Consider the following 72,089-nt stretch of genomic DNA (forward strand, 5'->3'; position numbering starts at 1 on the left):
TGGTGGGGGACATGCTTCAGGAACCAGGGCAGCACTTCAGTTCGCTTTGCATGCGAAATTTCGTCGCTGCATAAAGTGAAAAAACAAGGTAAGCGAACATAAGCTTTTCGAAAAGGTTTGTCCAGACTACTGGTAAACGACTCTTTCGAAATAGTTAAATCAAGGTTGACGGAAACTCGGGGACTGCGCCTACCTGATGAGCCCCAAGAAGGGCGAAAACGATCATGGGCTGTCGAAGAGTTTTCAGCAACCTTATGAGTAGTAGGTTCTTTCTATAACCAAACCCACACTTAAGTTTGTTGACAATTCCCATTTGACTTCGAAACATAAAACTGCATTTATGGATGATTCGGCTGGTCAAAAAGTGGCGGTTTTGGCGCGGTCTTTGTTTGAAAACTTCCGAAGCAGACCGATTATATATATAACTTTCCTCCCTTTCTAGCTACTTTGAGGCTTCACACCAATTGCATCCGGGCGTAGGTGATAAACTGTGCTATAAATTATTTCGGTGAACCAGTCGTAGTGGCGGATTTTAAGCGCCCTGAGAAAAAAGCTGGCCACATTGCAATTAGAAGAACTTGACTCAAGTAGCTTTCACCCAGTGTTTGAAGCCTACCTACTGACAGTTTAGCATAGTCCGGACCTGAGTACATATACTTTAGCGTGCCCTTTGGCTGTGTATCACAAAAAGGGTTTCAAGCAAAACAACTGTGGGAACGTGTATACGCTTTCCCACACTGTACTACAGCCTCTCCGACATGAGTTCAGAAGCTAGCGCGAAGGCCTTTCTTGTCTGGATCTTGTGTGACTGTCGAGAGTTGGCCAGACTACTGGTTGTCAGCCCAGGATTGGCCTGCTTTCATCTACCTCCTCCCCACCAATCTCTCACATCTTATATCTATCACGTTTCCCACACAATAGTTGATTTTTTTCTCCACGCGCATTGCCAACCGTCGTTTGTGAACCTTGTGTAAACATGACAATTGTCATCTATTCAGATGAGAAACGAGCGTGCCACTACCGGCAACTTCTCAAGTGAATGCACACACGTGAGTATGACTGATGCATTGGATTATCGACTTACTGGCGCTCGGTTGTTTGCTGAACAGAAATTTGGATAAACTACATTGGCATCCTGCTTCGAAACAAGCAAACATGGCGGCTTTCTGTCAGTTACCTGTGGAAAACAGTATACCTTAGCAAGGATCACTATTATTCCCCACCAGGACTGCTTTCCTGTGTGGAATGACTCAATCTTTCAGTTCCGGTGAACTCAGTCTGAGTGATTGACGCTGTTGCAACAGATGATTCAGTTAGCACGACCATTCCAGTGTTGTTTTAGTGAACTCATTGCTCATTTGTCCTTACTCTGAAGGTCAGCCTGGCTACAGTCGAGTCCATTGAGGTTGGTTTTGGAATTCGGACAGTATACGGAAGTAGGACTGCATCGATGTATGCACACATATTGCAGTGGGGGTGCAGAAAACTGTAGTTTCTGGCACACACATCCAGTTATCATAAAAGAAACTACTGACAAGGTTGCTGAAAACTCTTCGACAGCCCAGACAAGCATATTTGGAAATATGATCAGTGGAAATTCTAAGGAGACACAATGCTCAAAATCCCAGATTCTCCCACTAAGAGTTGAGAGTGCAACGCTATCGAAGTTAGCTTGTGTAATATGACAGAGGCAGGTGGACATCGGTCGATGCCTACTTTTCGCCACTCAGCCAACTAGGCGGAGCTAGCGAAACACAAGGACCTCGATCGATGTGCTTTGAACAGAGTCAAAACAGTACTTAACTGTTTTCGAGAAATACACTCATTTGCAAATTAATTTGGTTTTCACGAGAGACTCAACTGAATCTCTCGTTTTTATGATATTCTACAACTGAATGTGCTGCACACAGGCCGCCTCGTGTTTCAGTTGACACGATATTCGAGATATCGCAGTCTCTCGTGAAAACCAAATTGATTTGCAAATGAGTGTATTTCTCGAAAAGAGTTAAGTACTGTTTTGACTCTGTTCAAAGCACATCGATCGAGGTCCTTGTGTTTCGCTAGCTCCGCCTAGTTGGCTGAGTGGCGAAAAGTAGGCATCGACCGATGTCCACCTGCCTCTGTCATATTACACAAGCTAACTTCGATAGCGTTGCACTCTCAACTCTTAGTGGGAGAATCTGGGATTTTGAGCATTGTGTCTCCTTAGAATTTCCACTGATCATATTTCCAAATATGCTTGTCAAAGCTCCGATCCACCAATGACCAAATCATCGTAACGAGTAAGGATATTTGAATCGGGGATTTGTTTTGCGGCACTGGACAGACTCAGCTACCTCGATCTACTCATTTAGTAAACAAGCTAAAGGCACCTGCTTTCAGTGGTACATGCTCTTTACTACTCACCCCTCTTCGTCACATGTCTGATGGCCTTACCTGAACTTTTGTCAATATGTTTTACTACACAGACAGGATCTGCGGCTGGTCCATACTGAAGCATGCATATGTCGACATTTTGCACGAACAGTTCCACTGGTTACTGAAGGCAATATGCCTGTGTCGGAAACAAAATCAGTCAAGTTTCGGATTAGAGCGTACATGACTTGTGTTAGAACAGACAGATTATGGGGTCAGGACTACAGGCAGGCCCTGACCCTGAAACCTTGTAGCTACCCTTTCGCCACATACATGACTGTACAGGTCACCGCCACTCGCTGGATCACGAGATGTATTTTTTTCCTTGCACTCACAAATCACGCTACAATCGTGACTAACTTGACTACACAGCTCACAGTCAAGCCCTTCATCCCAAGACCTCGTTTTTTTTCCTAATAGTACAAACCACGATACACATCCGATGTCGACTGTCTACCGTATGATACGGTAGCAAAAAGTCATGTGCTGACACCCACACACACGCAAACGTCCTACAAATGGGATGCCAGCACAGCAACACGACACAACTCAACAGAGCTTCGCACGTCGCCCAGCTCGGAGCAGAGCCGCTCAGGATTTTTACGGCGTTTCACTCACGGATATCCAGGACTACGTGTGGCTGTTACAACAGCGAAGAAGACACGAAACCTGCATCCGGATTTACAACAGGATTTATCAAACTGTACCTGCAAAACGATAAGTCCCTTGTTTGCATATATATCTATTGTAATAATTTTACTCAACAAGCGGACAGTGTTAGTGCTCCCCGTTTTCTCGTTCGTACAACTAGTTTTCGGGTTCCGTTAGAGCATTAACAACCTAACGAGGTTAGGTATCTTATTTCCAAAGAGAGGCCGTCTAAGAAAATGTCCTCGTGAGAGAAAGAGGACTCCTTAGGTGGAAAGACTTTCCCACAAACAAAATTCCCTGAGTCCTGAGTGAAACTATGATGGGTTAGTGAGGATATGTTGGACAAGTATTTGCGCTGTTAGTAGCGAGCTAGTAGTGTATCTTGTATCTTGCACACAGTGGTCTGCCTTTTGCTCTCGGATTTACTTGCTACAATGGACTTTTGCAATGGACTCTCGCGCAGTGCCACTTGCGGTTCCCTCTGTGCTTAGTATGCAACACTGGTGGGAGCTAAGTCGAGAGAAAGAAAAGGATAGGGGATTTCGAAAGCATCAGCACGAAAACAACTAAACAGTTGAAATTCGCGGTGGATAACCTAGTAGCCTTCCTCGCTCGTAGGAGACAGCTGAAGCTTGTATTCTTGGCTGGTAAGCCGGATACATACTGCACCCAGATGGGACTCTGTAGTTAGCCTTGGCATGATTTGCTTTGCTGTCTAGGATGGTAGTAATGGAAGGTCGCTTCAGGCACCAGCGTAAGCCGGACACACCAAGAGATATTGCTGCTTATCCATATGTCTACAAGTAGACAAATAAACAGCTAAGCACAATGGTGCATGTCTCGGTTTCTCTAGCAACCTGCACTGGTGTGAATTTGAGCGAAATTCATCCAGGCTTACGCTGTCTCTTTATCTAAGACGGTAGTCGGAAAAGCTCAGTTATGGCAATCAGTAATCTGATATCCTGAGATATCTAGGACCTTTCTGACAAAGTCAACTTGTTTCTTGGTATGGCATTGACGAACGCCGTGTGCCTCCCTAGCCCCAAAGTTTTCATCAACGAGGCCGTTACAAATCTAGCTTGCTTTGTCGTCACGTCTATCAGGTCCCAAGAATCCTTTGAGGCCTTCAAGTTCCAGCTGTCGCTCACAGATGTAGACTGACGAACTGGTAAATACCAGTTTTTGCTCCTCTATGTTGCCTGTCCCACGAGGCCAATATTATTGGCTTCCGAGCTTTCAGACTCTGTGCTGTTGCTTCTGCCAGTCCACCTCATTATATTTTGTTGTCTTGTCTTTACTCAAACCGGCACATTGGTCACCAACATCCTAGGTGGCTATTTCGAGACCATCGTCTCCATTCTGTCACTACGTGTTCATCGGAGATCGGTGTCCAGTACTTTTTCCATCCACTTGGTACGGAATGCTGTTCAAGGAGCAAATCTTACGCCAATGCGTGTGCCGCGCTTCACGGTCGTATGGGTTGACACGGAGACGCTTTTATTCAAACCACTAACTTGGGTTTTCTCCTACTTATTTCCAAATGAGAAAAATCGGCTTATCGAGTTTGGCAAAGTGCTATTTTAGCTCACAGTCGGACTGTCCAATCAAGAAACAGTGCACTACCCCACTGTAAAGGGAATGGTTGAACACTCCACCCGGGATTCAGTACGTGATAAGGGTGTTCTTGCAGTCTACGAACAGTTTAAGCTGTGCAGCCGCACTTGCCAATTTCCCAGCCAATCACTACAATATATGCAAGTAACAATATGATCACTGTAAACCTGAGAATATATACTTTGACCTGGTAGACCGGATTCCGTTCTGAAACATCCGATATTGTACAGCAAAGCCGATTTTTGGGCTGTTCAATGTTCACAAACACAGCTTCCATGACCACCTTTAGAATGAGATTGAAATAAGTCTGTGTAAGGACACAGTCCTATGTGTCACCTCTGTGAAGATTTGAAGTTGATCCACCGGTTTACACCTTTGATGTCATTCTGTCACGTAAGCCCGAACAGGACATAGTCATAGTCAGCAAGGGCTGCCCCTACCAGATCTTAGTTTGTCAGCAAGCCTTGGTGAAGTGTACAAAACGAGCGTACGGAGAGCGGTGATTTCCGGGGGACTTTTCTTACTGCTTCTTCGAAGTGGGTGTCAGGTGCACTATGCTGTGACTGGCATGGAAGTCCGCGGTCATGTTGACATCAAAAACCCTGTCCAATAGGACTCCCCAACTTCAGAGGACTGACTTCCGTGCACTTTTCAGGTGTGTCCTTGCTTCCCTTCTCACCACAATTTTTTTAGCATCTTTGAATTTTTATTGGACGCCCTTTTCGTACCAGATTAGGCGTTTCCGGTGGTCGGACCGCCATATTTGATAGGCAGCACGTTTTCCCCGGCCACGTTCCTACAGTTGCTGCATTTGCACTTCAGTCAGATGAAGGTTCGGTGATTTTCAGTTGTATTTGTATTGTATTTCACCTACTCGTAGGACTGTCCAGAAGCATGTTGGAGAACATGCAACATGCATCCACTAATTCTACGATTAACGTCTGATTCCCCTAGCCCTTCGGCATCTTGGTGCGTCGGTTTCAAAGAACCGTAAAATCATTGTGCTTTCACTGAAGTGAGGATTACTTAACATGTCTACCGCGTTTTCTCCAGCATATCTTCCTAACGCTGTGCACTTGCTGTGTCAAACAATTTCAAGCATCGGTCATTGATCAGGTGGCTGTCAATCTGTTTGCCTGAGCTTGGCAGTTTACTTGCAAACGTTGTCACCAAAGGCACGCAGTTAAAGAGAAAGTAAACAACGAAGCACGAACTGTTTCCTCGTTTGGTAACGAAACGTCTGCAATTGCGAAGCTCGGCGAACAGATAGATAGTCACCGGATCGACAAACGATGCTCGAAAGTGACACAGAAAGAAATATGCTGGGAAAAACGTGGTTGGCAGGTTAAGTTAAAGTACAATGATTTTACGGTTCATTAGGAGCGGCCAGCCAACTCTGGTGTACGAGGATGCTGAAACCCGATGGAACCAGATATCATTCGTGGAGTTCTCGGATAGCATGCTACCGCTTCGTTCTTTTTAAGACCTTTCAGATAGGACTAATCCCCTGAGTTCATTCAGGCTAATTTCGAATTTAACACCAAATTGGACTGCGTGAAAATCAGGCTTTGCTAAATGGAGATTCAAACTTACAAATACTGTAAGGCCAATACCAGTTCAAATGTCAGGCGGTCTTTGTGCATCACGTTCAGTCGTAGAATAGTAGAAATGACAGATATGGCTGACACTCACTTAAGCGCCTTGTTAGCATCCTCTTACTTTGCAAGGTGGTGGATAATTCTATACAACGGTAAAGCATCGGTGCTGAAAATAACGCTGTGATATCGATGATGATGATGATGTGCATTTCTATGGTCAAGTCGGAGGTACAACTGACAGAAACTGGGACACTTTGCCAGCTTGATAATCACGAAAGAGGGCAAAACCGGTAGTGTGTTTCCGAGGAGCTCGGATCAACCTCATACCCGTTGCTGTGTCAGGCACACATAGCTGTTTTGGCCGAGGAACACGTTCGAGCTGTCGTTGGTTCCTCTACATCAGCAGCGCAGCCACTGTCTCATCATCCATATTAACGACCAGCGTGCATGGCATCTCAACTAGCGTACACTCTGGGACGGTGGTCACAGTCGGACGATTGCAAATTCTATCCACCAAATTGATTTGCAACTGAGTGTATTCCTCGAACACAATACACTCCAGTTGTGACGGCACTCTCCCTAAAGATCCACTCCATCTTTCTGCACCGGCGCATCCCAGAAAGCGATTTTTCACTATATCGTCATACACTTTTGTCTTGCTCTCCGGCATCCGTCGCACAAGCCACCGTCCCTAGGCTCTGCACACAGTTCAAAGATGCACGGCTTAGTTGCAGTCGCTATACAGAAACCTTGATGTTTTCAGAAAATCAGCGGGGAGAAAACTGGCGACTGTATAGAAGAGTCACTCTCGCATATACTCATAACGAGTAATCATAGCGGTGAAGGTAAGCATACATTCTAATAGCAAAGAGATGTAGTAGGACCCCCCGGGTACCACCCTCACCGGATAGTTACGTCGTCAAGTTCCTTTCACTGACTTTGACCACCACACTCCCACAAAGTGAGGGCAATAATATCAACTCCTTACAGTGCTAACGCAGGAGGCTGCTTCGCAGAAAGTCACGCTTTTGGTTTGCTTGAAGCTACACAAGTCCTAGACACCTGACATTTCGTCTAGTTCAGTAAAATGACTTATGTCCTACTTAAAACAACAGAAAATGTTTGTGGGGTTTCTGTAATCTGCTTATGAAGAACGACTTTCAGAAAACAATAATTGCTTTGTTATTGTCCTATCACCACTTTCCAAAGCAATGGCAACTTAAAAATGCACCGATGTTCCTGTATTGAAACAGAATGAGATGATGACGAAAACGACCAGGAGGGCTGGAGAAGGAGTCGAAGCCATTGTAGGGATGCCCAGTAATCATGCGAAACTTTGCTTTTCAAGGTAATTTACCTCGTTTTCGAAACTAAGCAGAACCAACCACTTACTACCGTGTTCATTGAAACTACCTGTAGCAACTGAAATCTGACTTCTTTCTTCTGCACGTCTTCATGGAAGATTCTCCTCACATTTCTGTGAAAAATCGTTTCCCCGGGAGCCTCGTTTATGGACACCTTTTATTTACAGTAAACGATGTCTTTAGGACCATGCCAAACGTTATGCGCCTGAGAGTTATGGTCGGATTGCAGCCATCCACATCTTGAAGGCTACTGGGGTCAGACTTTCGCGGAGGAGGTTGTTTGAACCGAACTAGGTGATTGCAGCTTTAAGCTTGCTTATGCAAGTGACTGTCGGCTTTTTCCAGCAGAGCATGGAAAACGGGCAACTGTCGAACTCTTCTTATTGGCTCTTATCAAAAGGGCTTTTTTTGTTGAACTATCATTCTTATCAAGTTGTTTCCAAACCAAGTGATATTTTATTCCATTTTGTGGTCGCCGAGGGTGAAATTATGTCTAATAGGGCCGCTATCACAAGGCACCTGAGGCTAAAGCGAAGCGCATGTTGATACTTGTGAATCAGCGGACGCGCAAACCAAACTCAGAGCTAGCTAGCACTTGATTGGCTGCACGCATGTCAGTTCTTGTGTGACTCTTGCTGGTAGCCTTACCACACCGACTGAACTGAGCCAATCAAAGTCCAGTAAATGGACTGTCACTTAGTATGACAGGCGTAAGCGCGCCATTGCGCTACCCCTTTGTGGCTAGTTCGGAAACCTACCAACGCACAGTTTACAGACCAAGTAGCCAACCAGCGTTTCCGCTGACCGGTAGCAAGCGCAGCCGAAATGCGTGGTGTGTGGACTATCAGACTTAGGTCACACAAAAACCTAAATCACCAGGACTTTCCTATCTCCCCTGGGCCTTGCGTACCCGGGACCACTGAGGATACAGGTTCTCTGCCACATGCAGCTTGACATGTTGCCGTCTGCAGTAGACAACACCCAGTTAAAAGAAACAGCATTGCGTTGTTTGCTCGAAATGTCACAACAGCTGAGTCGTTCCGCAACCGATGTGTTATGGGATGGTATCCGTACACCAAGTGATACTGCACGAATCCAAACAGGAAGGCGAGGCGCTCGCGAGGACAGCGTACAATGTGATCCCCTTTTCCAAAATCTATCTAACCAAAATGTATCACAACCTGAGAGGCTATCGAGCAGTACATGTCACGCAGTAACGACATGGGAGCGGGCGGAGTTATTTGGTAGACAGTATATTGGAACGAATTTCTCCTCACCTCAATCAAAAGGACATGCGAACCTCACACCAGGTAAGTTTTTCAATGCTAAGTGAGCTCTGTATCGTCCCTTATTAATGTCTGGGTAATGGCCTTTAGCCAAACCAGGGAGGCTACGTCCCATCAGATACCTTTGTGTACGTAAGTGGTTGCTCGAACCTGTATGTTCGGTCCCGGTCGATGGTATGTGATCTAAATGAATTTCAGATTTCCTCGTTAAGCTTCTGCGATACAGTTTTCGACTGTTTCCATCGAGTATTATGAGATATACCACGCAAACTACTGGAGACGACGTGATGGTATCATGGGTGGCTAATGGCTAATGAGACGGAAGAAGCATAAAGGGAACGACTGGTTCCTCGTGACCATTCTGTGAAGTCGTTCCACGTTCCAGACGTTGCTGCTGCTCCTGTCCACATTTCCCTCCCAGACAGGTTTACAAATGTGTAAGATTGCATCTAGTTTTATGCCGGTCGTATCTGTCGAATTTGGACAAGACTCAGATAAAACAGAAATTGCCTCGTTCACATGTACGAACAGGGGATCGTAGGGACAAATGAATGTCTCCGCATCTTACTCATCACAATAATCAAAATAACATTACATATGGGTATTGTTTCCTTTAGACAGCGCTTCAAAATGTGCACAGATAGTCAGACCGTAGGTAGCTTGACTGAGAGGACACTTTTATATCAGATTTTTTAAGGGGAACCGCTTTCTGAATAAGGATACCGCTGGAGGTATTTGGATATCATTCGCTAATTTCATGCAATTTGGTTTAAAGCAGAACGTAAGGTTGTCGAAAACTCGGAAACTGCGCCTACCTGATTAGCCTCAAGAAGGGCGAAACTGGTCGTGGGATGTCGACGAATTTTCATCAACCTTACGAGTAGTGCATTACAAATATACATTTATCGCAGTATCTCGAATATCGTAACGACTGAAACGCGAGGCGGCCTGGTGCAGCACATTCAGTTGCCTGAGAACATCACAAACGAGAGATTCAGCTGGGTTCCAGGTCAGTCTCTCGAAAAACCAAATTAGTTTGCAAATGAGTGTAGTTGTGTAGTACTATATGACAAACCACTCCATCACTACTTGACTGACATCGTCCCAACGAAAATTGCCTAGCCCCATTGAAAACTACAGAATGTTTTCCCATTTATTCGCAGATTACTACGCGCACTAACATCTGGTTAGGTATGACAACGTTTCTCAAAATTACCCCATACTACCACAATCTTTGGTCAAGCTAAATCAGGTTATGAGCAGTGAATTTCCCTGTTGTTGTGATAGAGTAGTATCACTTTCAATATCATCAGTAGCCTTCGCCCACCAATCGACAGACATGTCTAGATCAATGAGGAAATTTCGTATATAAGCCATTCCTATCCTATGTGGATCTTTTACAGATAAGCCCCGCCAAAAAGTTAACCCCTGCCACCCAAAATAGATTAGAAAAAAGAGGACATGAAATTTGCACTTTTAGTTTTTATTGAAGAGGGTGAAATTGGGACATGTCATAAATAATTTGTATGAAAAGGTCCGTTTTTCGGTACCTTTGCCTCCAAACCAACTCACACCAGTAGCTGTCCGCTAAGGATCGGTGTGTGCCGCATTGGTTTTTACTCTGCATCTTGTAGACGTGCCAAAGAGTTTCGATGGTTTGTGTGTGAGCTCCAGTCGTTGGGTCCACAAAGTTTTCAGTATGATTAACCGTTTCATGAGTATACTTCATGTCAGTCATCGTTTTACTTCCTTGGTATGATACCCACATATCGGAGATGATGATTGAGCTGGGAACGATGCAGGCCTGGATTGTGCCCATCAAAGTGGCCGCAGTTCGATCTGGCATTGCATACATGAACATCTCTTTAGTTTCCCGGCAGATCCCTCCGAAAATCCACTGCTGGGGAAGGATCGCTCCAGCCAAGTTTCCTTTCGAAGACCGATTTCTTGCCGATACTATCGCATTACACCTCCACCTATCAGAAGCGGCTGAAAGTGTCATTTGGTGGCTTTGTTGCATAAACGTTGCTTGTGGATCACTCCGTGACTTTGCAAGAAGACGTATTACCGTCCCTTCGTCATGAACGAGAATTGAAAGCGTCAGAAAGTTCATTTAAGTTTTTAAGTCCGAACGGAGAAAATTTTTTCACAAAATGAGCCTAGATGGGAATGGGGATTTGTTCTCATCAAAAATAGGTCAAGATTGTGTGCGTACGTTAAGTTGGAGCTGGCAAAAAGTGGTGGGACTTAACTTTTCGCACATGCACTTTTTGCATTGGTGGCAAGAACTTATCTGGAAAAGATCCCTGTTTATTCTAGAGGGTGATATTGTCTCAGGAAGGATCGCGACTTAAAAAGCTGCTTCTAACTGAAATTGCCTCCTCGAAGAACCTCTTCTTGGGGAGCCATTATTTTCTATAGGAACAGCAAAAGACTGAAGTACGGAGAGTATGCATCAATTGGGCCTGTTCCGAAGAGTTTTGATCTCTAACTGAAATTGCCTCTTCGAAGAACCTCTTCTTGGTGAGCCATTATTTTCTATAGGAAAAGCAAAAGACTGAAGTACGGAGAGTATGCGTCAATTGGGCCTGTTCCGAAGAGTTTTGATAATTGCGATTACTATTCAGTCGTGTAAGTTGGTGATTTGACCTACTCTCATCACCACAGACCACACATTACTGAACATCGTGTGCTCCATGTGAGTGAGAGCCTAGATTGCATATCTGGTAGGTTCGGGTTCAATAAAGGTTGTCCGAGATATTCACATCTTGAGTTTTTCAGTAACCCCCCAATAAACTGCAATCTCCAGACTAGTGTTTCTGACCCCAGAGAGCTGCTTACACTGGATTTGCGATTACGATAAATCGAATGCAATATAGACCCAATGTGTTGTCATGACATATAACTCAGTTCTCGGTGTGAAACGAGCCCCCACACTGCCCGAGCTGGGCTGCTACATACGCACGATCAATTTTCCCGTCTGATGGCCTGATGGAATCGATGTCGGAACCGACAACTACTCAGCGATTTTTTTCACGTGTTCCTACACTGGTCACGTGATGCACACCGCAGCCAATGTGCTCACCGCAATCCCATTTCCTCTAACACCATCACCGAAGTGCGATCTGACTGGGTCGATTTTTCAGTGTGCATTCCCATGACCACAAATCCGCAACGGTAGCTCCGTCCAGGTTGACACACACCGTCTCACTTGCTTCAGTTTGGTGGTACTTGACTTTGTTGACTCTAAGACAATACAATTATCAACTCTATTGATACGAAACGAAGGGACCATTCAGAGCACATCTTACGGAACAGTTACAGGACAAGATCTTCAAAGATTCTCAAATCTCCTCACACTGCCAATACCACACAAGAGTCGGTTTTCAGCATCCCAATTAAACTAAATAAGATGGGAAACTTTCAAACATAGTAAAAACAAGAACAATTGGGGAGAATCAGAATACCAAATGATCGTGAGTGTACTGCACCGGTGGGACGGTGTACTGGCATTTGTGTTTATATCACTAGTCAAACCAGTCTTTTTAGCTGTTGACGAGCTTCCATGAGAGCCAAACTCGAGTCCGATCCTGCTGCACTTTAATGTGAGCAAACTGGAATAATTTCAAGAGTTACAAATGCTGCCAACCCCCGAGCTACCTACAGCTTATGTATCAACAATGTTTATGATGTGACAACCGCCTAGATCAATGAAACGGGACATTTCTATTCGCAGCGGTGGTTGTGTTCGATTCCTTGTCTCCGATCTGTTTGTTTGTATATGCGTCTCAAATACATATGCCATCGATCAGTGCCGTATTAGCTGCAGTGACCTGGAAACAGTGAACGAGTTCACCTGAAACCTTCGTTTATGATGTTCTTCAGCTGAATGAACTGCACATTCAGTGTTGCCTCCGTCTCATGTTTCAATTGGTACGATATTTCAGAGATCGCACGTTCTACAAGTAACAGATTACTCATATGGTTGCTGAAGCCTGACCGACAACCCACTATGGGTTTTGCCCTACTTGGAACTCATTAGGTACGCATAGACATTGTGTAATAAACTCAAAAGAAAATCGTAAACAAGAGACTCAGTTGGGGTTCAGTTCAGTTTCCCTTCAAAACTAAATTAGTATGCAAATGAGTGTAATTGGTGGATCGCGTCCGATTATTGTTCAACTACGAAAAAAATTTGACGGAAACTCGGGGACTGCGTCTACCTAATGAGCCCCAAGAAGGGAGGAACCAGCTATGGGCTGTTGAATGGTTGAATGGTTGGTTCAGATAACTGTTCGTCGCATCAGTTCAATCATCATCGAGTTTTGGTGACATGCTCATGCACGAATCTCTTAGTTGGCTGCGTTGTTCTCCCAGTCAGGTTCAACAATAGACCTCCGACTAGAGCGTGGAAGCAGTGAGATGGTCGGACAAATTACTTCAGGTGAAACAGAATAACAGTATCAGCTATTCTATAGAGGAGAAGTATCAGCTATGGGAACGCTGGCAACGGACATTTGTAGAACAGGGCAGAATAGACAGGCAGTATCAGCTATGGGAACGCTGGCAATGGACATTTGTAGAACAGGGCAGAATAGACATAACGAATTAGCGCTGACGTTTGAATAACCGATGGCCGAAGATACGGATCTTTCAAGGCCGCCAAGTTGGAATTTACCTTCTCTACTTTGGTATTCGTAGAACAAAAGCAACCTACTTCCCTGATCACAATGTGGTAAATTGAGAGGAATCTGTTGTGGATGTCGGCGCAACTTCACTGTTTGTGCAGTAACAGATCAATTGGTATTTTGTGCTAGATTAACGTATTTGAATTCATAACATCCACAAGGGCATCGCGGAAGATGAACGATCTATGGATGCTTGAACCGGGATTGCGACACGATTAAACTAACTCACAGACAAACCATTCAGTTCTTGCATCCCTCCTTATCAGAATAACCAGCAATCTGTCGTGGCCTAATAATACCAAAGATCTCTTTCTCCATCAGGCGCATATGTATAAACCTTATATTGAAGTTGTACAACCACTCAGCTCTTTATAAGAACAGATCATAAATAACTTCCTATGAAGTGACCTAAATATGTGCCTGTATCTTGAATCGGGTGATCTTTGCTTGTCTCGTTACGGTGATGACGATCTTGACACAGTGGTGCGATAACACGGAGTATCAATATCTTTCTAACCTACTGTCTACTGCACTAATCCACACCCTGTCAAGTTCTAGTAACTTGTAAATTTCTCAGCAAGTCATCTTTTTTGTACTCTTAACCAGACAATCAGCTCCTTAGAACATTGACAGTCAGAATGCCATTTTGTCGCTTCTTTCATGGAACGGAATCATCACTTTGAGAACTAGAAATTGTGTTGCGTTTTGGAGGGGACTGATTCCCTCAACTGGTTATTGCCATGACACCAAAACTGTCTCCTCTACAGATATACTTACAATCTTATGGTTAATTTACAGAGTGTAATTACAAAGTGTACACATTACACTTGGTTCTTATGCAACGGGTAGGAATAAGAATCCCTCTACGAATCATTTAGGTCGCCTGTTATATATGTACCTGTGCATATATGGTTAGCACTTACACATCGTGACAAAAGTCCAAGTCAGGTAAATCACAATTAACTTTGGTTACGTATACTTGTTCGTTTTTCTAGCAATTCCCGACGATTTTCTGGCATCTATTTCTACGGATATAGAGGAGGCTGTGTATATGCCATGACTGCAATCCTCTCTTTGCCACGGCCTTATATTTGCTTTTGAGTTTGGAGGATGCGCAATCTTGCAGGTGTATCGGATGTTGATTCCGACACCAAGTTCCCTCGACCCTTTAATGGTTGATGGGGTGACCGTGGATCTGGCCACAATCGATGCGACATCATCAATGCACTGTTGGGTGAATGGTAGGAGCTGTCTTCTTGGCGGAGCCCTGAATCCTGCAGGCTGTGTAGCAGTGATTTGATGAAGAAAACTTTCCGTTCAATCCTAAGTTCGAAGTAAAATATTCGTCCATTTAGTTGACCTCGTCTGTTTGAGATTAATAGGGGCTACCAGTCTGCAGGGCTCTTGAATAGGCTTTATGGTCAACTATGCTATCCGCGCCGTAACATCACCCTCCATCAACCCAAGTTTCCATCGGTGTAGAGTGACCAAAACTATCAAGCGAGGCGAGCCAAGTTTTTTTTCGGTCACCGCATCTGGAAATCTATCAAGTAATTTGGTTGAGAACCACTTTCTTCCAGATATCACTGGTTCCGAGTGAGAGATGTATTGAACACTGACAAGCAAATTCACCGGCAGGATTAATTTGGTGCATTGAACAGGAAATTTTTGGAGATGTGGAACGACTGGAACTTGTATCTAGCATGCAGATCCCGGTGGATTAACCAAAAAAAGCAGTCAGCTGTAGCACCCGTTCGGTGCCTAGCTGCCATGCCATGCGAAGGAAGCACGAGGGCTGGGATACCGCCAGGTTGCCCAAGCCTAAACAGGGGAAGTCGAGAGGCAGAGGTCGGGCTCGAACCATAGACCCTTCGGTCAGTAAATTCGCCCTCTAACCACTTGAGCCATCTCGCCCCCTTCCTGTGAATTATATGTCTTTCGACATCCGGAAAAGGCGCAATTCTAGAAGCAACTTACTTCCTTATCAACGTAAGCAAAAGTTGTCGCCATACCTCTGACCACGGCTTCTTAAATACCCCTGAAGAAGTGGTCCACCTAAACTTCGAAGACTCGTCATCATCACAGACAGCAATACATCACTTGTTGGACAGACGGTATATTGGACAGAAATGTGTTTTGAACATGTCTTCATGCCCAGTCCCATACTAAATGGGCCACCATGTGGCTTCAGGACATTGGGGATTATCCCACTCATCCTTACATCTTTGTGCGAAAGCCACGTCGATATCGCCTGTGGATGGACGCAGTGCACTTATCCGCCGTTAAGACAGCGTTTTTCTCCGGCTGTTACAGCTAAATCGATTAAAACTATCAAGCTGGAAATGAGGTTCTCATAAATTTGCGCGTTTTGTTTACACTGCATTCCTACCAACCGTCATTAACGAGGATGATATCACCACTTCAGCTGTTTGATCCACTGTTATCAGCTGTTATTCTCATTTATCCTATGGAAACCCACTTCATATCGGTTGTAAAGAATTACGAGCGGTTTCTTTGTACCAGGATGCAACTTGTCATGATCATCCTTTTAGATTGTTTTTCGTAAAACAGCGATGCCATTTCAGTGAATGCCCTGGGATTTTTTACCTGATTCATTTATGACTGATCATTTGTGACCTGGTTGCGCGATACCCCTGACTGGACCGTATCTCAGCTGAAACATGTGATGTTGAGGACCGAAACTGAAGTAAAACCATTTGCAAATCAATTTGGATTTCACGGGAGACTCAATTGAATCTCTCGTTTATGATGTCGAAGAGTTTTCAGCAACCTTGTGAGTAGTTTCCTTTATGAAGTAAAACCACCTGAACTGGAGAATTTTTTGCCATTGCGATCTATCTTAATTACCTTTCCATTCCTTTGTTCAATTTACTCACGAAAGATGTATGATGTGGACTCAGATCAGCACAAAAAGAATCAACCATGTTACTCATAAACATACAAGAGAATCGGTTATTTCACCAAAGTAAGCTGTGCATAGCTGGATAACATTTCGCCGCAAAATGACTAAGCCTTAGCGTTTCGGTCTCCTTAGCCCTGAGTTCCCGAATTGAAGTCAGATGCACAGTCTCGTTGTTAGCTCAGTGGATCAAATACATGTTATGTTCCCGCTCTTTCTTTAGACTAATTTATCGGTTAGGCTTTTGTCAAGACACCAAACAAATATCGAAAGCGACGGTGACTAGACCCTTTTATGTGATATTATAAACGATTTTGGCTCCATCCGGTTAGCTTCAAAGTTTGTTTCCGCAACGAATACCTGCTCTGCTGGTCCACCAGAAGTGGATTTCAATCAGCCCATCCTCTGTTATAGAGCTGCAGCGTTTCAGTAAGTTGAAAATTCTAGGCAGCGTAACGCGACACATCATCACAAACACAGTACCCTGGCAACATGAATTCGCTCCGTTCCTTTGCTCCCGCCACCCGCTAATTTTGATTAGGACAGCAGATTGGGAACACCCAGAACCCATGCATCATTTGGTGGGTGCGTCTTTTGTCATCTTCGTAAAACCAAAACGCATAGAAACCAGACCGATTACACATTGCGTTGTGTTGCAAAAGTGTGTGAGGTGGTTTGGACGTAAGACACCAGGCAAATTTGATGTCCCCAGTCACCGTGCACGTGGACATGTTGCAGCCGTTCGACTTGCTTCGATGACTTGTGTGTGTGTAGGGTTGTATCGCCGATTCGCAGACCATCAAGATCTGTTTAATTGTCAAGACAATCTCACCCAACCAACCAGGTAAACGCCACTTTACAAACACGGCAGAAAATGTGTAAACACTTTGAAAACTTTTAAACCGTTGCGGTTCTTTTGAAGTCGATCACATCACGTGGAATGACCAAAAGAATGGAGCGACACCGCGGACTACGTTGATTAGTCCCACTTTTCGAAGCTTGAAAATCCTAACAGCGAGTTAATTAGTTGGCGGATGAAAGCCGATGGTTATTTTTAAAGTGACACACGGCATCGATTCATGAGGGTTCTACGTTCTGGCAAGAGGACAATATATGTCTGGTCCAAAGTACAACCGTTCCCTGCTTCACTCAAGGGTTTGGAATCACGTGCTCACATTTGTTTTTTCCAAGCTCTCCCTGAAGACTACTTGGACAGCTAGAGTAGTAATGTGCTTCACTTAGATGAAGTTAACAAAGAAGACGCTATATATTTTCATAAAGGAAACTACTCGCAAGGTTGCTGAAGTCTCTCGTGAAAACTAAATTGAATTGCAAATGAGTATTTCTTGAAAACAGTGCAATTTGGGTTCATGTAGATCATAAGGTTGACGGGAACTCGGGGACTGCGCCTACCTGATGAGCCCCAAGAAGGGCGAAGCCGGTCATGGGCTGTCGAAGAGTTTTCAGCAACCTTGTGAGTAGTTTCCTTTATGAAAATATACTGCGATATCTCGAATGTTGTGCCAACTAACTCATGAGGCGGCCCGTGTGCAGTACATTCAGCTGGAGGACATCATAAACGAGAGATTCAATTGAGTCTCTCGCGAAAACCAAATTGATTTGCAGATGAGTGTATTTCTCGAAAAGAAGACGCTATTTTTATAAAATCTGAGTGCATTGACAGCGCTTGCTTCGGTAATTTACATTGATGCTTTTATTAGGTGGTTCGGAATGAGGCCATGTTCGATGTTCGGGTAACAGTTTTTATAATCAAGTTTAGAAGACTTACTCGCAGGGGCAGCCAGAGGTTATGCTTTGCCTTTTTTAACGATGCGCGATATGTAGACTGAACAAGCGCTTATGCATTCAATGTTTTATCAAGGTCAACAGCAGTCTTAAAAGAGTACTTGGTAGATGTTTTAAATGGTCTCACTCAACCAACCCCACGACAAACCAGAGTGATGCGGACAGCTCAGTGTGCATGCTAACCACGGAATAGAGGGTGCTCTCTCTGCGGAGCCTTATGAACATTTGGTTGATGAACGGCGTTAGAAACCACTCTGCTGTGGCATGCCCACCATTTTTATCCTACCCCCGACTGCGGTGTTCACCGTCCGAAAGGACTTGAACTCGTTGCCACACTGGCTTTCTGCCTTCTACTTTGCTCAAGAAAGAACTAAGATTGTCACCTCATACAAACAACGAAATTGGATAAAGCTTGCGTTGAAATTCCTCATCAGTTGCAGCCACATGCGATTCACTGCATGACATTATTGTATTACAATTCACATTCGCATTGGCTTGCCTAAATCCACAGTAAAGGAAGGAGCACGTTTATTCGACAAGCAAGTTTTGAATGGCAATGCTCTAGAAAGGAGAAGTCCTCACATGAACAAAATACACTCATTTGCAAACAAATTTGGTTTTGCGAGAGACTCACCTGGAACCCAGCTGAACCCCTGTTTGTGATGTTTCCAGGCAAGTGAATGTGCTGCACCAGGCCGCCTCATGGTTCAGTTGCTACGACACAAATGATTGTATTTAGCTAATTTCGTGCAATTTGGTTTCAAGTAGAACCTGATGTTGACGAAAACTCGGGGACTGCGCCTACTTGATGAGCCTCAAGAAGGGCTGTCAAAGATTTTTCAGCAACTTTATGAGTAGTGCAATACGAAAATCCGCACATCTTAAACGGTCATTTTAGTTCAATGGACCGCCAGCATGTATCCAACCGCAAAAGGTGCGTTTCTGCTTTCGGGATAGAGGGTTACTTCTCATTAGAGCTCAAGATAGCTCATTGGCTAAGACGCGAACGTCTGACCTGAAAACCCATGGTTTGAATCCAACCTCGCCATCCCGACTGCTCTTTTCTGGGCTTGGGTAACCCGACAATACCCACGCCTTCGTATTCCCTTCGGGTGGCATGACAGCTGTGCACCCAAGGGATGTTACAGCTGAACTTTATTAGAAGTCAGAACATCCAAGGAACCATCGCTCATTGCTGTCAATATGGCTAATGAGATTAGTGATAGGCAGAATCACATGTAAGCCACATCAGGACACTAATAAATTACGGTCCCACATGTTTACCTCTTACAGGGCAACCTCTGACATTGAGGTTTGATGGAAACCACCAACTACCATAGTAAAAACCAAGTGATAACTGGCCGTATTATTTATCTCATTTTGTGGTCCGATGTCATGGATGGTGCAGGACTTGTGACCACTCAGTTTGAGACAGTTTCACTTATTGCTCGTTTATGCTTGACTGTATATCACCCTACCGAATTCTACCTGTAGTTCGCCCACCGTGAGAGTAAATAGAAGTACATGGGTATCGAGAGTAAAAGGATGAGGGAGTCTGAGGGGATTGATGTTACCGGAAGAACATTTATAGAAGTTAAATCGCACACAAACCGCTATCTATTGATGAAGGTAAACGGCGCATTACCACCGAGCAGGAAGTCACACTTCAGGATTCGCTAACACCAATTCATCCAAATGTGGTCTTGAGTGCGCTAAGCATTGGTTTGCTAGGCGACATAACAGAGGCATCGCTGCATCTGGAAATCGATTACTGTCCCCCTACTGTCCCACATTTCGCACCACTGTTTGTTTTATTGACAAAACTTTGAAGGGCACATGAACGTAGCGTCGTCGTTCGCTTATTTTTTTTATACACAGACGTGTTTTTGTTTGTTGAGCTGCTGTACGCAGCTAATAGCTACTCGTTACGTTGACTGGTAAGTGGAGTGGTTCCTGATATCCGATCGATCACTGGTAGTTGGCGCATGTTAACAAAATAATTGTGTTTCAAGTAGAACATAGGGTTGACGGAAACTCGGAGACTGCGCCTATCTGATGAGCCTCAATATGGGCGAAACCGGTCGTGGGGTGTTGAAGAATTTTCAATAGCCTTATGAGTAGTGCGCTATGTGTTAAATTCTCTTCTTTAAATGATGTAATGATGGGACTGTCTATATGTAAACCTCACTCTCATCCGCAGGGCCACCACAGCTGTCGCCACAAAAGGTTCCAGCTTATCCGACTGTCCTTACACCCCAACAGCCATCAAACCCAGTCGTCACCGATATGCCATTTTCTTGGGTATCTTCTTGCTCCACGAATGAGGCTGTGAATCCGTACTACTTCTCCATCTTATTCGCTTGGCTCCGAGCATTTACCTCCGGTACAGCTTTCTATCTGGGTAATTCCATTCCTCAAGTGATGTCACCCGGAGAACAGATTAGACAACCCCCAAATTTGACAGCAGCGCAAGTTCAACCTTCTTCGCCACCGAATTATCAACGGCAAAAATCTTGTAATCCTGGAGATCTAGCATCGAGGTATAATTTACTAAAGACCAAATTGCAAGAGTCCGTCACAGCATCATCTCAACCCAGTGCTTTTCAAAGCGCATCCCCAGTAGAAGTGCAAACCACAAGATCCGCCCAACCAACCGGTGTTCATCTACAGCCAGGCCAGAGCAAGGCCACACGTCACAACGGGACTTATCCTATACATATGAATCACAAACTTCCTCCAACCTCAACAGTTCCTCAGTTCACCCGGAGCCCATTTGATGAATCGCTGGAGCTGTTTCATCAACAACTATCTGCAAAACTTCCGGAATCCAGGAAAGCCTTACATTTAGATGCCTCCAGTGATCACTTGCTGCGATTGTTTGCCACAGTGGATGAGACCACCAGCCCGGAAAATTACTCGTACCCAAAACCCACTGTCTTACAGTCCGCGGTCAAATGGAACCCAGAACACGTAGAAACTGTCACCACGACCAAGACAAAAGGTAGGTATGGTTGGTAATGAGAACCCCTGATATCGGATAAACTTATCCTGGTGTTTTAATGGTTTGTTCGGGCAACTAAGATATCCCCATTTCAGAGGTTTCTTGCTAAGGACTTCTATCGTCTAGATTAGCTGTTCTCAAACTTTTACCTCACCCCACAAACGTGAGCATCACTGCAATCAGTATAGGAACACTAAAACACTGGCACCTCTCGGGAACGATCTGTTCGAGAAACGGAAACACCTCAGACGTGGAGCAGTAGCCCTTCCCCCCCCCCGAAGTAGTCCGTCCTGGTTTGGGACTACTGTACATCGAACACATGACTAATGCCGCGGGTGTGTTTCGATGGGCGGACGGACGTCCTCCTATCAACAGGAGGATGATAAATAGCCAGAAAAAACCGAGATCATCAAGCCTATCGCGCTAAGAAGTTCTTTCGCACTAGATGCCGTTTTGAAAACGCAGAGTAGAGATTGGACCTTCCCCAAAATCCATTAGGCGTTCACAAGGTTGTTTTTGTGGTCAAAAGTATCATTTTGGATTCATTCGGTTTCTTCGTGGTATTCGTGATTATATTTTCTCGTCCTTGGCTAATATCATTCCTAATGATTGCATATTTTCAAACTAGGTTGCCTGCTCCAGATGGAGAACAATACTAATGAAACTTAAGTAGGACGGAATCAGTCGTGGTAGCCGAAGGGACTTCAGAAACCTTGAAGGTGGTGTGCTCTGTAACGCATAATCTCGAATATCGCATCACCTGTAACTTGAAGTGGCCTTTGTGCAGCACATTCAGTTGCAGGGTATCATAAGCGAGTGATTCAATTAGACTTAATTTAGGCCTCCCGTCAGAACCGAATTGGTGAGCAAATGAGAGTACTTCGCGGGTTTCGTAGCGCTGAACAGGCGTAGACTCTTACAGTCGAAAACCGTGACCCACTGTTCCACTGCAGTAATTGCAGATGCATTCGAATGGTGCCTTGCACAATTAGGTGCTGACAGCTGTCTAGATGGTTCACACATGACGGATCGATAGGCATTTTGAAGAACGGAACAGCCACGCTGGTTGGTCACAAACATCCCCGGCAGTCATCGAAAACTCTGCCCGTTTTGCAGAATGTACGCATGAAGTAGACAATTATTGGTTGTACACTCACGCTCACACCAGGACCTGTCCCAGTTAATGTCCGTTAGCTGTAAGAATTTTTTGACCGAAAATTTTATGAAAAAACTGAAAAATACTTTAATTCGAAATTAGCGGTGCGTACTGCACGACTAGTTCTCAAACTCACCATTTTTATCAATGTAAATGTATCAGTGTAAATGTATCGTTACTATTCGCTTACTCTTCAATTACATTCCCTATAGTTCTCCCCTTTCTCATTTGTGCATCCCTCACGTCCTTCATACTACCTAAAGCTTCTCCCCTAGTCATCATCAGTAAAATGGAAATCTGTTTCTCCCCTTGGAGAGAAATATGGTGAATGTAATTGAAGAGTAACTAAAGAGCAATGATACATTCTGTGAATGGGTTCGGACCGGGGAGCAATGAGCTTTTCGACAGCATAGTTCCAAACCAGCTATCTTTTAAACTACTACGGTACACCGGCTAAACGTAAAAGATGAAAGAGAAAATAAGCCCTCTGGATGCATCGGAGATAACCTTAAACCCATCCAGTGAGAGTTGTTGTGACAATATGTGAACTACCAACAACTCTGTTCAAGGAGAAAACAGTCATCAAGTGCTTCCACTCTTTTTACCTCAACCGAACAGGATCAGTATTCTAACTATTCACGAACCCTCGAACTCTTGTTCTTCATGAGCCATAGGAGATGGGCCAAGCAGGCAATCAAGATATGAATGAGCAAGAATGAACCTCTTTACAGCGACCACCAATGGGACTGATCTAAAACATTCCCTCCAAATGAATGTGGCACAATGTCACCCATACATTTAGTCATTAGCAAATCTGGAAGTTTTTAGTACGAACATGGAATTCGGTACATAACAATAACTGGAAGAATTTCGCAGAACCAAGCAAAATTGTGTACAATGCAGAAAGCCTCGTTTTAATGAAGCATGTCATATAAAGAATGGTTTTTCACGGACCGCTGATATAAGTGTTCCTTCCCTATCCAGTCCTCCCAGTAGATAAGACAACCTGCTTTATGAGGGCATCTTTACTTATTAACGCTGTCGAAAACTCTTCCATGACCGGTTTCGCCTTTCCATTTCGGGCTCATTAGATGGACGCAATCTCCAAGTTTCTGTCAACCTTACGTGAACCCAAATTAGCCGGAGTTCGCCAAATACTCTCAATTGCTTACAAATTTGGTGTTGAAATTGAGTTGAAGAAAATCAGTACAAACGAGAGATTGGGAGGCGAGTCTCCCGTCAGAAATTCTTTGCATTATTGTTGATTAAAATCAGCGATTTTGAAATAAGAGCGTGTTGCTGCTTGTTTCCACGCACACAAAAAAACTTGCCAGTGTCAGAATTTTCGCACAAGTTATGACAGCTGAGATTATCCCTTTTCCATTCTACTTATCGTGTTAAGCGTTTAGCATACACGACAGTTTGACCTCCCAGGCCAAATATCAAAAGTTTCTTTCTACTTCATAGGATTCGATTTCAAACATCTGGCCAGATCTTGCTTGGAATCAGAAGACAGGCAGACCGACTTGGATAACAGGATCTCTGTCGAATGGACTCGTGCGAATGATCTAGTTTCAAGCAAACCCGCCCGTGGTGGAACCCCTGCAAAGTTAGTAACTTGCATTCTGCTTATCTAACTTATTTCTGGTGTTTGACAGGAACTGTCTCAAATGTTTTGACAAAGGGGATTCCCTACTGAGATTTGCGCGATGTAGCCTGCGCGTCAGACTCAGATGACTGACACTTCGCTAATTAACTCAGTTTTTTATACTTTATTCACTAATGTATTCAACCGTTGAATCAGCGGTGCACGGGTGATCCAACGCATGAGTGACGCAGTACTGTGCTCAGATGGTTAGTTTTTTCCGTCGGGGCTTGAAAACACTGACATCTGTGGAATAACAGGTCTACATCGGTGGTAGAGGCTATCTCCTGTGAGTATCAGTTTACAGATCAAAATTCTGGATTTGAAACGAGCCACCAGATAGCCCATCATAAGTTTCACCTGCTTGAATCTCTCAGTAGGACTGACAACACACAGTCCTAGAACTAGCTCAAGGCCAATACTCCGGTCCGATTGCATCAAATTTACACTAATCCGTGGGATAAGTGGATGGCTTGACGATCCGCTTAGTGTAGGCCACTGGTAGCATGATCTGTCCTATGCCGGGGTCCACTGACAACGTCTGTTGTGACAAGCGCGCGCCATTCGCTGCAGAAAAGTACAACATAACATTCACCAGTTGGCAGGCCAACCTGTTTATCACAGTTGTTGAAATTTGATATCCAGAACAAGCACGTTCCTATGCATTGTTATGGTGTTGTGAAAGCCAATGGAATACCTTTCTGCTTGGCAAGGTTTTCGGTACCGACCAAATGAACACGGGAAATCAAGTCTATACAGAGAACGCCAGGGTTCAAGAGCAATACAATCAATCTAAGCATGACCAAATTGCCGTTTTGGGGTTATCTGTGCTTCAGAAAATGCGAACAAGGCACAATGAGGATTGGACGTATATATCTTTGTAATCTAGTGATTTCGAGTATGTTACAGGGCAACTACAAGGAAAAATAAGTGGTTTGCAATTCGTGTCAGTGCTTCCGACGGCTATTCACATCAGGATATCTTTTTTTTGTTTACAGAGTGAAGGTCAAGTGCGGAACAATAAAGGAAAAGAAGGAGGGGAAGCTTACTCAGAACCCCAGGAGAAGGTGAGCAAATTTTACCAAGTAGCCATTAATAAGATTAGAGGCGTTTACGTTTCAGACGACAGTTTGCGTTGGTCAGTGGCTGTTCACCAAATTGTTCCTCAGTGTATCATCGGGTGAAATTTTATCTCTCAAACATTTGAGCTCGTTTTTGTCAAATACTAGAGGTATCGATGAGGAAACAGTTCGATCGCCCCAGTGACTTGAGTAGGTTGCTTTTGTCAACAACTAAATACACAACTTAGCGTAATGTACAGGCTAGTTTTCACAACACAGAACTGTTCATCTGGAGCAGCAAATATGGCTCCAAATAGTCCGTAGAAAGTCCTTCCGTAGATCTATATCTCTTTCTGTTGAGCTACATCAGCTCTGAGTGACGTTCATCACATTTTACTTCGTATCTGGGACCATCGATATCCCTTGGCTTCACTAATAACTAATCAGGTGGTCATTGGTCTGTTCACTGAGTTTGGCGATAGCTTGAAAACGTCTCGTTACCAGTCGAGGAGACGACATTGTCCATCGGTGACGAACGAAAAGTCTCCAAGCTAATTATCAAACTCGACGGACAGATCAACACCCACCTCATCACTTACCAGTAAACGCATTTGATCTGCCAATATTTCCACATATTGCCAAGATCTTAAAGCTAGAAACAGCAACAAACGTACGTACCCGAAGTCCTCATTTTTCAACTTACAACGTACAACTAAGCTGAAAAATGGTTTATGTGTAGCGTACTCTAAAGGTGTCTATTTACTCGACTGCCACCGAAGCGTCAATGAATTCTGCTATTCTTAGTGAGATCGATGTGCCCTAATCTGTCGTCTGATGACTTTACCATGATGCTTTCTGAGCTTCCTCAAAGAAGTAGAAGGAACCCGGCAAGATGAACTCATCGATACTCTCTGTTTTATCCAAGCTGCTCAGTGTTCCCGTATGGGCGTCATTTTCCTCTACTGTACCTATCCAGGTAACGTGACCATGACATGAACTATCACGTGGTCATCACTGTCCCATGCGTGATGCATTTTCATTCGTAGTTTTCACGTCGCTCGAACGACTAGCGAACGTTCATTGGCCGATATCTACCTATTTCCAGTTACTGCTTCAGGAACTCAGCTCTACCGAAAACCGTTTGACTTTAAAAACATTACGGGCTCCAGTGCCTCTGAGGGGATCTAAATGCTCGACAGTCTAAGCTTCTCGGTTGCTCGTCACGAATAAGCCCATGGTACACGCTGTCACGACGGCAACAAAGGGCGTTTTCGTAATAGTTGCAGCCTCTTGATAAGTATTGAGGTCATTCTCAAGTGTATGCAATCAGTTTTTGCAGCGTCGGCTTCTAACCCTTGCATACGTCTTATGTTGGTTGCATGGGACAACAAATTTCCAGAATGGACACCTCGATATTTCTAATCCAGAGATTCTTTGCAAGAGAGCAATCCATTAGGAAACGCCAAATCTAAGCCTTCCTAAGGATGTCAGCAATATCCACTCCACACTTGTGTTTGTTATCAAACTGAACAGGAATTGGCTTGAACATGCTGGAGGTCACTCGGTGTACGATTTTTTCTTAAAGTTAGATGTCAACCTTGAAAGTTCCATCGTCTTGTGGCTGAACAGTAATGTGATAGATTTGAATTCCATGGGAAAACCTGACTTTTCGATGTCCATTGAGAAGCTTTTCAACAGTCCAGTAGATGGATGCCCGTTTGACAGCTTGATTAGTTGGAAGTCTCCTACTCTGTTTCTCATCTGAAAAACGATTCAGCTTAATCTTTATGGTTTTATGGTCCTACTGAAAAAGCAGCAGAAATTTCCTACTAACTTTGGAGAAACGTTCTTTTTTATGAGATCAAATCTTCAGGTTTTGACCGTTTCTGCGTCCATCAATAGCCGCGTTAATCAAAGGGGTTGCATCCGACTCGGTGGCCGATTGTACAAGGACATTCCCCACCCAAATTCCCAGCATTCGAAAGCAAAGTGAGACAAAACCGAGCCAACCTGTGCTGAATCGCCGGGAATTATCGTACATTCCTTTTGTTCTTACCATAGAGCATTAGCACTGCTAAACCCATAGAATTCGAAGCCCCAACAATTCGAATAGTAGTAAGTGGACATTGTATATTTGTAATTCTGTCGACGAATACTCTCTAGCGTGGAGGCATATGGGAAGCGTCGGTATAAACAACAGTTTCGGATTTTCGGACGAGACAAAAAACCCGAACGAATCGGCTAGCAGGTATTTTAAAGTCGTTCAGACACAAATAAACGCAATGAATAGCCGTGTCATGGTTGAAACGTCATTGACTTCCTAAAAACTTCAAGTGCTTGGTGGCGATAGGCAGCTTGGGAAAAGAAGGGGTGTCTTACCGGATGAAACATGAGTTGACTTGATGCAATACGTTCAGTTGAAGAATTTCATAAACACGAGGTTCAGCTGGACTTAGCTGGGTCTCCTGTTAATACCAGATTGGCGGGCGAGATGGCCCAAGTGGTTAGAGCGCGAATTCACTGACCGGAAGGTCCGTGGTTCGAACCTGACCTCTGCCTCTCGACTTTCCCTGTCTAGGCTTGGGAAACCTGGCAGTATCCCTCCTTCGGGTGGCATGGCAGTTAGGCACCGAAAGGGTGCTACAGCTGAATGATTTTTTTAAAATACCAGAATCGTGCACAAATGAGAGTATTCGTCGAAATCAAGAGTGCTGTTTGATCTGCTCCATTCAATGACAATTGATGTGGGAAGTAACTGAATTTCATTTTTATGGTCCTTTGAAACCGACAGAACACGAAAGCAGTACATATGTCGCTTCTGCCTACGCCAGTTTACCAAATCCTACAACTTGTTGATTCATGAAAGAACGCACACGAACGAGAGGCCATTCCCGTGTGATGTGTGTGGCAAGGCGTTCCGCAGACAGGACCATCTTCGTGATCACAGGTAAGTGTGGTTGCGGTTTCATTCGCCTACCGACTTCATGACAAAGCAGGTCTGTTTTTTTCTTCAAATAAGCCCATTGCAAGTACTTTTTAGGTGCGAAGATACGTAGGTTGTACAAAAGTAGCTGAGTGGCCACTAAATTACGGGCAATATCACAGTGATGCGCACATCGTGCCGATATTATTTCGTTAGCGGGGGACATGTCTGGCGACGTTCCTCTTGGGTGGACAACAATTAGAATCCGTCTATATGAATCCTTTTGCTTAAGAAGCCTTCCACGGAATGTGGAGAAAAATTTCAATTATCACACTGGAAATACCCTGGAACTTTAGCAGTTTTGCACATGCGAACCAGAGACATATCCTAGTCCATCAAGCCCACACGGACGCAAAATGATAGATAACTGTTTTCATTTGTTGCAATTTCTGTGTGACTACTCTGTCGTCGAATGAGAATCGCGAAAGATGTTAATAGAACGAGTGTAGAATGAGAATAGAAGTTCAATTAACTAATCTTAACTTTTGGAACCCAGTAATTAGGGAGTTATCGAGGATTGCTTCAAAACGCTTTCTATCTTTAGTCTGTATCGCAAGTGTGTTACAGGTTCCCCAATAGACTACCGAGGTCATTTCCAAAAGGACTTGTTTATATTGTAGGATAAGAGGGAATATGACTGTCAGTCGATTGGTAAAACTAGGCAACGGGCAAAAGAAACTGCTCTAGTGATCGGGCGAGGAAGAAATAGGATTAGTTTCACTGGAAACTATGTACCGTATTTCTTTATTATTCATTATTTATAAGGTTTCGACAAATACACTCGTTCGCATATCAGTTTGGTCTTCGTGGGAGATCCGACGAAACCTCTTCAACTGAATGTGCTGCAAAAAGGGCACCTTATTTTTAGTTGGTATTAATTTCGAGATATCACAGTATGTTCTCCCAAATGAGTCTTTTCCTTTATGAAGATATACTGCGATATATCGAATATCGCACCAACGTGAGGCGGCCTTTGTGCAGCACATTCAGTTGAAGAGTAGAATAAACAAGTGATTCAGTTGAGTCTGTCGTGAAAACTAAAGCAACATGCAAGTGAATGTATTAGTCGAGATCTGTGCAATTGGAGTTCAAGTAGTAGATGGAAGTTCGGGAACTGCGCCTATCCGATGAGCCCCAAGAAGGGCGAAAACGGTCGTGGGCCGTCGAAGAGTTTTCAGCAACCTTGTGAGTAGTTTTTGTATGGTTGTTTGAAAACTCTTCAACAGCCAATCATACCCTTTTTGGGCTCAACAGGCACAAGCAGTCTTCCAGCACTCACCAATCATGTTTCCTATCCAAACACCAATTTACACGGAAGCGTAGTTTCTTCCAGAGGGAAGTAAAATATTCCGTAGTGCAGACCTTGTCTCCTCGAGGTATTCGCTCCTTCTTGTGAAGTTTCTCGCAGAAACTAACTGTGACTGATGAAATATATGTTTTTACATGCTTGTAGGGCAAGCGATTTTCTTCTGGTAGCCTTTAGTTTGGCCAGTCACCACTCCCGATATGGAGGATTTGACCAGCGCATAGTGCATCACAGCATGCGTACCCCACAACGTCATGCATGAGCTTACAATCTGTTCTCCAGTACTGAAATGCATAGCGTACGGCAATCGGCCGGACAGATAGTGATTGGACAAAAATTCGATACGTGGTCTCTAGGCCTGTTGAACATCGCTTAGTTGACAATACTCCCCTTAAAACTGACTGACAAGATTCTCAGTACCTTTCCAGAGAGCATTGTAGTGTATTAAAAAGCTGTTCCCTCTCTAATCGTATTTCAGCTATGGTTCAGGTTGCAAACAAATCTATCGAACTTAAGAGGTCTTAGATGAACCAGTCAACTACATTTTCTGTCTCACGTTGTTTAGCCGTATGCTACTCATCTGTATTTTGAAAAAAAAACCCGCAGGTTTACTCACAGTAGCAGAAAACCCTTTCCGTGCGACATTTGTGGCAAAGGATTCTGTCAGTCACGAACTTTGGCACTACATCGAACTACCCATCAACAAGGCCGCACAAGTCTGTCCAACTCCAAGTGGAATGCACGCGAGGTGCACTAAACCAAAACGTCCCTGGGATTCGAATCTAGCTGCTTTTCATTCATTTCAAACCAGGGATGAGTGGCTTTCACGTATATCAAACTAAAATAGTCTGTACTATCCCACAGAATCCCGTCCTGTATGTATAACTTCCCGATTAGTTGCCTCTCACCTATGTTCAGATTTTCACGATACTAACCTGCCTTTCCGATGCACTGACTTACGTTTGACGCTACAGATTGGGTTGGTAATGTGGTGATTGGGTTGTTGGGATGGAATCGAACGATATTTCATAGTCCCGGAACGAGCATTGATGTGTGCTGGTATGCAAAGCCACCTACTGCAACAGGTAGTCGAGTGAAACTCTAAGTTGACTGTGAGCATTATTCTTTTTTCAGAGTTTCAAAACTTAGAATTCATGATGCCATTATAATACCTGTGCAACAAAACACTTTTAAATCAGTTGACGCGGTTGAACAGTGCGTCATTCTTACCGAAAAGGAAGGAGTGGGTTGGTAACGCGCGGGCTAATCAATCGTGTCAAGCGCGATCACATTAGTAACGCACATACACATAAAAACTGGAAAATTTATTTTGTCTGGATTTCTCGTTTTTTTTAGTGTGTGTGTGTCTGCACCCGCTATCTTTGTTTCATGACTGCCAACCCGGTCGGCAACCGAATTACCATGTCACCCATCCCCCAATCATACGAAGATAGCCCATTCACCTCCCAGATAATATTCGTTGTCAAATTGAGCACCTACGCGACAGCTGCACAAACATCGGCACTCCCGGAGGTGTCGGCATTTATGGGTACGTGTGATGATTAATGGCCCAATTGTGTAAGCACCGTTCGACTCGGTAGACACACCGCGCTTGCGCATGCGGGCGGGGTTGACATGATGGTGGGTTTGTATGCTGACTGTGTTGGCGCTGCTGCTATATTGGGGTTGGAAAGCCTGAGGACTAACCCACCTATTCACCACTCTCACCCCATTCGGACAAACTGGGTGGGGTAACTGAAGTAACGCCGACTGCCTACAGTAGCTACGTTCGCCATTCAATGGCCAATAGAGGTAGCGCTCGTCGCGACCAATAGACCAGACCGTAATTTGTCATCTTCATTTAGGGGTGTGTAGATCTCCCCTCACGGAGAGAGAGAGCTACGGAGTGAGGCAGTGTACCACATCGTGCACCCTGGGTTACCAACACCAAATGGTTTGCCTTTCATTTCGCGTTATCCGGATGTCAGACATTTGACAGAGCCTGTAGGTGAGAAATTCACATGCTATGGGCTGGCAGCAGAATGTCAACGTTTAAAGATCGTTGACCGTTCATAAAGACTGAAAAGGGTTTCAAAAATTGCATTGCTTTATTCGACTAGCAAGATTTAGGCGGTTGGTTCCATCCAGCCCCCTGGGAGCTGACAAAGTGTGTTGTGAATAAAGGATATTGTTTGAAGCTTTGTGGGGCGGATGGAAGTTTTAAACTAGGGCATATTTGCCTGCTTGTGCCTATTAGGTTGTTTAAGCAGCAATTGCATAAATTTATGGTTCCGTACGTGTACGTCGTGAAACATTCTGACCGCTGTTTACACGGCTAACTGCAAACAAATAACGTCGAGAATTTCGTTCTTCAATGTAAGCCAGAAATTGCCAGATCTCATTTAAGCTATGGTGAGTAGTCAATACCGACCCAACTTGTGCGCACATAAAACCCTAACCTGCCTGTATTTGGCTCCGTTCCACTGTTTTACTCCTAGTCTCCCATGTATGAGGTAAAATTTGGCGGCTTTTGGTATTGCGCAGGATAGATAAAAGGAAAGCGTCGACACCCAGCGCCCTTTGCCTTCCCAAGATACAAAAAAATCCTCGATTTGAGAGCTTTCACACTCAGGTTTGCCACGTAGAAAGATGCGTACTGCTCATGAGCGCTGTGTGTTTACAGATTGTTTCAGATCACGAGAGAACAGTATTTAGCGTCACCGAGTTCACAGCTTCACCTAAGCAAAACGCATACTCAGCTGAACCAATAAAAAGGATTCCGGGTGAGCCTGCGGCGACGAGCTTTGTGGTGATTTAGGGTGGAACGGAAGACAGGTCACCACACCAACAAATGGGTCTCAAGCTGGCGTTCGAATTATTAGTCGCCTTCCTCTCAGACTGCATCCCTTGAGCTTGAGAGCTATTGTGCCACAACTTCACCCTCTCCGTTTTGTCCCCACTACAGCGGTATTTGCCCAAGTTTGCAGGGGAGTGTTATCTCAAAGAGATCTTCAATGAATATGCACTCATTTGCAAACTAATTTGGTTCTTTCGAGAGACTCACCTGGAACCCAGCTGAATCTCTCGTTTATGATGTTCTCAGGCAATTGAATGTGCTGCACCAGGCTGTCTGAGAAAGAACCAAATTAGTTTGCAAATGAGTGTATATTCGCTAATTTCGTGCAATTTGGTTTCAAGTAGAATATAAGGTTGGCGGAAACCCGGGGACTGCGCCTACCTGATGAGCCCCAAGAAGGGCGAAACCGGTCGTGGGCTGTCGATGGATTTTTCAGCAACCTATGAGTAGTACATTACAACGATCTTCAATGAGTTTAGGAACTAATTTCTTTGCTTTCCACGAGCCGTTCACACCTTCGTTCTGTGATATTGCAAAGCAGTAAGGTACATCCATCTTTTCAACCGGTACTATCGATCGAGTTCGTAAGTATCAAAGAAGAAAAAATGACTGGAAAAGAAAGTTCGATGGTCGCTCTTAATTAGCCTTGCAAGACAACATAGGCGTTTTCATGGTATCCGAAGTGATTTTCAAAGAACAAACATCGTTTATGTCGATGGAACAGACAGAAGTACGACACTCACCAATGTTTACTCTGGAGTTCAACTTGAAGCAAAAGTTTTCTCAATAGCCATTTGTTACTACGGGCTACTACGATAGGCCATCGTCACATACTGTAAGTTAGTACCGAAAAATCGCGCTTAAGCAAACAAATGAATGGACTAGTCACACAAACAGCAATTCATCTATTTTATCCTTTCTGCTGACGACAGCATGCTGAAATGCACGTGCTCCGACCGATGAATTTTACCATCGTGTAGATGTTCACCCGTTCCTCATGGTGCTTCCATTTGTTCGACAATATTAACAGGTTACCACATAGTGGCCTTTAGAAACTACTCTTAATGCGTGAGTAGTATGCTATACATCTAAGATCTAACGAAACCATTAGGAGAATGAAGGTGAACATTCACAAATCAACCAAAAGACCCGGAATACGAGGGCCACTACAAGCCAGTGGTGTGAATTTTGATGAACTCAGAGCACTCCGTGCCATGCTAAAACTAAAGTCCATATAGTGGGGACGAGCAGCAGTTTTAGCTTTCTTTTGCTTTTTCTCTGCATAGCTGCTATAATTTTTAACTGATCCACTGGTTGAGTGATGATGTTTGATTCCAAAGTTCTAATACAACCTGTGCAATTTCACTCGAGTACAATTGGTCAGAGCTTCCGCATTTCAAAAGCCGAGTTTGACAAAGGATACTGTGTTTGAGAAAGACAAATCCATCAGTGAAGGTTTTCTGCTTCATTAACACCGGTTTTTGTATGCTTAAAAGATGGGGTTGCTTATTGGCTGTCTCCACAGAAAAATAAATGAAAAACGGAATCTCGGATCTAAACAGAAGACAGAAGTCCATTGGGGCTGAGATTCACATTAGAGGAACGGAGGAACAGATATCCTACCTACCGTACTGATACTAGCTAACGAAACGTTTGCAAGTTAACTACCAGTCCTGGCGAACAGATCAACCCTTAATATCCTATCAACTGGCATTGCGTGTATATCCACACGACAGACAGCATTAGGGAAATATCGTTTTACGAAGACAGAGGAAATAGTGAGCAAACTGTTTCACACCTAACCCGAAGCACTTCTGGCGCTTGCCTAATGCTGTGGCTATCCCAAAGATGAACTGATTGATGTATTTCTCCGTCATTTACGGTTACAGATTTTGTAGGGGGTGAAGAACAACTTTCGAAATCCACAAAGTAGGTATCAACAGAAGATCAAGAAAACACATGACATTTCCCTCGGCGGGTCACCGCCTTGGGCCTTCCATGGAAGTATTGCTTAATTTTGAAGTTCATTTAAAATCACATGTATGTAGTTCTTCCAGAAAACATTGTGAGCTCGAGAGAAACCAGCGTTCATTTCATCATGGCGCAATCGGATGTTACATTACTTGAAACCGTGTATAAATCTTGTCTTCAATACCAGACCATCGTGGCTAAACGTTTAATGGGGAATTGAAACATAATGAAATAGAAAACAAGTTCGGCAACAATATTTTTGTCAGATTTCAGCTACTTTATCATAGTGATTCATGGAGGTGTTCAGTTTGGCTCTTTAGGTGACAGTGGCTAAAAATAAGACTAGACTTATCGAACAAGTAACATGTTACGTTTAGACAGCTCAAATATCGTAGCACATGAAACGTGAAGCGACCTGGCGCAGCACATCTAGTTGAACAAGTTTATTATAAACGAAGGATTCGGCTACATTCAGCTGAGTCTCCTGCCAAAACCGAATTCGTATGCGAATGAACGTATTTGGAGAAGTCTGTCCAATAAGGCTTCAATTAGGACATAAGGTTGACGGGAACTCGGGGACGAAACCGGTTGTGTGCTGTCGAAGTTTTCAGCAAGCCTATGCGTAGTGCTTTACGTCCCGACAAAGCTAGACTTAAACAAACACCGGTCTTAGCGAAATACACTCATCTGCAAACTGATCTAGTTTTTCGAGAGACTCACCTAGGACCCAGCTGAATTTGTCGTTTCATTCACTACGATAGTCGATATATCGCGATACATGTACATTCGTAATGCACTACTCAGCCCATTCAGTCGAAGAACATCATAAACGAGAGACTGACTTGAGTCTCCCGCCAGATCCAAATTCGTATGCCAGTGAGCGTATTTGGTGAAGTTCGTACAATTAGGGTTCAAGTAGGACATAAGGTTGACGGGAACTCGGTAACGAAACCGGTTGTGTGCTGTCGAAGTTTTCAGCAAGCCTATGCGTAGTGCTTTACGTCCCGACAAAGCTAGACTTAAACAAACACCGGTCTTAGCGAAATACACTCATCTGCAAACTGATCTAGTTTTTCGAGAGACTCACCTAGGACCCAGCTGAATTTGTCGTTTCATTCACTACGATAGTCGAGATATCGCGATACATGTACATTCGTAATGCACTACTCATAAGGTTGCTGATGAATTTTCAGCAACTTTATGAGTAGTAAACACCGATCTTTTATGTGCGCACCACGATGTGCGCTGTTATCCAGTGGTGACAGTTTGAGCAAATCTGGTGTCCTACCGTTTGGACCTCGTACTTGCCTCCTCCAACTGTCTTGCCATTGGAGCTAAATGACGTGGTTTTTTCAACACTGCTGCAATATGACGTCACAACATTTGTTTGTCAAAAGTCTCTGAAGGCAACCAATCCAATCTGGCGACGCCGTTCGGTAGTTATGGTTTGATTATTTCTTTGGAGGTGATAGCTGAAATATAAATTTTCAAGGCTGTTCTAGCGATTGTCGACAATTCCTTGTGTACACATCCCAAGTCCTGAACCAATTTGACACCTTGTTGTTAAAATAGTTCATTTCACAACAAGACTTACAGACCATCCGTTGAAGTTTTCATCCCAAGTTGCCGTAGCGCTTTGTACAAGTGCCAGTTTGACGCCTTTACCACTGAGGTCAACTCATTAGGTGTTTACTTGGTGGATTCCATTGTACACTGTGAAAGGGAAAAAAGATAATCGCGATGCGAAACCTTGATGGACAAATTTTTTACAAACGCCTGTTTATCTTTTTTGTATCTTTGTATCTTTTTATATTTTTGCCAAGAAATCAGTAAGGTTTGGATGACTAACTTACATCAATCATGAGTTTAGACGGACCGGAAAGCGTTCCTTGTTCAGTCATTCGTCATAAGAGGGGTTCTCACGGTGGACAAATTTCGAAGCATCAAATGTTTCTTTTAAAAAAGTGTCCTCAAACGCGAAAATCATTAGGTATTCCGATGACAGACTGTGGTTTCTCCCGGGTTGTAAGGTACTCAAAAAATGAGAGTATTCAAAGAATTTCGAAGAGATTTTTCGAAGCCATACACTGGTGAACAGTACACAATATTATGTTATATATGCTTTGTGGAATACTGTTCAGAAAGCCAATTCTCAAGTTTTTGCTAAGACTCACGTGATCTTTGGATGGAATGTACTTTTGATATCAGTTGAACAATCTGTAAGGATATCGTGCTACAAGCCGCGAGGTGATGAAATACCGTAAGAGTCAAAGCAAGTAAGAGCCGGATATGGGGACAAACCATGACACAGTTGTGAATGTCCAAGAACTACATTCAGGACCCACTCAATCTGGCTTGGTAATGGCCCCATAGCCAGTACGATCACCTCAGTTCCGTCATATGCAAGAGGTCAGTACAACCAATCAAAAGCTTTTTCCAAAATTTAACCATACGATGTGTGAACCTGACCGGCGTATCTTGGTTTTTGTGGATTCAGTTATCCGATTAATAGGGGATTAAAGTAACACTTGTCAATAAATTTCTCCGAAAAACGGATCTCGTGCCAAAAGATACATCACATGTCAATCATTTCTAAACCCTGAAATCTGTGTTGCTTACTTCAGATACACAGTAGGATAATCTTTCTCCTTAAGTGCTGAATAAGAGTTATGGGATTCGATTTTTACACCCAGACATACACCGGTAGCTCTTCTTAAGGATTGCATGCCAACCCTTTTTTGGCCGAAGTTAGTTAAACCTCTCTTAGTGCACTTCTACACGTGGCGTGAATAGGATGAACTGGTCGCACTACTGAACAAAGCGAACAAAAACCCGGGTTCGAATACTCCATTATGCTCATCCGAGTCACAATGGATCTGCCTGACAGATTAAACGAAACCAGGAGGGTCCACACCACACGACGCGTGTCACACATACCAAGGTGAAATTCAAGTAGGGTAAATCGGCGATGTAGAACAATAGATGGAAAGAGATCGTGTACCCACAAAGCGCGTATCTATTGTTCTCACTCTGCCCGTATGAAAATGTCTGGATCAGGTTCCTTTCGGTCACTGGGCCACGACTGTCCATACAATACGTTTATCTGTTTGTAAACAGCGTCAAGAACCGAGTACTAATTAATTCGCGTTCACCATCATCATGAATTGGTGATGATTGTGGTCTAGTACTGGTCATAGGCGAGGACAGAAGTGGTGTGACTACGCACGTATAGTTTTTATCAGAACAATAGAATACTATTCATACGATGGGGACATAGTATGAGTTGGACGCGATATGCACTGAGTAGCTCAGTAGCGTGGGGTCTAACTGACATGCGCATCTAGCATAAAGTTTGAGCTCTATTGGGAATGATACCCGGATGTAGCGAGTACGTGCTAGCTTCCCCCTCCCCGGATCGAGGTGTCGACAAACCTGTGGGACAACAGAGTGCACACACTAGTTGTGGTAGTGGAGTGGCATAAATAGTTAACCGCAGACTAATAAGCATTGGTGTCAATTTATTCTAACAATGAGTAAAAAACCACAAAAATTTGCCAAGTCACATGGGGCATACTTCAATGGAGATAGGTGTACGAAGTTGGAGTTTGTACAAAATGTCCTGTTCGAGTGGTTCGTTCCCAACCAGAATCGAGCTACTATTGACGAAGGATTTGAAAAATTGACACAGTGAGTTGTCTTTCTAGGCAATATCTGTGGTGCTAAAAAATTATAGGAATCCTTGCCCCATGTTAGCATCTATCTAAACCTACGTGTCTGTTCACCCAGAAGGGTGCACTTTAGCCTACGGGTGTTCAATTTGTATACGAGTTCAGGCAGTTTCAAGTAGAAATTGCTTACCCGTTTGGATCAGCCGCTCAGTTCGGTAAGCGACTCATTATTCTTCGCTTATATTGTCCTAGGATAAAAAACTAATTAAACAGCAATCATTAGAAGATTTGAGCCGTTGAATAGAGGTTAATTACTGTAGGGCGTGCCACACTGATCCCCTCAGCCATAACCTAAAAGATGATACATCAGTGAGAGAGCGAGCGAGGGAGAGAAGCCACCAGGATGGTCTGTCTAAGGAGAATTAGCAGTAGTCCGGTTGCCTTTACCATCTAACTCTCTCTCTCGTTTGTGATGTTCCCGGGAAACTGATTGTTCTACACCAGGCCACATCATGCCTCTGTTACGATATTTGAGATATCGTAACACACTACTCATTCGGCTGGGTTCCAGGTGAGTCTCTCGCAAAACCAAATTTGCTTGCAAATGAGTGTATTTCGCTAACTTCGTGCAATTTGTTTTAAGTAGAACATAAGGTTGACGGAAACTCGGGGACTGTGTCTAACTGGTGAGCCCCAAGAAGGGGGAAACCAGTCGTGGACTGTCGAAGAATTTTCAGCAACCCTATGAGTAGTGCATTAAGAATGAAGTCCTCTTATGTAACCGACTGCAAGAGGAACATTATTGATTGTAAAGGGAACTGGAACCATTATCCTGTTGTGTGTCATGATCAGTGAGGCTGTCTGATCTAAACTGATTGAAAACAGTCTTGCTGCTCTCATTTCCACGAAAATACAATGGTTTTATAAGAACTGCCAACAGATGTTCGTATGCATCTCTAAATAGCCTTCAATATCAGATGTTGGATATCTGTTCAAAGTCAACCGAGGCACATATTTTCATCACTGGTTTTAGGAGACATGTACGAACTTCTTCTGCTTGCTGAACGCTGTTTGCAGGTCGGCTAACTCCGGACGAACTCAGATCACAAAAATTAATTAATAGAATACATCTAAAGTCCCACGGCCTTACTGTGGTAGTGCAGTACTCGAAACTTCTATGTTAACTGGCTGGGATCCTGCACAGACGAATGTAACATGTGTGTCTGAAAACATCCAGTCTCACAAGTTCAGAAACAAACCGTGATCATGCCAAAGCCTGACTAACTCCAAATAGGCTGTAAGGACCATAGAACCTACGATTGTATGGATGGACCTTCTCAGAAGAGTTGCCATTCCGAAGTATATAGAAATTAGTCATGGCTGAGGTTCTATAAAAACCAACATCTCCCCACTTTTTTACACTGCCATGTTTTTGATACCATACTTTATATGCTGTACAGAATCGTTTTATGCAGAGGACTTTTCGGTCAGAATTTTCTTCTGGATGTTTTCCCATTGGGTACTTTAGCTTTAGTTAAAATGGAAGCTCGTGCAGAAGATAATAAGGATGGCAAAACTGCCTCCACGCAAATGTGTATCTTTATTATGTATTCAAAACAGAAAAAAAGCTTTCTAAAGTGGTCCAACTCAAATCAAAGCATTCCATTTCGAACCGCGACTCAGTGATTCAGCGGGCTCACAGAAGAAAGAGAACCATGTACCAGTTACTGCGACGTAGTTGACTTAGAAGATAGGCTACTTAGTGGGAAGGAGCCTTGTCTGTTAGCAAGGGGTCCGAATTTTGCGATAAGCGAAAAAGAGACAAAGTTGGAGCAAAAACTCCTTTTGTTGAATCTCCTTCACAACTTTCTGTAACGGAGAGGCTATCGGTGTAGTTAATTATGGCCCAAGGGTATCAAAAAACCGGAAGCTCAGGATAACACACCCACAGAGCGAGAAGTGTTCGGATGCCTTAGAACAGATTTAGGGTAGATAGGGATAAGGTCATAGTTGTAATGCATAGAGAGGACAGTTCAGAATTCAGACCGTGAGATCTGACTAACAGATCAACAGTGGCATTTTAGATATCCATTGATATTGATAACTGTCTAGTTTGATAAACTATTCGGGGAAGGATATATTGTACTAGTGGTGTTTCAAGGACAAAGTCAGCGTTGGGGTATCTAGTACACATGGATGTTTTGAACTATTTCCGCAAGCTAGGGCTAACCGACCAAGTATAGGCTAGTGGCAGTTCAAGTAAGAGATGTCGGTATGGTCACAACCAGTGCCAAGGTGAATTTGTAAAATGGTGCAACTGCTCAAATAGCAACTTTCGTCTACCCCAATCAATGTAAACGTAATTCAGTGATTTTCTGATCTTCACTTTTGACCGTAATTTTAGTCGACAGATATTCGACAGTTAATCTTAATGTCCCGCAATTCACTGGTGTGAGGAGAATTCCTTACGGGATTATGTGACATGACTGTTCTGTCCTTAGCAGACTGAGTAAATCTGCTGCAGGAAATTCCAATTCAAGTGGTGTGATGGAGGTTTGTCTCCATCGACCCCACAGTTAATCTTTTCCATCAAAATTTTAGCATGGAGCACAAGAGAACACCACATTTGTGGACCATATGATACCAGTATTTGATGAATTGTCGTAAAAGCACTTCGTGGTGGTCCGTTTCCGAGTGTTGTGATGTTGTTGTTGCTGTTTGTGTCAACAACCGTCTCGATGAGGGTATGTGTGCAGCAGTTCAGAACACCGTTTGAACTACCCAGTTTGACCAATCAATCAGTCACCCAGTCAGCCAGCCAGTCAGTCAGTCAGTCAATCCAGCACAACGTGACTCCTCGGCCCAGCAACAAATGGGATTAAGCTATTTATATTTGCCGAGCTACGACGCCCTTGATTGCTGTGAATGAGCTGGTGTTGATGTGACACGAATACAAATAAACCACATCTGGCCAGCAGGGTTGCTGGACAGGGTATTATTAATGACAAACAGCCAGGAAGATGCGAAGTTTTTTCACTTTTGAGACATTTCGTCGGCGAATTGTGAGTTTAGAATGAATTCTCACATAGTACAGTTGTGGCTACGTGGACTGATAAAAACAACAGCTACAAGTTGATGTAGCAATTCCAAAGGAAATCCCAAACATGATAAGGGGATTTGTGAATTGACTCCAAATCGGTAATCCTTTTTTGTGCTGACGAGTAATGTGATGGGGTTTACGGTTTACATAACTAGGCGACTCAACAAGAAATAGAGCGCAATTATTCAGAAATCTGGCAATTCATTTCCCTAGACCCATTAGACCCCTGCAGGTAAAACTATAAAATCTCGCTACTTAATGATTAGTAGTAGTGAAAAGATAGTGAACGGGTGCTCAAAACAAAAGGCACCCTGGAACGTTGCTCTTGTGTTTCCTGTGTATAATGTTGAAGGCAGTAAAAAGAGATGGACTGTCATACGATACAAGGTGTGTTTAATAACCCATACAGGTTACTCACATCATGAGAGAAGGATGACTTAGGCCCCACCTCTTCAGTAGACCACCGTGTTCTACAGTATCCTATCTAGTACCTCAAATTTGTCAAAACCTGGCATGGAAAATAGTGTGGTCGCGTACTGATGAAATACGTATTTGTGGGGAATCAAATAAGATGTGCACGATCACATAGTTAATTTCCCAACCATGCACTGGCAAATGGTGACGGAAAGTTTCGTTTTTCTAGCCAACAAGCTTCAGGAACAATTACACGTATAATTACTTTTGGCAATGTCTTTTTTCTCTTTTTCTTATTATTTTCATCACTTCCAATAATAAATAATTTTGAGAACAAACGACTGGGACAGACGTTCAAACGGAATAATGGATTCGTTAAAAGACAGAAATTTCAATGAATAAGGAATTAAAAATAGAATTATTTCAAAAAATTACATAGCTGAAGTCCAAGATAAAGGATACAATGGGAAGGAGAATGATCTCAGCAGGTAGTGATGTCAGTGAGGTAGGATGCGCAAGTTTCCCGTAATGATCTTGTTCTCCAATTCGGCTTTTGGAGGAATATCGATCCGCTCGTTTTCTCTTGCAATGATGATCACTGTCCCCTGAAACCGTATAGGTTGTAAGCGGAATAGCGACTGATAATATTGACATTGGTTATGGGCTGTTTACACCAAATATATTTTCCTAGGCAACCAATGGACAAAAATCATACAAAACCCAGCCCGATATTGAAACCACTAGCAGGTGTCAGGCCAAAAAAGAAGCTTTTCAGTTGGCAGCAGGAAGATAAAAAGAACTATTCAGATAGGTTCTTTCTTACGGAGTAAACCATGTACTTAGAGAAGGGGCGCATGTGTACAAGCAGATAACCACTGAAGGTGCGTTTACAAAAAATTAACTAGTGGCTTTAACTTGGTCAACATCCGTTCTGTAGAGGTGTCATCCTCCTATGTTAGGGTCATTTGAGACTTCTAGGAAACGCTTGGAAAGCCCAGGAGATGAGCCTGGCTCTCGTTTGTTCACCGGACCGCCCAGTCGAAACGAGGATGTTCAGTAAATCTCATCGATGTCCAAGTGTGCTAAGTTTAATTTTGGAAGAAGTACACACGTTGCTGTTGACCTCTCCGCCGAGGGGTGCAATGCTTTTAGCACATCTTCATTTTACATCATAACACAACCTTTTTCATTGGCGTACAATAGTTTGGCGTCTGTATTTGTGACTGACATACTCATGCTTATGACGATGGTGATGGTAATGTGTTGATGCGAACTGCGCACTGATGATGTCTTCTCGTGTGCGGTGACGAAACGTTTGCAAGCCAACTGCCAAGCTCGGCGAACAGATCAACAGCCACCTGATCAACAACCAATAATGACGATGGTGTTGTTTCGCAGGGGAAGTGGGGGTACTGCACTCACTGGGTGAATGAAGACGCATGAAAAACGACAAGTTATTATGCCTATCAGTACACACCTTGCACCTACGGAGCTGCTAATAAAGACTTCCATCACACGTTGGAACTAGTGGTTTGCGGTCTAGCTGCAATGCGTACCAGTGGAGACAGGGCTGGGCTACAGTCTGCACATATTTCCGCCGGTCATCCAGGGTGGATGGCTGCAAACCGAATTTCGCTAAACAGGCTCACATTTTCATACGAGTCATCTGTAGCGAATTGAAGAAGGATTGTTTTCAGGTCACACTTAACCGTCAGCACTAGTTTCGGATTGAATGTGTATTTCATAACCCAGCTAATAAGTTGCAGGGAAGACAGTGAATCCGAACAAATCCCTGCATAGTTTGGCATTGTCAAGTTGGAGGTGGGCTGGAAAAATGGCTCAGTGTGATCAAATCCTACTTCTATAGTATAGTCCTTTAACATGTTCATAGATTCAATGGCTAGAAAGAAGATTTGGTGATGAACTGTGTGGAACACAGTATTGATCTTGGTCATGAGCACTTGTCATCCGTGGCATTCATGGAGACCTTCCATCCTCCCGTAAAAGTGAGCCGAGTGCAAGCTGTTCTTGGGTATGTGGTCCATGATCCGCAAAATATCCAAATAGCAGTCGTCGAACGACGAAGTTTATCCAAGAATGAGCTACTCTATTACAGTAATGATGTTAACAGATTTACAAAACTCAAACAAGGGGCAACCCCACGCCAAACGCTGGACCAACGTGATGAACCTATCAAGATGGAGAAGCACTACCTGAGTCCCAAGTTCATCAAACATACTCTAAAGTGTAAAGTCATCGAAATTCACGGTTATTCCAAAAAATGCCACCCAAGCACAACAAAGGCCTATAAGTTTACAAACCACAAAATATGTAAATTTCCGACAAGTGCAAAATTTTCTGCCGAAATATGAAGCAAAAACTATCGACCATTATAGCCATCAAAAGGGAAGAGGATCCACAACGGATCCATGGTCACATTTCAAATGGATGGAAAGTTGTCACTTTGTCACAGCAGTACTCAAAGTGCTTGTCCGAAAAAAGACAAAGTCAATAGTTTGTGAAAAATAAAGCACAGAAATATTAGTGGACCCGATGGACTATGGAGTAAGCGAACAAAATAGGCATTACATAATGATCCAAACGTATTTACCATTGGTGATTGATAAGTGTGAAGGTTAAGCTGGCTAGCTAACAGTAGCTGTCTCAGAATAAAGTGCGTTCAATTATAAGGTCTTAAAGCTCCACCTGGCCTGTTCGTACCAAATTTCATAATCACATTCTAGTCTAATGACTTGCCTCTGAAGGGGCACAAAAATGGTCGTAATCGGTAGGAAACCAACGGAGAAATAGACTAAACGAGCGCGGTCCATATCGAAGAGAAAGGCGAGAAAAATTTCCCAAGTAGATGTTACAGCGAGAATGTGAATCAGGAGACTGAGTTAATGCAGAGAGCACCAATAAACAGCACTGCGAAAAAAGGCAAACTTAAATCCAGAAAAGCCGGTAGTCCCGGTTCCGATGGTGCTCTATTCTGAAGGATAACTGTGAATGAAGTGTAAGGAACATTCAAGATGAAAGAGAGTGCTTTGAAAACTTCATGGAAGATACGAAAGCATCAACGCTGTTTGGGGAGCAAAACGAACTGACCTTGAGTTTCACGTTTTTTCCAAAGTGCACGTCTCCAGAAACCGTTAAATGGTCTAGCTCGATCACATCTGGAATCGTACGAAGGCGTTCCCGGAAGTCTTTGATCTGACTAAAGTGTTTTCCTAGCTTCACCAGGGGAAGCGTTGGAAAATTGCGCTTAGGTGATGGTATTAGGCGACCCTTTTCCAAGTCATACAGGTTGGACATCGCCAACAGTAAATCCGAGGTCAGCTTGACGGGCAGGAAGCGAGTTCGAGGTACCGTGATACCTGGAGTAAAATGTTGACATAAACTTCCAAATATAGATGTTAATTTACATATTTAATGTCGAAAACTGGCAGTCGTAAAGGGAGATAGCTCCACGGGATATTTAAATTCGCAAGCCGAGTTTGAACTTCGGCAAAATTCACGGCGAACGAAACTGTGGCACTTGGAGTCATTGCATTCCAAGGCACAATTTGTGAGCTGAAAAACTGAACGGAACTGAGCTGGGCTGAATCTGGGTTCGTTCGCTTTATCTGAGTGGTTCGATAAAGTCATTATAAAACACTCACTCTACAACTCTGGCATTGTTGAAGATTCAAGTAACTAACCTACCTTTTCTAATGACGCATCGTTTGACACCTTATGACTTTGTGTGATAGATAAAATCAATGCTAAAAGTGCCAGGGCGGAGCTCTTACACACTATCCTCCCTAAGCTTCAGTTTATTGATCAGGGAATCAGTACTTGTCCTATCCTGCTGGAAGTAACCGGAGTTTAGGTGCAGTCCATCCCGGAATTCCGTACCATGCCAGTGTGGATGATTACAAGCCATGCAGTGAGTTTATCGGCTTATCCGTGAGGCCAGTTACATGTTGACAGTGAATCTCATTAGGTCTATCGGGCTATAACAACGCGTTGGCCGTATTGCCACTCGTATGGACTAATTAAAAGGTGTGTAAAAATATGCAGTTTCTCACCATGTCCATCTCTTTGGTTGCTTGGGCAATCGAAGGTGAGCAGGAGTATACGTTAGGTAAACAGAGATATCAGGTCCTTAACCGTGAGTAATCAGTGTGAAAACAGTCTGCAGACTTTAGCTTTATGAAGCTTGAGAGAACGGATGGATTTTTTGACCATTACAAATGTAACGAAAACAAGTGAAATAAGGAAACATACTGGTTCATTGTGAAGCTGCAGACAGCTTTCAAAGACACTTTCAGATTGTCAAAAGATATTTCGACTCCACGAGCACTCATTCGTGGTTCGAACCTGACCTCTGCATCCCTACCTCCCCTGTCTAGGCTTGGGCAACCTAGCAGTACACCAGTCCTCCTGCTTCCTTTGGGTGGCATGGCAGTTAGGCACCGAAAGGGTGCTGCAGCTGAATGAATGAAAACATCTAGTTACTTCAGATGTGGTAACCAGGAGGGCCATTTCTTGGTACCATTGAGACCTACCTCTTTGTGAGGAAGGATCATTCCGAGGTACGCAGAAGGTAACTCACATACGCAATTTGTTTCAGTGGTAGCTTATTCCAAAAGGACCCAAGACACTCCAATGAAAGGATCTTTGTGCTTCTTATGCCTTTTCAATAAGTGGAGACCTAATGCTTCGGCTCCGATGAACTACACACCTGACCTTGACGGGCGGGTCTAACTGGTTTAGAATTTCACTTGCGGGTGCGACGCTTCCGAGTATATAGTGTCCACCCAAATGGATGTTTGATACACAATGGTCAATAAGCCAGTGTCAGTACTCCAAGCTTTGGAAACCATCGTCCACCGTAAGTGAACGTACTCGATTTGATAGATAAGGGTGCTATTCATACTTCGTTCGTAGAACACTGAAATTTCCCCTCTACAATGACCAATTCCGTGACCATTTCAATTCTGGAGACGGTTTGTGTTCTTCCTAATAGCAGACATAATCGGATTAATTTCGTTGGTCTAAGCTTTCCACATACTTACTCCAATGCGTGACTAAGGACTTCATTTAAAGAGGGGAGCCACCTTCAAAGCGCATCATTCATGGGGCAACAATATTAGCTAACCATTCCTTAGGGCGTTTCGGGTCTCATATAGTATTCTTATCACAAATACAGAGAAACCCCGGAGCCCTATTGTTAAACACCATTTCGTTTTCTGTATATTCAAAGCATAAGGAGATAAGATGATTGACATGAGGTTTGCTTGCATACTGTTGCATTTCTAACACATATCTTGCCCATTCCGTGTTGAGTTTTAACAAACAAGATATTTGAAAATATCAAGTAGTACGTGTACATCGATCTTGAGTGGGGTTCAACGGTACGTGAAGTGTGCTTTTTGCGAAGCCTGAGACTGCCTCTAATAAGCCTTAAGGAAGGACCAAGCTTGACATAGGAGATAAGGATAACGTTGGTTTCATCTGTAATCCAGGGAAGGGATTGAGGTACATATGAAGAGGTGAATAAACCTAGGTACAGGTGAGGCCTGTGGGTCCATTTTTCAGATGATTAATTATGTGGGAAATTTTCTAGTGAGAAAATGAATGAATCCTACCGGCAGGAGGATCCTAAGCTCATTCGGCAGATGTCTATCTTGTTTCTGCAAACTTGATTAGATTTATAGTGCTTACAACAGATAAGACCTTTGCAAACGTTGAAAATTTCATTTCAGGTTCTTAGGTTGTCCATAGGAACCAATTGACCATGGCTCAGATGCTTTTGCGTAACTCAAGCAGGAAAATTCAGTAATGGTGACAAGGAGAACAACTGTTAGTAATATGTCGGGATTGAGAAGCCACAGCGGCTTGCACTGACTGCCTTAGATTGTGTGCAGATGCCCGAAATTACAAGAGGATTGGACAGTACTCGGCGCTGTTGGACAGAGATGAAGTTGTTACGAATAAATTAAGTTAAAATACCTCTAGTTCGATTGAACAGGTGTCGAAAAACCGTTTTAAAGCCTTATTTCCTTCTGGCAGACCTAACCGCATTCATTGTCGGAGACAGTTAGACTAGGTTATATCTTTAACTGCGAACATCATAAACGAGAGATTCAGCGCTGTACAACTGTTCATGACTTCGTTTTGGGCGTTAATATACCTTGTGCACCTTTGATAATTGTCTTGACATGAACGCTAGCATGGGGGGCTCAGACCGAGAAATAAGCTGAGAAAAATACCGTTACTACAACAGCTGTTTCATTCCTGTTGGGAATCATTAGCAGTGTGCCCCTCATGAAACCCCAGGGAGTTTGATATTTGTAATTTCCCGGAGGAACATCATAAACGAGCGATTCACTTGAGCCTCCCGTGTGTAACCAAATCGATTTGCAAATGAGTGTATTTGTCCCGGTTAGTAGTTTGAACACTTAATCGTTTGGCCACAAGCGGCTAATTGGCGGTGGGATTAGCTCTCACCCATACAGGATATCAAATGATCACCCGTGTTGATTGGCTCCTCAAGTGATGACCCTTCAGATGGAAGTTTCACTCTCCAGAAGGACTTTATTCCCACTCTGAATTGTCTATGGCCTGTTGTTAGCTTGAGTGGAGTCGCGTAGGTGAAGTCGTGGCCAAAAGTTTAGGCGTTAAGATTACTAGCAGATAGTTTGCGGGTTGCAGACTACCTACTGGAGCTTCGTGAGGTGCGCACTGTCTATGATCTCCACTAAGAATAAATTCTGTACAGTGATCCTCAGTGTTTTAGGGTGGATTTTCCCCATTTAAAGGATGAAATTCCCCCTGAAACTTCTAGAATCCTCTCATACTACTAAACAAGGGCTCATCGATTAGCATCCATTCACCGGTGGGGAGGTGGTTAGGTGTTTGGCAGCAAATTCCAGGCAACCTCGGGACAGGGTAACTTAAACGCTGTGTATGATGCTACCTGCAAGAACAGTTGAAAGCTTGGAGGTGCATCCAAACCGAAGTAGACCAACTTAGCTTCCAGTTATTCACATTGAGTACCCAGCGTTGAGTAACGAGGCCCACAAGCCACAGCTCCTAGACAGTGATGTACGTGTATGTATATGTGTATGGTGTATATGATGATGTTTCGAAGGTAACATCTAATGGAAAAGACTGCAGCTTCATTTCAAGGCGTCCAACCTACCTCGCGGATTGTCAAAATTATGTATGGCTGCACCTGCTGCTTCCTCTAGCTGTACAATGGGGAGGGAATTGCCGAGGATTTTAGGATTCACGATCAGTTCCATGGAAATACGATCTTCGTCTAGCAATTTTGACATTGCCTTCAAATTCACCCAAAGGTTGTTCGTGTTGAAGAATTTGAATTTGCGGACGCTCGTGAATTCATCCATGTATTTTTCTGGAACCTGACAATGTATGTGAGGTATGACGTAAGCACTTCAGTAATACTCAGAGTAACTGAGTTGAAAGAATCTCAAAGACAACAGTAACAGTGCTAGGAAAGCATTAACAGAATAGGTGATTCCCATTTCACTGTAGTTTGCTGACAGGAATCACCAAACACTGAGTGCATTTCTATAGAATAAGAAAATGTCAATAAAATACCCACTTTTCTCGATGGTCCCCCCTTCCGTTCAGACACCAGAAGCCACAAATCTTTCACGTCAAGGTTCAGTTCTGATGGAGCTCATGAGTATTAAACGTCATTGAAGACACATCATCTGTCCAAATCGATAAGAGCCTCTGGGCGACACTCGATTCGCGTGACGCTGTGGATTGAACCACTGGTGATCCGGATGAAGTACTCTACTGAGGTTCACTCTCGCTATTAGCAACATACTGCTTCGTTTGAGTCCGCAACCTTGTCATGACTGACACACAATTAGATAATATGTGCCTATCGGGATGTCGAAATAGGCGTCACATATACTACAAAGCAGTTCACTTGACTGAAAATTTGGTGAACAATTTTCTGCCTGGGCTATCTGAAAAACCAGGGCCCGGAAGTGGATGCGGGCCACAAATAAGCAGGCAGCTAGTAGGCTGAATATAAAAAAGCCCCTACAGTTTGCATGTGGGAGTTGGACGAATTCAACCAGTGGTCGGACGCCCACCACGATTGGAATTTCCGAACAAGAGGAGGTTACCTTGGATAAGCTGGATAAGGATTCGACATAGTTAACTTAGTGGAAGGTCTTGATCTTATTCAAGGACTGATCTTATTCAAAAACATTCGATGTTGAAACCGCGGTTGAACTGATGTGAGGATTTGTAAGCGTATGATTAACGTGTGGAGAATGCAAGGACCTCATCTTGCGGCCGCAAAATATACAGAAGTGTTTTTTTCAGCACTTATTCTACAGTAACCTTGGGGCACACACCATGACGTTTGGGGATTTTTGTGCATTCCGCATTAGAAATAGTTAATAATTCAGAGAACACCTGCGTTGACGGTAGTCACGCAACACGCCACTGGGAATCTAGGGAGCACTCGCGGTTGTGGAGCTTTCTAATTATTTTGTTAATTTGACACCTGTCGCGACAAAGTAGCAGGTTTGTGAATTTTAGAGAATGTGTGTATTAGGCTACAGTCGGTACTGTTTTGCAAAATGTTTGTGTGAAGTGGCCTCTGCGTGCAACCGAAGTGAAAAGATCTTCGGTTTCCGCTAACCTATGTTTTTAAACTTTGACAGAAGAAGGCTAGCGTCAACGATCATTTGGAAAAAAGGCATTCATTTGAGTAACAAGGAGTCCAATGGAGGCTGTGGTTCAGTCATGAAATGCACTTGATGCCGCTTCTCGAAAAGAGTGCCGCAGAACGGTGTATAAGAAACCATGAAAAGTCTGGGCATTGTCGGTGCTAGTCACCTTCTGAGCTGAGGTCCTTGTGAATCTCAGAGTGCCAGGGAGAGACTATTGACGGGGCGGATCGAGATCGTTGACGTTCTTGTTGTAACTTCCTATCTATATTAGCTGGATGAGTATCTGGAGGTGTAATCACTTCAGAACTCTTGTAGTGGACTCGCATCAGGTCCATTCCCTCTCCTTCCTCTTTTTGTACAATGAGGCTACTAAGCATAGGGCAGTAAAGCATCGGCTTCAAACACAAGTGTTTTGTCAGTGATGATGATGATGATGATGATGATGATGATGAAGGTAAGTATCATAGGCCTGCTTACCGAAATTCTGTGATTTCCCGCATGGCTCCGTTTATGGAAGATTCCCATGAAGCATAGTCAGCTTCGGTTAGTTTTTACACTGCCTTAGCCAGTTCAATTGCTTACCTCTACAATGTTTCTGAGTGGATAATTTTGACTTTGATCTGACCATGAAGTGGTCGTTAATGGTTTCAGCAGGGGGCCAACTACGGAAGCGCTCATTATACGTTGCTGTTTTCAAATATTTGGAGCAACCCGTTTCTCAGTCCCTCAGTATCTTTTCGCCGTACTCGTCTTTATAGGCTTATGAGGCTATCAGGTACACATCAACGCAGAATGTGAGGGCTGTTTGTGATTCAGACCTTTGACCGTAGAGCAATTCGTTGTCGCATCATACCACTACGGAAATCATATTTGGACACTAATGCTTACCCTCCTTAAATAAATTATTCCGTCCCGAAGCTTGGGTGGATTCTCAGATTTTCAGATTGAAAACATTTTTAGTGCATCGTCATTCCATAAGTAGCGGTATGTTAACGGCTTCCTACAAATTCGTCAATCATGTCAAAAGAAGAATGTTCATTTAAGCTTCTTTTTGTGTTTCATTAGTTCACCCTATTCTCCTTTGACGCCATGTAGAAAAAAGGCCAAAGAGTACTACAATATTTTGTGAGATTTATCCCTTCAATTGGGGCCATCGAGCGTTCTCAGGCTTTGAGTGTTGACTGAATAATGTGAAGGGGGTCTCTGGTCGCAAACGGTACTGATCCTCCTCCAAAGCATTGCTAGAGAAGTAAGCGCAGCAGGACGAAAACAGGTGCTTCTAGCAAGTAAGGGTCTCATAAAACAGGATCAGTTGTGACATGTGCAAAACTATGAAAGCTTAGTAAAGTCCACCTTTCTGAGCCATTTCTTCCGTTTAAATGGCGGCATACATAACGCTGTTCTTAAGCGCAGTATGTAACATATAGGTCAAGAATAAATAAAAGCCAAAGCCAAATTTCTTCAAGCGAATTTCACCATTCAGTGAGGAATCTTACAAAATATAGCTGAGTCACGCGGGTCAGCTGACCTAAATCACGTAATTGCCAAGGGTTTAAGGAATGCCAACCACCTCTTGTGAGAAATTTGAAGAATTGGAGAATGTTAACATGATAGCCACCATTGATTGGGTATATAGCGGTGGGTTATGCACGAGTTCGGCTAGACATGAAAGTGAATATAGTGTACTTAAGGATACGCCCCTTTCATCATCACCATCGGTGCCAGCTGTAATAACCGCGTACTTGTCGTACAGTGGTTGTAGCTGCCACAGTTTCGTTCACCGATGATTTGGGGAGGTGGGGTAGGTAGCTGCGCATTGGAGGCGGGAGCTGATAAATTAGTGCATAAATCCAGCACTGTCAGTGGGCTGTCAAGTAGGGGGGGTTTGGGAAAGGAGCTATGCGTTGAAGGCAATAGTTTGATGCACGAGCACCGTTGAGGGCGCGACTGGGCCATGTCTGACAATGTCTCTAACCATTGATATGGCCCGTCTCGGGGTCCCCATCCAGGAAGACGGCAGTGACCAGCTCAGCTGAGTTTGCTGGTAGTTGCTTTCATACTTCGCTGCCAAGTCATTGCTTGACCGCCTCTGGTTCTCTTCCACCCTTCACGTGTTTGTGCGAAAAGAGCCCTTCGAGGAAGTCTGTCGACTGGCATGTGCAACACGTGGCCAAGCCAGCGTAATCTATGCAGTGTGATCAGTTCACCTATCGAGGGTGAGTAATTTTTCTCGAATACCATTCGACGAACCTCAGCATTGCTAGTCCGGTGTTCCCACTAGATTCGGGCAATGCTCCGAAGACGTCGATGGTCAAACACTGAAAGTCTCTTGACGTCCTCGGCACGCAGTGGCCAGGTTTCTGATCCGTATAGTGATATGGAGCGCACCGTCTTTGCCTTTTATTGACCCTCCAAAATTACTTTAATTGCTGTCCATATAAAACGCATGGGAACTGGTGAAACAAAGGTACGATTTGACGTATCAAGCGCTCGTGGAGGTTTTCGACAACAGGGATGTACTGCTGGCTTTTAGTAGCTTATAAAGCTGTGGTGCCTTTTCTGTTTCATGACGCCACTGTTCTCGGCGTCCTAAAAGCATGACAGGTGAAAGAATGAGCACATTTTCTCCGTATTGGACTGAACTGCAGCTCGACGATGAGTTCAATAAAATTCTTTCCATATTTTCGTTTTTATTCGGTGGGCATCTACACCTCCTGGCCATTTGTAGCTTTTTCTGGCAATGCAAAATAGGATAAAGGGAAGCAAGCAGGCAGAAATAGCGGAAAATTTAGCACTGTTCTGTTGATGTCGTTTTACAATGAACCGCACGGCCGGCCATTGTACTGCACGAATGCATGAGATAAGCTTGCGTTTTTGTGTGGAGAATCGGGGATAAAATGTACTGCTTCAGTTTGCATCATCATCATTGACAGTGTCACCAGAGGGGAACTTTGCTGCCTCAGTGCCGCACAACCGTATCCATTTTGGGGTCGATGGGGCTTAATTTCATGATAAGTCACAATGCACTCAAGAAGGGACTCGACTATTTCTTGTACGGACGTCTGTAACTAATGAGTAAACATGGAAGGAAGACGCCGCAACGTAAAACATGTCAAAAGACTCCAGTAAACTAAGAAATTCCCACGCGTCCTTCGAGTCACGTGCAGGATGGTCTTTTTCTTGACACCTGAGCATGCACGTCAAACATTTGTGGTAAGGAAGAATGTGTTAGTGACCCGAAATTAGGACCAAAATATACTAAACTTTTGGAGACCGTAGAGTAAGAATAGTATGGATAACTCGTCTTTAAAAGAAAGCTAAATACGACTGCTTCTCCTTGGTACCTCCTGGGAAACACTGTCGACTAGCGAAAGAAGTAAGAAAGTTTCTTCTTATAGACAGTTAAAAAATCATTATAATATGCCAAAAAACCAACCTGAGCCAGTTCAAGGAGACGTAACTTCTCACCATAACGCATCAGTGTGCCACCTTTGATGTCCGATGGCGTCTTCAGAGTTACCTCCATCAGAAAGTCACAACCATGGCCGTCGAATTTGGACCTTTCTAGGTAACTAAGAATGGCTTTGAAAAATATTGGGAAAAACAGGTACATGAGAATAACTGAAAAAAGCGCAACAAACAAAAACGATTTCAAAGTATTCCTGAAGTGAAGCAATCAGGCAAACTCTGAACCACACTGGTAGAATGAACCCTGACTGTTCTATGGCTGTGACTAATAGGGATGGACAGAATGCGACGAGGATGACCGGGGTCAGACGAGTTCAAATAATTAGACCAGTCATCCTAGGTAGTCTTTTTTTCTAAACAATATCATCACAAAACGCTCAAACTCTGTGGCTCCTCGCCCTCTCTTATTTAACCATTCTGCATGTACTTAGGCAGTTATTCTCTCCAAAGTTCTCTCCATATCAGGATCTTCATCGGGGTGTCTTAGTATGTCCTAAAACACACGAGCTCTACGTGCTAGCAATTTTCAACGTACTGGCCTACTGCGTCTCGGAACACCTACTTCTTGTCTTATTTTCAACTGTTTGCGTTCCTGGAGGAGACTTGGATTGTATCTGTGACAAGAATTGCTAGAAGGTACCGGCAAATCCTTGCTTAAGTGGCCTATGCCAAAGAGAACGTTACATTTGCGGGGTTGTGGGAGCGGCAGCATCTTCTGTCTTATACGATACAGAGTGACAAGTGATGCTTTCCAGCTAGTTCTCTTGTTTTCAGCATAAGTCTTTCATCCACGTTTATATTTGACTGGACTCAGCTCTTAGATCATTCAGTTTGTATTGGGATTTCTTCACAAGTGGCGTCAAATTAAGGAACCTTCTGGGGGCCAAATACCGCTTCCTTGCTTGAATCTAGCTTACTTCCCTTGCTTGTTTTCCCCCGTTCCGAGCCAGATACCTTTTTCCTAATATTTTTGTGTCATCTGTTTTCCCACTGTCTATTTGACCATCCTAGTCCGTTGTGGCAGTGGAGGGTCGAAAGTGAATCTATGAAAACTCGTAGCCAGCAGTGCTTGATCGTCAGATTGGGTCAACCAACACTGATCTGAAAGCAAAAGGATAGACACTTAAGTCACCAACTGACTATACATTCTATATCCTACATGAGGCTAAAGTATTCCAAAGTATTCTGAAGTATTCTACACAAAGTAGCTCCACACTCCGGTCATCCAGGAAATCTCCAAAGAGGTTGTACTTGATAACTGGTAAGTACAATTTTACCGTGAAATAACGGATTTAAATGGAGTTGTTTTTTTGCGTGTGGTACAGTTAGTGAGACAAAATAGTGGCGACAAAATAACCAGTTTCGTGCTTGTCTGATTCAAAAGCACTTGTCAAGGTAATATAGAATCGACCGATTCGGCTGCCACCCTCAACTTTTCAAAATTCAAAATTTCAAAATCTCCCGATGAATCCACACCAAGGAAGAAATGAGGTGCAGACGAAGCGTTAAAATTAAAAGTCCTTCTGCCTTTCTCAATGGCTAGCTTCCCGGTGCTGTTGAACTTCTACTCTGTTTGTTTGGGTGATTGTCGTAGTCTGAGAGCCTGATGGTGACAAAACCAGCCAAGTGACAGAACACAACATATACCATGCTATTTTATTTTTATGTAATGTTAAGGTTTTCTAAACTTAACTCAGAAACAGTATGCAGACTCCATCTTTTAAATGTGTCACCAGCGCCAAAAAGTTTCTTACACCTTCCTTCAGGAACCAAAATTATACATTTGACGGACAGTCGAAAACAAAAGCCACCATCGATCCATTACTTATCAACAACATCGTGACACCCATCGTGTATTTCCATATAGAACAGGAAATCTTTGGTAGGCCCGTTCAAAAAACGAAAATATGTTTTAGCCGAATGCCAACACAAGTATCCTCACTTGCATCCACAGTAGCTCCCAAGTTGTCGATGTTTGAGATGAAAACCCATTCCTTCCCACTTCGCATGAATTTTTCCAGAAGACCAGACTTCTTAAAGCAGCGATAAACATCTCCGTGCCCAGGCGGGTACCAGATCTGCACGTTCGGGTGGCTGAGAACAGAACTTGGCTTGATTGGTAACCCGGTTTCTGCCGACAGTCGGGGAAAACTGCACACACGGTGAAGTGTAAATGGATTATATAATATCAGGAATGTCCTAGGAAAAGTAACAAAGGGTTTAGACTCACAATGTTGCGACGTAGGCCAGAATAAAGCCTGAACTTGAAGGTAGGGAATAGTTTGCGAGAAAGCAGGGAGTTGGATGACATTGGCTATTGCCTATTCTTACCTAGGACAAATGGTTTCTTCTATTAATCAGGTCCAACTCATGAATTTCATGGAGATCCTGTTATACTGAGGCAAGGTTTCAGAGTGAGCACTGGGAACATGATTACGAAACTCTCATCCTATTTAGATGGGCAGCTTGAAAGTCGCAGATCTTAAATAAGAAAATAACGCTGTGGAAGATGCCAACCTTATGAGTCAGTCTTGTTCAACAACCTTGTTTGTCGCGCGATTCAGAAGGCACGCTGAATATGTCCTGGTCAAGTTTGCCGAAAAACTCCTCAACTGTAATTATCTTACCCAAGTCACTAAATACCGCATCAAGGCTACAGAGGCAGTGGTCGGCCAATTTCTAGCCGGAGATAAGAAGTAGCTTGTCCTGGAGGTACTTTGGTGTGTATCATCTCATGCCCTGTAGACATTAGCTTTCCGGTAACACATTTATCTTCCATCGATGTCTCTTCCGGCCGTGGATCAGTGGAAGGTTTTCCAAGAGTTAGCTAAGGCCTTTGGGAAGCGGCTCCTTTTGAGAGGGTCAGACGCCAGGAGGCGGCAAAAGAGGAACATTGTCCTAGACCCTCCAGTGAAGGGCTTGAGGGCTTCACTGAAAAGATTTGGAGCATACACTCACCGCACCAACTGCGCCGATTTCCCAATCAATAGTATTTATTTCCGAGATCCGAAAAAATGTGATGGGTTGGCGTAACTTAACTGTCTCTGCTTCGTTAGAAAGTTGTTGGGCTTAAGCGGACTCAGAGTTTCTCCCCTTTTCAAATGACCAATCTCATCAATGACCTTAAGATTCCAAGTGTTTATTGATGGGTAGGCAAAACGATCTTGATTTGCTGCAACATGACCATGGAACAACCAACCTGAAAGTAAGTTAAGCATTAAAGAGCCTTGAATATGCTGCTGTCTACAGTATAATCCAGGGACAGTAGCAATATCCGTAGAGTTGAGTACCAGTACAAAAAATCGTGTGTAGACATTGTAGAATTAATTTCTCTAGTCATTTAAGTGAAGACTAGTTAATAACGGTGTGGAATGTCACCAGTTTTCATACGTCTGCAGGTGAGTCAAACTTTAGTCGATCACTACCAAGAATCGCGGGTACAAAATGTAACTTATGCATCCTTCTTAGCTGATTTGTTAGGAACTTCGACCGGTTTTTCTTGTTAGAGGATAGGTTTTCTGTCAACTCTTGAAGTGTACAGGTTTTTTTAATACGCCCTCCAGGAAGAGAAGCCAAGGAGTAGGAAAACTCAGATAAAACTAGGAGAGCGCGTTTTCTAAGGAGAGTCCGAGAATTTACCACACTGGGGTTTTCGGGGCGAAGGTTAACTATCCTGGTTTCTAGGATAAACGTTTGTGTGGGGTTAAACAAAAGTTTTGCAAGTCCGATAATACTCGGCAACCAAGGTGAAGGGAACATCCTTAGGGCTGTCGTGCATCGAGAAAGTAGGTGTAAGACCTGGTCTGGGGGGACTTGTCTGGATTATTGACCGGGTCTTATCATTCCTGGTCTCTCCTAAGATTACCCACAGAGTCTACTCACAGCCTCTGCTGAGAAATTCCTAGTTTTTGCGTTCATGTGGTGGATAGCTAGTATCTGGCATTTCAACCGACATGACAGATAACTGCTAACCTGTTTCAAGAGTGCTGGCTAAACCTTGATTCGATGCGCAGCTACCTACCCACCCAAATCATCGGTGAACGAAACTGCCTGCGNCATCGGTGAACGAAACTGCGGCAGCCACAACCACCGCACGACGAGTACGCGGTTATTACAGCTGACAATGGTGATGATGATGATGATGATGATGCTGATGCTGATGATGATAGTGTTGTTGATGATGATGATGATGGTGATGATGATGATAATGATGATGATGATAATGATGATGATAATGATGATGATGATGATAAACGGGTGGCGTACGAATCAACTTGAACCATAAGTCATCGTCAAACACTTAAGTAAACTACGTACTGGCAGATTTGAAGACTGGTCTGCATCCAAAAGTGTGTAAATGAGAAGCAGCCACTCGCCCCTGTGAAACAAGAACTCCTTGCGTCTATTGTTTGCGGAAGAGACCAGGTTCTGCCAAATGCTCTCGGTGAAGTCCCTCAAGATACCAAAGAAATATCTGTTTCAAATATGAATCAACTCATAGCTATATGATGTCTCACCATTCCACCAAGGTGTTGGCTACATGGGTGAGATGAACTCATCGGTCCGTCAAACTCACTGCTGTTTCGAAAAAAAGAGGACATTCAGCAACAGCAACAGCTGAATTCCAATTACTCTCAAGATTCTAAACTTTGAGTTAGCCATTGGAATCGCTTTATGAATGTATCTGCCCAGTAGCAGTGAGTTTGATAAGTACGCCTATGTCATCCATGATTTTACGTGTCTACTCTACTTCAAGTGACGTATACGGGTAAATTTCATGTTGTCCAAAATGGTGAGTAAAGTACGACCAGGCTGTCCATTATGACTATTCCCGTTCTAAAACTTTTTTGGCAGAGAGATACATGACAACACTCTGGTAATAATGGTCAGTGGCAAGTCCCTATCCTCCTTAAGCCTCCTAGCCATCCAGCTCGAAATGAATGTTTTCTGTTCAGAAGTGAGATGGGAACAACATGGAGGCCGAGTGACAAAACTGTAACCTTACGACTAGCCTGAATCTTGGAGATGATGACGGTGGCTGATTTACACATGAGTCGCAGACTTTCCGTAAAAGTGTACTATTATTGCCTTCTGTACAGATGGTTTTTTTCCTAATTACTTAACATAATTACGTTTTAGTGTGGTGAGGCACATGGGCCTTACACCCGATATTAGGCTTCATATGTATACATACATATGTAGACGGGGTTCGATGGTTCTTAGGCGTGAACACTCTCAGGACAGGGGGTCGCTACCTTGCTGAGTAAGATGTACGGTCCCCCTGTAGTGCGAGGAAACATGACCCTTTTCTTTTGTTAGAAGGGTTTGAGCGTCCGATTTACTTTCAAAGGCTCAGTGTAATTCTCACATGTCCTTCACCAAAGGCAGTGACAATCAGAATGAAAGGGGCAAGCCAGCAAGCATATGACTTGCATATGTGCACCTAAAACAAAAGAAGAAAACTCACCGGTTTTGCTCAAAAGTGAATATTTGTGGCCTTTTTTCTCCCAATTTGTTAAGCGCTTGTTCCGTTTCCTTATCCGTGTTGAAAGAGTTCATAAGCACCAATGGGACATCGCAATTGTATTTGGAATTCAGTTCCTGTACGGAAATATGATAAAGGGTGTAGGTTAATTTTCAACAATAAACGCGAAATAGTTTTCAGGGAAAAGCGATTAACAAGAGAAGCTTCATTTCGTCGCAATGACCGAAGTCAATGTTTGTACAAAAGCGTCGCTAAAACCACCACATGAAACTAGTGAACAGAAGGTCAGTGGTCTGAACCGAATGCTAGCTGTTCGACTCTTCCCATCCTGACTTGGACATTCTGGCAGCATCTGATAGCCCGCGCCTTCTTTGGGCTGAACGGTGGCTAAACATCAAAAATATGCCACAGATGAACGACTTTCGGTTTTGCTCTTTGAATGCTCCAATTACTAGTGACAGAATTCTGCGTGAATACATCCTACCCTTGGCCTCTTATGATGTCTTGCGAAGTATACACCATATAGATACTGACTGCCATCAAACTTGACCGCAACACCTGTTGTTTAGCCCTGTGCAATATACTCTGAGGTCCCAAAATTAGCGCATAGAAGTACTTTGGGCACCGCAGATTCATACAGTCCGAAAGGTTATCAGGTTTAGACGGCCTGATCTGGTAATACCGGCCAAACCTTGGCTGTCGTATCACACTGACGAGTTTTCATGCTTGCAAGCAAAATACTGATCTGTGGTGTGAATCATTTTTTGTGGGTCATTCTGCTTCAGATGGATAGGCAAGTTACAAGTTCGTACCGGACAAGGTTACACGACTCTTCGTGTTCTCTTGACATCGTTAGCCGATACAGTACAGCTAGATGCGATCATTTCGTATCTGCTTCCTCCTTGAAAGTGTTTACAGATCCTTTGGACGTGCACTTTAGCAGATTTCGGTGAGTTGCGACGAATAGATGGACGCTGGTGTGCGAGAGGGTCAGGATAAACCACAGATGAGAAGAAACTGGACAACATATGACTTGGCAGAAAGGTGTGAAAGAGATCATGGAGAGTTTGGGTGTGGTACGCCTTCCAGGATGGGGTCCCAGTGACCCCGTGCTTGGCGGGAGACGTTGCAAGAAATGGCAGCTAATCGATGTCAGTGGCGTTCTTGCTGTCAGTTTCTTTCCAGATTGTCTGATTGAGCGGTTGGAGGTGTAGGCACCTCAGTATGCTTGACATAGGCCAGCACTAGGTCCCCTCCCTCACCCACTCTTTCTCTTCTTTTCATCCTAGGGCTTTTAATATAATCGTATATATATGTAATGTATATAGAAGAACCTTAAGGTTGTACGGTAGTGAAGCATCAGTGCCAACACTGATGTTGCTGTTTCTGATGATGATGACACCACAGAATTGTTGAGAAAAGCGACGTACTCAGCTGCCCACTGGATATATCTCATTTGAAGACGAAAAGTATGCAGGCTGATTGCAATGCTCAGCGTAGAGATCCACGGCCATCTGATCAACCACCGGGCTAACCTATTGGGTTTTCTTCCTATGACTGTCTGGATATTTCGCTAACTGAAGGCAAGTTCTGATTATGATAGAAAGGCGCGTTTATGAAACTGGTTAAATTGTTATTGTGGTATCTGTTCTGGGATGTGGCTGTATGCTATAGCTTTTATTGCAAGTAGAATGAATATTTCTACAAATCCACTACTAGTGGTTGATATCTCGAATAGCCATTCTGTGTAATATTCGGCCAAGTTTGATCAAATTTGTTCATCAAAGTCACCCAATTTCTCTCAATCAGGTATATACCAACTGTTTCCCCACGCGTGTGTGAGTAACTGTACGCAATATCTTCCTGAAATCGAATAAAATGAGTGAGTGGTTGTACAAATCGGACATATTGAGAAATTTGTGGAAAGCTTATGGACTTTATTTTTCGCCCCTTAGTCTTCTATACCTGTCGCATTAACCCTATTCATCCTGTAAAAGAATTGCAGAAAATGTCATTAGTTTAACAAATGCATATTTTCACTATGCGAAGCTTCTGTTCTGCTATGTGATCAAATCTGATCGAAATGTGGAGTCGACCTATTTCCAAGTGGGTGTAATGTTAAGAATGAATTGTAGGCTATGCGTGTATTAATCCAGAGCAAAACAGCTGGGTTGATGACGTGACTAGCCGTCAAACAACTGCGCCAAAAATGTTATTCATTCAGTGCATGCGCTTTTATTCCGTCATACGTCCAGCGCAGCGGCACATGTGCACAGCTAGATTATCTAGCAAAAACGGTGTGAGGCTGATGCGGTTGGGTTAAAACTCTATGGTAACGAACAGAAAAGAGAAAGTGACCGTTGTAATCAAAACATTACTTTTGTTTTCATCTACGAAATTCTCAGCCTGATCATTACAATGCGGATGGAATGGTGAATTAATACGGAGGACAAGCAGGTGGAATGTGAACTGGGTACCGTAATCGAACACAATTGTTTCTGGGAGACCGGGTGTTGAAAACGGATTTCGCAGTTTAGTGAGGGTCGCCATCAGTACTGTGTCAGAAAGTGCAAATTGCAAACCACTTACTGAGGGCACACACAGATTAAGAAGGTTTGCATTTTAACTGGTTTGCCGAAATCCACATAGATGCGCGACCATGGTGTTTCTAGATGTGATCATGGCTGCAGTGGCTGTCGGTTGGGTGACCTCTGAGCTGCAGCGCATCGGAAGCAGCTTCGGCATATGTCCATCCATACCGGGCCGATAAACAAAGTGGTGGATTAGGGGTTTATTTGAGGTTTATTCCCGGGTGTCTCTTGTGAAAGTGTGAGGTTTATCCCGGGTGTCTTTTGTGAAAGTGAGCCAAGACTCGATAGCGAGGCTTGTTGGAAACGATGATCCGATAAGCGAAAGGTGGGAAATCGTCAACAACAGGCAACGACATTCGTCGTTGAAACAGTTGTCTAAGTTCACCTGAAGAGTGGGTTCTTGGCCACGTGACTTGGTGGTACTCCATAGCCTTCTGTAGTAGGTTGTTAATTCCGTTGGTATCACGAAATCGGCAGTAGGTTTATTGTGTTTAACACAGCAGCAAGAACTTTTGGTTTGACGGCAACGGCAACTTCTGTTCCCGTTACATGAGAATCCGTCAGGCGAGGAAGCGCACCTACCTGTCCAATGTTCGCAGTGAAGCACATTGCATTGTAAAGTTGTAGCCAAGTAGGAGGTTACCCTATCATTGCAGCCAGTATGTTGATGAGGGCATTGCTAGGTTCAAATTCTCTACTAGGGTGGACTGCTCCAAAGTCTTTTTGGCAATACTGCTAACAGAGTTGGACGATGGGCGTGTCGTACTTTAGGCTCAAGAGAGGTTGGTGCTCATGGGCAATAACCCGCAGCCGTAGATTCAGTTGCTTCACTCCTGTTTAGTAGCCTGGTTCGAATATCACTTTCTGAGTGTGACTGGAGGCCGTATGTGAAGACTGCACCCTTAAACTGGTCTGCCTTCATGATAGAAAACTCCAGTCGCTCACATTCAAGACATAGTCTTCTGACTTCTTATTCACCAGTTTCATGCACCGATAGAGAATAGTGAAGAAAGACGGACGCTCACCGAAAAGTTCTGCAATCTGACGCACGCCTCCTCCAAAGCTGCTATCTTGTGTGCTTTCTGGGATGAATAGGGTGTGTGTTATATTGTGCCAAGTTTCAAGAGATAGCGGCACTCGCGAAGCATGATCTTTATGCTCAAGTTTGGTTTTGAAACCATCGTAACGCATGAACCACAAATCAACGATCAGACAGACTATGTACTTCTTTTGACAACTGGGTAGACGGAATTTGCATCTGGGACGAATTTCGGTTGCTAACTTGTCACTACATGGTCTACATCAATCGTATTTGTGCCCCTTCAAATTGAGTTCGTTGTTGCAGTAAAATTTACTTCAACGCATCGACAGTTATTGCTACAATTGCCTGGGTATGAGTGTCACTAATTTATTGTAACTAATTGCAAACTCAGGCTCCAGAATCTTAGTGACGGAAGATGCTCAATCAAAAAGAACACAACGGCTTTATTGCGAACAAACGAGTTACAGGGAACATCACGATATTTAGGGTGCATATTTGACCTTGAATCAAGGCTGTCTGATCGATGTTAAGAGAATGATTGGTGTCGCTTCTAGGTCATGCCTGAACATCCGATCGTCTTCAGTCGCCGCTGATTGTCTGTTTGAACGTTCGATCGATAGCTGACCTTCTTACCCGTAGACTAGACGGCCAACCTGAAGCAGTCATGGCGGAATTGGCGATTTGTCAGTAGGTTTCGGACGTTCTGGTGGAATTATTTTCAGGAGTGTGGCCTCCCTGATTGGTACCCACAAACCCGTCACTCATCAGCTTTATCTCCTGTCCGGCTTTTCTCTATCGTCTTCCTACAACCTCAAGAGAAGCTACAGTCGTTGATAATTCCCTATAAGGACGAGGCTGCTATTCAACCTCATTTGTTTTTTAAACTTCTAGTTAGAATTTGCCATCGAATAGAAGAGCTTTTTCAATCGCACGAGGACTTTTGATCCTACTGAAACCCAAGAGTTGAGTGAAGAGAGTCATTCACTTGAATTTATGGTTAGCAGTTGACTATACCCCAAACTTTTGCAGTCAGCAAATTTGGCTGTAATGTGTTTTGACCGAATGGATGAAATCTTAGTCTGAAGAGTGACGTAGCATTGCAGGAAGTAACAGAAAAATCGCGGCACAACATATGTTTCAAAAATGTAGCTGGAGACATTTTCAACTGGGTTATGTTCAAATTGGCTTCAGAAGCATGGTTACATACCTCAGACGTTCTAGGAATGAGGTAAGTTTTAGATTGTGCATCGGGCCAGCGCATGCTTTTTGGTTGGGTACAGATAAACCCACCGAATACCGAATATGACTAATGAAGATCAAAGGCTTCACATCTCTTGACTTGAGCCTTATTCGGTTGTGATCAAGACCACTGGGTGCGGTTCAAGGGTATTCTCACAAAAATGTCAGTGACTTGTGTTTTCTTAGCGTTTTTGTCTGAGTTGACTGGCTGTGTAAGGTAAACTCAGTGAGACTTCGGGACATCTGATTCAAACATGACACATGAGCTATGCTACGCTTACCATATTCATCGGTGCCGTGACAAAAGCAAATCGTCAGCATGCTGACGAGAGTAGCGGAACCAGGCTGCCAGTCGCTTCTCGTAGATAACATAATCCTTTCACGTACATCGAACATCTGACAAGTTGGAAAACTAAGTTCAATATATGTAGCTTGACGGAACTATCAAGTATGTTCGGATCGCATGCTGCTGAGTAGCATCCAACTTCAATGACATCCTGGTTTGTCGAGTATTTCTCGGTATCCATTACCCCTAGAAGTTAGAGGTTTTAACCGTATCACAGACACAACTGATGAAGGGCCATGCAACCAACTAGGTGACTGAAACAAGTCACCGGAGAAGAGACATTCGAGTACGCATCCAGATCGAAGTGTAGAGCTGGATGACACACTCGGCTAGTAGGCTCAAACATCGGCACCTTCCACATCAACACGTATGGTATAACAAGTTCATCTTTTGGATAAATTGCAGGGATTTCTATATTGCAAGCTTCGTTTCTGGTCGTTTTCCGTTTATGTGCCTATGCGTAAATAGCCCAGAATAGCTCTACGTTGACAAAAAACACTAGGTGATGGATGTCAGCCTTCCACGACTACTCAGACAACGAAATCTCCGGTTGCCAAAAAAACTGACCGCACAACTGGGGGTAGCATGGTGTTTCAGAGGTGATTTCTTCAGGACAGTGTGGAAGGTTTCAAGAGTTTATGTGTATTTGAACGAAGGTTGGTGTATGCTGGTGCCAGAATAAAAAAGTCAGATCTGGTATGTTTATAGAATTATAGGTCGATGTATCTGATCAGCATTCAGGAATGGATGTTAAAATGTGGTGACAGAATGCCGACTGATGTACAAACAACAAAAGTGAAATCGATACTAAATGTGTCTAACTTACTACTATTTGTTCCGCTGTCAGATCAACAAAGTTACGCCCGTCTCTGACGGGGATAAGTGACTTGGGCCCGTCACAACCCATCGATGTGCCCAGGCCACCGTTCAGTTTAAGAACCACCAATTTGCTTAGCAGTCCAGGGACATCGGTTGGTTTTGGTTTTGACAAAGATTCGTACACTCGGATCTGAGGGAGAAAAGTCAGGAAGCACAGATTATGAAAAACCGTGTTCAAAGTCACTGTACTCCTTAGGAGAGCCGTGAAAGTGTCAGACGGTTTGTTTGAAGCCACAAAAACGGCTAACTTTCGATTGAATAGCAAACACACCATCAGCCTGATCAGAAGATTGAACCATTGACTGAAACTTCCTGCCGATATACTGTTTAGTAGCATGGCAGTTAGGCACTGAAAGGGTGCCACAGCTAAACGATTTTAGACGACTAATCACGTAAGACGCAGGCCTCACACTAGCCACCGGTCAGTTCATGTGTACACAGCTAATTCTACTGTGGATAACAGTCATAAGAGCTCTGGAAAAGTGGTCCACCGTACTGATCGCTACGAAAGTCTTCTTATTGAGGAGGACAGAAATTTATTCCAAAATTTAGTGCAGGTGAACTGATGAATAATTGCATGATAGAAAAGATGACTTCCTTAAACGTCTGCTTGCCTTAACAACGGAACATTTTCACGCTGTGATGCAAAACCTTGAGCTATTATAGGCTGGCAACTGTCACGCATTCGAATTTTGAATGATGTCCGTTCTGTTCATAAGTAACAAGGTCGCGTCCCTCCAAACCATTGAATGAATGTAGACACATGGAGTACATTATTTACAATGGTTCCCAAACCGTGTGTAGTTAGTTATTCTGATAAATGGAAAATACACTTATCAAAAATATCACTCTGAAAAGTGATCGCCCTTCTGAAGAACCAACAAAAGCGTCTTATCTCTGTCACGACTAAGGTTTTCGTGTCTAGGGAGAGGTAAGCTCTCCGGGTAGATAAAATACCCCCTTCCCTGTGCTTTCGGTTTTAAAGGGCTGTCGCAGTTGGTTTTAGGCCTGTAAAAATTGTTGTGATGGGGTATGGATCTTACAATGGCCTGAATACTGTTAAAATAGATGGGTCAAAATTAGAGGGCCGCTATGAGCGTTGGTACCTGTCTACTAGACAGCGTTTTTGTGTGTTGTGTTCCTGCGTGACAGACCTCGAATAAGGGGACGTATTTAACGGCATGAATTTATAGGTAACTGGAGATCTGAAATGGTTACCACTTGGGCGTACTTGATAAAAGCGTTTCTGGTAGCCACTATTTTAACTCATTTTATCCCCATTCTCAGTCTATGACAATAAGCCCCTAATAGAGGACATAAGGGGAAAAGGTTTTGAGTCCTCTTGAAGAGTGGTTTTTCATGGGGAAGTGGGCATACAACTACAGTCAATAAAGAATACTTTTGTGGTTTCCCCTCTTGGGGGATTAGTGGACCTAATTTTTCCCCGGTAGGGTTGTGTTATTACATTTGTCACTATTTGGCTCATGTTTTGCGAACATGTATTCAGTGAGTTGTCCAGAACTAGTTTCGTTTGTACTACGCATGGCATCGATCATCAATGAACCATGTGGTGTTTCAACGAGTCGTTTGTGTGAACAATATCATCTGATTGCAAGTGCTGTAGAAAGTGATTATCGATCATTATTCTTGATGCCCGCTAACGAGTCTGGAGTGAGTTCGAAGAACGGCATTCTGATAGGATTATTTGAGCTCATATAATTGATCACATTTATTTATTTATTTTTCTCCTGTGGGTAGTGAAATAAGATTACAGGAAATCACACAAACTCAGGTAATTTCACAGTATAGTCGTTCGCTCTTCACCATTGTTTAAGGTACGATTAAATCTCTGTCCATGGAAACTCTGGTTGGATGAGGTCAGCTTACCGGGTAGTGGCGGCTTCGCTAATTCCCTTCTCGTATCGTCACTCCTATAGTACTTATCACTTAATCCCGCTGAATATATCTAACCTTGGTGATGTCGGCGCCACAGGCACTAAAATTGGGTTGAAACCCTAACGTTAAGGGGAACGGCGCATGTCATCGCGACTGGACTAGGAGTGCGAAGAAATTAGCACACTAGAGAAAAACGAATTTGCATTGCTTCAAAGAACTGCTTATTTTCCAACGATTCGGATGGCAAAACAATCGTCCAAAGCGAGATTATTTACCAAAAAGTTCTATTGTGGCAATCTATTCAGCATTGGCTGAGTGAAGTGTGGTGTTTAAGTGCAAATCCTCGCAGTCAGTCCTGTGTTTGTCTACCTAGTCCCACAGTCATGCAGCATACAGGTTATTTGGCAATTTTATGGGGTACTTCTTACGTCGTACTATAGGGAACAAGTGTTTCACTACGACAGTAGAAAAATAACTGAAGGCCGCATTCTCAATGGCTAAGTTGGGCGAAGCCAAACATGTCCGCTAAAGATCCTCACACACCACTCTGAAATGCTCGTTGATTATGTGACAACCCAAAGCTCACAAGCAATTTGTCGATCAACTTATGTGGCCTTCGGTTCAAGAGGACTGGTAGTAGTACTCTTCGTATCAGTTTCTCTACTGTGTCAATTTGCAGGTGAGTTTTGCGGGATGAGAAGAAATGCCTTGTTGCGCGACGTGAAGGAACGAATTTTACCACTGAAATGAGGCTGTATCTTGTGGAGTACCTTACGTGCCCGTTGGCAACAATATCCTAGTAGGTGGAGTCATCTTATCCCAACACCAAATACACATGCAACTCTTTGCACGACAGTTTGGGAGGAATATCTTGGCTTTCTTCCAGATAGATTTTCATGATTCTTTTCTGTCAATTTTCATTTTATGTGAAATTTTACCCTGCACGGAGAATTTATGTACTGATCAATGGTTGCAACTCTATAAAGACAGTGGCAAATCATGCCGGAAATGTATGGATGAAGCTGTCAATGACCAATTTTTAACTGCCATCTGTGGGACAGATGGGGTCAGCGACACGAGCTTCTTTTGGGTAAGATAAAAACGATGGGCAAAAAGGGCAGTGGTAAAACGTTTGGTGTAGCTGAGCCAATTCCATCAAAGTTCGGTAGGCTTTTACGAAAAACTATATGGCTCTTCTACAGCGCAGGACAGGAAATGAAGTTTGACAGGCTTCTTCTAGTGGATGGCATGGGAAGCGTCGAGTCATTTCAGAGGAGTCGATGCTGAATACTTTCCAGCTGCCTAGAAAGTGCAATTAGTTTGTTTGTGGAAGGAACTCTGTCTTGCCAAAGACGTTGCAAGATACAAGATATGGCTGCTTATCGATGTCCACAGCGTTGTTAGTTTCTATCCAGATGACCTGAATGACTGTCTGGAGTTGTGGGAACCTGGGATGATGGAGGCCTAGCACTAGGTTCCTACCCCATCCACTTTTCTTCTTTTCTTCGCAAAGAAGACAGACCCCAAAGTAAAGAACCGACTGTTTAGAGCGAACAAATTAAGCGGACAAATTAGGATAAATAAGAGGCAACAGTGAAAATAATAGTTGAACGGGTGGACAACCAGACGAAATAAAAGCACAAGACAGCACAAAGCGCATTCAGGGCGAAAAGAATATGAACTAAAAGGGTGTTATCTGGTGGACCAATCAAACTTAAGAGAGATAGATCACGTTGCAACAAACATCGCATAAGAGCTAATCAAACTGTAAAGGCACTCTGAAGTTACCAATCGCGTTAGTGTCATAATGTGCATTCAAAAAACCGTGTTAACGCAAGCAATAGCAGATGAATGATCCATCCAACCGCTCTCCAGCAACGTATTCTCGAATGATGACGAGACGTTTGCGAGTAAATTGCCATGGTCGAGAACAAATCAGGCACCATCTGACCAATTGCCAATTTACCTACTCGAGATACTAACATTCCGGCACACTGCAAAGCTGTATTCGCAATGATAACTGAAAAATCCCCCGTTTTATTCGAGCTCAGTTACTGGTAGGAAAAAACCCTGATCCGTTTCGACAGATACTCTCATTTGCACAAGAAATTCGTTTTAAGAGGTGACACAACTGAATCCAGCCGAACCTCTCTTTTGTGACGGCCAAATTCAATTGAATATGCTTCATCAGGCCGCTCCATTTTTAAGTTGGTAGGATGTTCAGTATATCTCAGTACATTGTTTAAACGTGGAACGCTCCACATAAAGTTTCTGACGACCGTAACAGCTCACGACCGGTTTCGACCTTCTTGAGGCTCACTACCCGAGTTTCTGTTCTGTCAAATTTCTACTTGAACCAAAATTGAACAGATGTCAACAAATACGTTCATTTGCGTACAAACTGAATCAGGTGGGGCGCACACTTAACTGACCACAGCTTATCTGGAAAGTGTGAATCTAGCTAACTAACAAATTCTATCAAATCGAAATTTGGCAGGATGAGTCACTTTCATCTTGATCGCATGACCATTGGGAAAACTCAAAAAGCTACTACTGCACGATTCGACTGCGAAAAAAACAGGCGGGAACAGGGTACACTAAATATCACCTACAAATACAAATCTCGCAAAACCTCAAAATTGCAACATTACAAAAACTCTAATTCCTAGCATAAAACGATGAGGCAGTGTGGTGCAGGAACGCAAAACACTGGATCCCTGTCACTTCCAGGCAGTGCATGAGATGCTGAATAAATATATAGTTCACAGATGAATTTAAGCATGACTTTTTCGTCAGGAAACAAACTGAAGTAAAAACCAAAGGTTAGAGTGTTCTTTTTTACCACTCACCAAACCTTCCGGTTGGGTAATTTTATCCCAGTCCAGGATATTATCCTTGTGTTTGAGGTACCCTCTATAGAGTCGCATGAATGTTTCTTCGTCAATTGGGTATGCTTCTCGCTCGTCTGTAGGCAGACTCGTGACGAGGTCCCTGAGTGCCTGACGTAAGTTGTTCTCGCCATCGCTGAATGGAACTTCTCTGAAGCTACTTTTCGACTGTAAAATTCCTCGGGTAGGATAAGCAGATACAGACATTATTTCAGGTAGGAGGAGACATCGATTTTAGCTCGTTTGGTAACTGCACGGATAATCGACATTTTGACCGATTCGAATGGTTTGCTGACCTTGGCACGTGTGGTAAGTAGGATTCGCGTTATCTCGTCTGCAAGTATTTTATAATTTTCAACAGAGATCAACGGTTGGTGATTCAAAAGTTCATCTTCAAGTACAGTAAGTGAATAGAAGGTAAGGTATGTCAGTTCTTTTTTCTGCAAACTAGGTTGCGTTGGAAGTGGCGACTCGGGATTAGTTTTACCTGCTGGCAATATATCTAAATATTGCAAGCTTGTGCGCCCTAATTAGAGTTGTAAATCAGGCAGCTGTTGGTTAAACTTCGAACAGTTCTGCGAAATGAGTTCCTGCATGGCACTTATTCAAAATTTCCGTTGTTCATACGTACATTGTCATCCAATTCAAGGAATGCACCACCAACATAATGATCCGACAAGAAACGCGGATGAATACCAAGCGGAAGGAATCAGAGATAAACGCTGGACACAAGATAGCAGTGCAAAATGCTGTAGTTTCGAGGAGGGGGACACGACTCATACCACAGCTACTAATGGCTGGGGCTGTAGAAAGCACCAAGCATCTCAGTGGAATTAGCGAGCGTCTGCTGGAGGGTTCTGGTTCAGTCGACCTGACATGCAGCTGTTTGGTTCTCCGTGAACAATCCCTTATGCAGGTAGCTTTGACCTGGAATGTATGGCCCAAACAAATTAGAAATCCACATAATCTCAGTTCCTAACCAAATTATTGTGGCACAGAGAACAACAAAATCTACAGGTGATACCCAAGGAGTCCTTAATCGCAGCATCCTGAACAGGAAGACCAAAGACCCAAACCCGTCGTGGTGCTTATGCTGGCCGGCGAGATCATTTAGCGAACATTCCACGCTGATCTAGTATGCTCCTCGGGAGAGATTTTGTTGAGTTGTTTTCCGTTTGCCTTGAAACTCAGTCAACCTGGTAAGCGACTCACTCGGTCTGACGAAGCTCTTGTGTCGAAAGCAAAAGGTCATTCAGCTATAAACCCACCGACTGTTCTGCGTTCTGAAACAACGACTGTTCAATCAGTTCTGAACTTTTTCAACTGATTGAAAATTAAATGTTTTGCTGACTAATCACAACCATTTCCTTGTGGATTTTCGTAATTATCAACATTTCCGATATTTGCCTCCCTTTTCTAGACATTCGTGTACTACCACTGATCCCACTATCGAAGGAAGGGCGTCTTTTTATACTATGTATGAATCTCGGTAGGTGGTGCTGTAACAGACTGAGTTTATCGTTGACTGTTGTCAATATTGCAAATTGCTTCACCTCGCTTGATAGGATTCTGGTCATGAATTTTTCGTTTCTCAGTTAGGAAATCTGCCTTGCTTTCTGTGGTCGAATAACCCCTCTGCCGGTATGACTTTATTGACGACCCATCGATGGACTCGTTTGCTTAAGATTACTTTCTACCATCATGCAGCGTATATTGGTTTCGAAGGTCAAAATAGTTGTTCTTTGGATTGCGCCTAGTGGCTGTACCTCATAAACGAACAGTATTCGTTTGACCTAACAAAGGGGGTGATCTAGTAGGCCCCTTCATTTTGCATGTCCTTGTGTGCGCATATGAGCGCCGCTCGTGTCATTCGCCACACTGGGTATGCACTATCGTCGCGATTCCCACGCATCCATAAATAACAGTCTTCACTCTGTCTCAAAGATTCTAGTCGAACTTTTGCCGTGCTACACTAATCTATTATAGACTCTTTCACAGTCCCAAAAGAGCCCGAACCAATCAGCAAGATCACCGTGTGAATGA

At 43.5% G+C, this 72,089-nt stretch overlaps 2 protein-coding genes across 2 annotated transcripts; one reads left to right on the plus strand and one right to left on the minus strand.

Annotated features, from left to right (window-relative positions):
- Positions 1 to 8,531: 8,531 nt before the first annotated feature.
- T265_03639 (hypothetical protein) lies at positions 8,532 to 30,419 on the plus strand (the record flags this gene model as incomplete). Its single annotated transcript, XM_009168174.1, has 6 exons — positions 8,532 to 8,952; positions 20,543 to 21,343; positions 23,967 to 24,108; positions 25,143 to 25,211; positions 27,997 to 28,152; positions 30,101 to 30,419. The coding sequence occupies 6 exons, from the start codon at positions 8,586 to 8,588 to the stop codon at positions 30,249 to 30,251; spliced, it is 1,686 nt and encodes a 561-aa protein (XP_009166438.1).
- An 11,352-nt stretch (positions 30,420 to 41,771) lies between these two features.
- Positions 41,772 to 70,822, minus strand: T265_03640 (hypothetical protein; the record flags this gene model as incomplete). Its single annotated transcript, XM_009168175.1, has 7 exons — positions 41,772 to 42,109; positions 44,613 to 44,881; positions 48,694 to 48,916; positions 53,649 to 53,784; positions 59,148 to 59,281; positions 65,210 to 65,392; positions 70,008 to 70,822. The coding sequence occupies 7 exons, from the start codon at positions 70,251 to 70,253 to the stop codon at positions 42,002 to 42,004; spliced, it is 1,299 nt and encodes a 432-aa protein (XP_009166439.1).
- Between the last annotated feature and the right edge of the window lie 1,267 nt (positions 70,823 to 72,089).

The sequence above is a fragment of the Opisthorchis viverrini genome (genome assembly GCF_000715545.1).
Source record: "Opisthorchis viverrini unplaced genomic scaffold opera_v5_55, whole genome shotgun sequence".
NCBI lineage: Eukaryota > Metazoa > Platyhelminthes > Trematoda > Opisthorchiida > Opisthorchiidae > Opisthorchis > Opisthorchis viverrini.